We start from the raw sequence: 72,089 nt of genomic DNA, 5'->3' as shown, positions 1-72,089 counted from the left end.
ATTTAGATAGTTATTTTTATAAAAAAAAAATATCTTTATGTCAAGATCATATTATAAATTATTAAATAATCTAATATATTATTTGATTGATCTATCTAATAGCTTATGATATTATTTTTGTATAGAGATGTCTCTAGAAGTAGCTACCTTATATTTATTCCATAGAGTAGTTACCTCATGTCTATTGTCAATGATGCCCTTGATCACCGATACAACATTTGTTTTGGTAGAAAAATGCGTCATTCCAAAAATACCCTTTAGTTGTTGGAGGATAAGTATGACTGCTGTCCCACCCATGAATCCAGTGATGGTAGAATGGGAAAAGAAATCAACCAATATCCCAAGTCTGAAATATCAATTAAGGTGTGACTTACCTTTCTCAGCTATATATCTTACCCAAAACACAAAAGTATAATGAAAATATTTCTTCAATAACCCCTATACACACACACAATACTATCCTGGTGTTATATGCATGCAAATCCAAACGGAACCACCATTGAGCATATGAGTGGGTGGTTTTAGGAAAATGACCTGTTAATTGTTATCTGTCTTTTTCTAATTGTTTAATTTTCTTTTTGAAATTTTAAACATAATTCACTTTAATTTAGTTCTTAAGATCAATCATTTACTCTTGAAATTGAATTATAAAATGTAATTCCAAACTTTAAATTGAACTTTATTAAAAAAGAAAGTTAGAAAATAAATTAGATCTAGATATCTGATTTTACGATAAATTTAATTTTAATTTATTATTACTGTAAATCAATTTTACTATACAATTACATAATTGACATATTAGTAAAATTAATTTTTTTTTTACATTTATCACGTAAACAATCGTCTAAAATAACTAATATAATTTAAACAACTGTTTAAAATATTTTATACTATTAATGTATTAAAATTAAATTTTTTATAATATAATATCAAAATTTTTATAACAAAAAATTTTAAAATTCGATCTTTTGCTAAAAATAAGATTAGCGTAAGACAAATAGGGAAAAGAAAAAAACATATACAAAAATTTATACTCCATTATAGCTTTTGAAGACGTCTTAGATATAATTATTTATATAGTTTTTTTTATTTAAAAAAATCATGATAATCATTTTTAAATAGGAAATTGAAACTTATTTGACTCTGACGACACTATGGGTATGATATATTAATAATTGTGACCTGAAAATACCAAGAGAAGCTTGGAATAAACCAGTGACAAAGGTGGTTGTGAAGACCAAGTGAAGGAACAAGGTTGGTTCCTGAACAGGATCAGCGACGGTTTGAATAGTTTGACCAATAAGCAAAGATGCTGCCGCTATAGTCCCCACTGCCATGTGCCTTGAGCTTCCAAATATAGCATACACTAGAGGTGGGACAAAGCTTGAATCTGCATATATATAATTATTACATTACAATCACCAAACATCTTATCAATATCTTTATTCTTAAATTGAAAGCTATCTATATAATAACCTTAAACAAAACTTAAAAAAAGAATCAAGTAGTACAAGTTTTGATACTATATAATAATAATATTACTTCTCCAAAATATTTAAATTGATAAAAAGATGTATATGAATAATTATATCTATATCTAATACTATTTATAGTTTAGTAACTTAGTATTATCTCAAATTTTACCGAGGACAACTGATGAAGAATATAATATTCTTTGATTGGTCAATAATAGTATATAGATTTCTTGAAATTTACTAATCACATTTTTTCAAATTATTATATGATCCTAATCGGCTCTGCGATGCAAAATGAAATGGATGCTCATCATAATTAGAATTAACAAGTTGTCCGAATTTTGTGATTGGCCGTTGACTTAGTCACATTCTATGATTTCCATGTCAGTTTTTGCATGATGATGAAAAATATGATAACACTAATAATAACAAGAAAGAGGAAGAAGAAGAAATTGAACTTACAAAGGCCAATAACGGGAGGAAGGTTGGCGAGTTTGGCATAACTAATCCCCTGAGGGATGGCCAGGCTTGTTATGGTGAGTCCGGCAATCAAATCCGACCAAAAAAGCCGCATTGAGTAATTCGGAAGCCACTCGAATATCGGAACAAAGTATTCAACCCCTTTCACCACCCTTCGCCACCGCCTCTCCTCGTTCTTGAACTGCCGGAAGGGATCATCAGGGAAGAACGTTTCTCTCAACCCGGATTTGAGTTTTGTTCCAAACTCTCTCCGGGTTGAGAAGTTCACCCCATGATCCTGGGGAACATCAAGAACAACAACACCCTCAGCCTTGTGATCCTTCGAATCCATGTATATTGTTATTAATAGAAAAGACACAACAAACTAAACCGCACTATGGAAATGAGGGACCAGGATATAGTGTTATGATTATTTCACCCTTTCATGCACTTAATTGTGTTGGGGTGTGTGTGTTAGGGGGATATATATAAGGAATGCCTTCAACAGTGGCTAGTGTTAATTTAGAAAATTAGTTAATTAAAAACTAATTATTATACGTGGAAGAAAGAGAAATTTTTGGAATCAATCATTTTTAATATTTTTTTGTTATTATTTGATCAATATATTAAATTATTTTTAATAAATAATTAAATTAGATGTATAAACTTTAAAACATATAAATATAAATTGTAGTAATTTATAAATATATATAAATTATTTTAATTTAAATATTAATAAAAAATAATAATATTTATTGATCATATATATCATTGTTACGATGAAATTATGAATGAGTAAGATAACATAATATATAGCAGTGGATACGTATGTCATTAGTTTTATATAGTTGTTTAATTAGACACTATATTCTGTGTCCTAATTAAGCTTGAAGTGGGAAACGTATCTTCGAAGATGTGGAATTTGAGATGAGTTTTGGATCTGACTTTTATTACTTCTAGTTTTAGTTGGTTCTTGCATGGGAAGAGTATATTGGATTTTTATTTTGGAGATAAAGAGGTTTTTGTGTGGAAAAAATAGAAAATATAATTAATTTTAAAGAGTTAATAAAAAAATACTTTTTAGATAAATATTTAATTATTTATAAAAAATATTTTTTATTTTTTTTCACCATACCACATATTTTCTGATTTCCTTTTAGGAGTTCAGGTCAATAATATATATTAGATTTTCTTCTGACATTATAAATTATTCATCATAATTGAAACAGTTCTCTTTTTTATATAAATCTTTAGAAAATAAAAGAAGGTAAATATTTTTATGACTCATTTATTAATTTTCAAACTTTTTCTAATGTTCAATTGAACAATAAATTATTTGTCTTTATCAGAGATATCATCATTTATTATATTTCTTTTTATTAATTTAAATTTTTAGAAAAAATAATTTTATAATGATCTTTTGTGTTTTTAAAGTTAATTAGTAAGTATAATAATTTGACTTTATTTTATCTTATTTAAATATTTGAAGATAATTGAAAGATTATATCATGAACTATTACTTATTATAAATGCACGCAAAAATTAAGGATCCTGATATAAAAATCTAAAACTCTAATACCATGTCATAAAATTACTTATCTCAAAAGTCTAATCTGATAGAAAAATATAACACTAATAATTATATTTTTAATACTTTTTAAACCTCCATTATACACATTGTACAAAATTTTTATTGACTCTTTATACTTTCTCTTTTTATAAATACAAATAGTAATGTATTCCTTTGTTTTTTATTTTTCTCTATTTTTTGTCTTCTTTAATTATTTTAAAAGTACGATAGAAGATATTGTCTAAATTTAGTGATAAGGTTAATTAATAGTAGTTGAAAATAAATAGAAAATTTTATTTTACACGATCAATATATGAAGAATATTTTTAAGAAAAAAATAAAATTATATAACAATATCTGTAATACTAGAGAGACAATAATTTATAATTATTTTATTTAATTTAACATCTATATATATATATATATATATATATATATAACTATATTATATATGAATTCTAGTAGCAATTGATAAATATAAAATAAAATTATTTTAAATTAATTTGGACTGATTTTTATTGTTTCTTAATATTTTTTAAAGAAAACATCCCTTTATATGTATAGCATAGTATAGTAAGATGCATGCGGATAGAATAGTTAATTAAAAGAAAGAGAATATTAACATGATGAAGTATTAAAAGTAGAGAGAGACACGAAAAAAATAATATTATTAAAATTTAATTTGATAAAATTTTTATTTTTAGGAGTAATTTATTAAAATTATTTTTTAAAAGATTTTATTAATTATAACATTTAAAAAATAATTTAGTAAACTAAATTAAAAATAATTTTTAATAAGTACAAACAATAATAATTATATTCAGGTAAAATAATTTTAAAAATTAAAAAATTATTATAGGTATGAATATAAGAATAAATTTAAAAATTTATTACTAAATGAATTTATATTAAATTTTTTAATTTTAATAAATATAAATTAACTTTAAAAAATTTTACCTTAAACGTTTTAGAAAATACGTATAACTTTAAGAATTATATGCATAAAGCATATAATCTACTTTATTTACTAAACATAAAACAAAAAATTTGACACCTTTTAAAATTTTTTTTTATCAAATTAAGACTAAAATGATGAATTTTTTTTAGTATTTACAATATTTTTTAATTTAATAAATTAATAATTAATTTGTGTGTCATATATCTATATTTTATTTAAAAATTTATTATTAACTAATAAATTATTATATATACAAAATAAAATTCAAATCTCTAATATTTATTTAAGCAGATAATAAGTGACTTCACCGTTAGACGACTAAGTCATGTTGGTTTAACTAAAAAAATGTCTAGTATAATACACATATATAGTAGATGAGAAAATGAATGAAACATCTTTATTTATTAACATAAATTAACTTGACTAAGCAACATTACCTTTATTAACTCTTTTACTCTTATCTTATATTTAGTGTGTCCATCTTTATCCACTTATTTGTTTTTATTTATTTAATTTAATTAATTAGGTTATTATCTTCTAAAAAATATAAGTTTATAATAAAAGATATATAAATAATTATATTTTTAATATTTTTTTAAATAAAATTCTTTTATATTTATGTGAATTTTTTATATAATTTTTTTTATTTGTCTTATGCTATTTTTTAAAAAAAATAATAAGAATAAAATTATAGACCTTTTAATTATAAAAGTTTTAATACCATCTATGTCATGAAATTATTTTTTCAAAAATTTAAATTTACAAAAGGAGGTAGATAAATAGTTATATCTCTAACCGTTATTATCGCAAAAAGACTACAATAAATACATAATTTTTAGTTTGTGATTAGCCATTTATTTGTGATCAAATAAATTATATTTTTAATAGTTGAAACTTTTTTAAAATGAAAAATATAATACTAGCTAGTTGTTGTTCATAAAGAGATTTTATGAAATTGTCCAAAATTATAAATCAATAAAACAAAGAATATTTTAGTATAGAGCAAAATGTGCTGTGAAAAAATTTGTGATCCTCAAAAATGTACTGTGGAGGTTTATATATATGCACAAGAAATTTGGATCTAGGGTTCTTACTTATATAATTATATGAGTGTTTTTTATGAAAAACTTATTATTATTATTATTATTATTATTATTATTATTATTATTATTATTATTCAACTTTATATCCAAATCTTCTTTAGAACTGTAGTATATCATTTTAAGTTTTATACACTTAAATAAATAGCTTAAGAGTTCAAATTTTATATAACAATTACTAATACAATTATTTTTTTCTGTTATATAATTAAGTCTCTCTATTTTCATAATCTTATATTATGAATATATACATTTTTAATATATTAAAATTAAATTTATAATGTAGAGTTTAAAATCTTTTTTATATATAAAATCTCTATATATGTATATATTTATTATTTAAATTTATAATTAAAAATTATTAATATTTGAATATATATATATATATATATATTTATATTTATTTTATTTTATACATATTAAAAACTTCATTAAAATACAATGATAATTTATTAAAAGAAAATATTGAAATTTCAGTTAAAAAATTGATAACTATACATTTTGAAGGATTATTTATGAGGCTTGCTAAATGATCAACAGATTTAGATTCTTTTTTTTTTTTCCTCTCAATCTTTTTTTTTTTTTTTGCAACATGTAGCTAATTAACACTCATATGCTTACTAAAATAAAATGTATTAGTGAAAAAAATTATAGCTAAAATAAGTTTGTTGCCTTGTTGGCTATACGTTAACTAAATGATATTAATAACCTAAAGTTGCTCTTTGTAGTTTGTGTGTATACAAAATATATTATTTCATATATACATTAACTTAAATATCTGCATGTAAAAAAACTTGACAAACGTAAATTCAGTAGTTAAAAAAACCATTTTAGGTAAAGAAAAATAACTAACCCCTAAAATTAATGTTATTTTTATATTATTACTGTTAATTTGAGTCTCTTTAATGGTTGTTTATTTAGTCTAAGTGATAGATAGTGTGACGGATGTAATATATGACATTGAAATTATATTACAGATTTTTATATTATACTATGACTCGATTTGAATCTTTTTCAAAGTTTGAGAAAGCATACGTGTAGTAAAGGAAATATAGGGCAGGAATAATTGACTCATGGGCATGGCTACTTGTAATACCTCTGTCTCCTTTGCCTGCAGACTTCGGCTAATTTTTATTAATAATTAAATATTTTATTAATATCTAAAAAAACATATGATAGACTTTCATCATATGTGTATATATATAGTGTAATTTAATTATATTTTATATTATGACCCTCTGAATAAAATTTTTATTTTTTTTATTGTTTATTTTTCACGGTCTTTCTCGTCTTTAATAATAACAAAGGTCCAATAGAAGAAGATATTGTCTAAATTTAATAATCAATAGATCAGTCAATTGTAAAAAAAAAAAAGTCCAAATAAAATAATTAGCATTAGTTACTATATACGTATATAATGCCTTCCCTAGGCACACACACATGACACATACATTAGCTATAGTTATTAGTTGGGTGAGAAAATAATAATAATGATATAGCTAGGCATTTAGGTGGGACTCTACGACGGAAGGCCCAAATTGACCTTAGTATATATATGGCACAACATTACATGCATCATTGCATACCTTATTGAATATCTAACTTAGATAAGGAATGCGGGTTCTTATGATTGATAATAAAATAAGAAACACATACACATTATGTAATAGTAAGTGAACTGAAAGGGAAACCCAATATGAGCAAAACCAATTTGAATTGTTGCCTGGTATATATTTATTATTTATTAGTAGACTCTATAATTGGGTAAATGTAGATTCCACAAAGCTTCCAAAATAGTGGTAATACATGCAGCTTTAGGGTGCAAGAGTAAGAACCTCCCTCAGTTGGAGAAAATACATTGAATGGAGATAGATGGAGTGTTCAATAACTCGTATATATATCTATATTCTATACGCGGAGGGTGGGTCTGTGTGTAACACACATCCACACATCAAAAGTGAAATCAAAGTGTCTTGCATTATTTATGTTTGGAACATATAGTTGAATCTTTATTAGTGGGTGATCAACATCAGTAAGACTATATATATATCATATAGTTTTTTTTTTCACCCCCAAATCGGTTCCAACTTCAATTATTGCATCGAGATTCATCTAAAACCAAGGGAGAAAACACGTTTGTCGGAATTAATTCATAATCTTAAAACATTAAAAAAAAATTGAACTTGATCCATACGCTATAATTCGACTGAATAATAATGAACTCAGATTCTAAACGGATAAAAGTCTAATGTTATAACTCGGTTATGATAACAATGATTTTTTTTTCATCATTATAACTAACACCGAAACGATAACCGAGTTATTACGGCATGATAACCTTACAAAAACAACTATGAAAAAAGAGAGAGCTAGGTTCTAAGTTTTTAAAAAGAGTATTTACATAGAAATTCATATATATTGATTTAAGTGTGGAGTTATGAAAAAAGAGAGAGCTAGGTTCTAAGTTTTTAAAAAGAGTATTTACATAGAAATTCATATATATTGATCTAAGTGTGGAGTGTTTTTATAGATATTTACATTTTTGATTTTTAGAGTTTTGATGTATATCTCGAATTTGTTAGCTATTAGGGGTGGCAGAGTGGTAAGTAAAGGCGAAATTTTGCCCTATCCAGAGTCGTCTTTTTTTTACTTTACTATTATCCGCCTCACTCCAACTCGTGAATAGTAAACTGTTTTATCCTAATCCGCTCTCGTGAGAACCTGTCCCGGGCTCCTTATAAAAATTAAATAATATTTTAATTTTTATATATTTATATATAAATTAAGATAAAAATTCAAAATTTATATCTAAATTAAAATACAAACATAAGATTGATATAATATTAAATAACTTGAAATTAAAAAAAAACTTAATGTTCGATACTACAAATTTATTAACACTATAATAAAAAAAATTATATCATTAAATATAAAAAAATCTTGAATTCTTATATTTGATCACTTTCTAACATCTTCATCATCGTTAAAAATTTGAAAGTCAAGGTTTAAATTTGAAAATTAAAAAAGATAATAATTAATAAATTAATTAATATTATGTAAAAAATTAACATAAATAAATATTAAGTAATATATTATTTTTACTCTCTAAAACTGCCTGCACATTAAAAAGAGATAATCAGTTTATGTATTTTTTATAGTCAATACAAACTCAAAAAAGAAATGGAATAATAGATTATGCAAAAAAGTTGCCATTAAAAAAATAAAAAATGCATTCACTAAATGAGATAATGAATTATAGTCGATACAAATTCTAAATTCATTCTAAGATTAGATTAAAATTAAAAAGTTATATAATCAGGATATGAAGAATAAAAACACACGAGTCTTATGCTCGGCAACAAAATTACATATAAACTGTTTAAGAAAAAAGATATACATAATTTTAACTTGTGATATATCTTTTCATATTTTTTAAAAATGATGAAATTATTTTCTCCCCTAATTAAGAATGCAAGCTCCAATCCATGTTCGGTCACATAATGCCTAATCCAATAATAACTAATCTTATTTAATATCTAATATAACTAAGAGAACATTCTAACTTACAAAAATCACCCTCAACTTTAATATAAGATACAAAGCTATAAAAATTAACATAAACATTATTATCACCAAATGTAACATATAAGTCCTCACGTTGAAGAAAATATGCCTAGCAATAAAGATGTATCAATGTTCTCGTATAAGAACAGAGAAAAAAATATACATATAATAGCACATATATAAATAAAAATATAAATTCAAACATTCAGATTCATAAATTCATAAATTTACCGATTCTGATTCAAACATTTAAATTCACATATTCACTATAAATCGTAAATTTTTTCACATATTCATAATGTGAAAGAGAGATAGGAAATGAAGAATAACTTACCAATTGCCACAACGACGAGCTTAGCAACGGGAAAATTTGGCGACGGCTCGCCGGCAACACAATGACGACGACTCGACGAGGGGCTCAGTAGTGCAATGACGACGACAGACTCAGTGACGCAGCGACAATAATAAACTATGATGGCGAATGGCGCAACTAAACTTGGCTGTGGTCTTTGAAAAAGAAGTAACTTTGATTCTTTAGGGTTGGTAATTAAAGATGAATATGAGGCGTGAGAGTCTAAGGGATTAAGGAACTCTAATTCTTAAAATTATATATATATGCATTTTGGGATGGGTAGAGACAAATTCACATTGAACTCGACTCCGTTATGATCCGCTCAACCATTCGTCTCGACCAAAATCCGTCCTATTCAGAGTCGAGTTTAAATCTGTCCCGATCGAATAGAGGTGAATCGGATACTCACAGATTCGAATATTCTTACTATTCCTATTAATTACGAAGAATCGGACACTATATGCTATTGGAGATGAGCTATACATCAAAAAATCAGACATTCAAAAATATTTAACGTCTATTGGTAGATCCTAACCAACAATATATCATAAGGTTAAGAGCCTTGTGGTTGTGGGTTTAGGTTTTAAATGGCTAGCTATTAATAAAAACTATTATGTAGAGTTAGTAATCAAGATTGAAGATAGTGACTCAGTTATAATTTGATCGAAGAATTTTATCAAAAAAATCTATATACTCATAATTATTAGAAATAGATATATAATTATATTAAAAAAATATTTTGACTTTTAAGTGATACGAAATAAAAATAGATAAAAAGATATGAATTGAAATTTAATAAAAAAAATATATTAAAATTTAAATAGAAACAAAAAAAGTAAGTTAAAATTGAGTGTAAAGAGAATTATTCAACTTTTTATTAAATTTCTTAATACAATAAAAAGGACTCCTTAACTTAATTTATCTACACTATATTTTGAGAGTTGAATCAAAGAAATTTACTCAATTTTTTATCAAATTTTTCGATACAACAAGAGAGAAATTTATTTAACAATTCAACTTCATTTGTTAACACTATAATTTTATCACAAAATTAAAAAGTGCTTTGACACTTTTGTAATCTCTTTATATGATGACTATAATAGTTTAAGAAATATTTATAATTTTTTATTAAACTAAAATCAAAAATTTTAAATTTACAAATATAAAGTTCGACCTAATTGAATAACTAAATAAATAAAATTAAAATATATTAAATTAAATTAAATATTTTAAAATATAAATTAATAATTTTTAAATAATATTTAAATTTTTTATATTATGAATATTTAAAATATATATGATCAAGTTAATAAATGTTACGCGTGTATATAATATATATTTCTGTAAGACTTAGTAAGAGAATTGTCTCTACGGAGAAACATATGGTTATAGGTGCATAAAATAGTTTATGATTCATTCACTTTAATATAAACAAGAATGTTAGTAGAAGGGGCTGTGTGTACTAACTTCGGCTCTAAATATGATTTAATAGAAAATGGCAATGAGATAGCTAGGAGTGAGTTTTGACTTTACACAATTCTGTCCGTCTTAATCTATTCCACTCAAAATTTGTCTCACTTTTATACATACATATATATATATATATAAATATTGATAACTAACAATATTTTTGAATAATGTATGAATAATGTGAATTAATAGGATTAAAAAAGTAAATTAATTTTAAATTTAATTAGTAGCATTAAATTAAGATGTAATATATTTTTATTTGATAAATAATTATTCATATTGTTTAAAATAGTTATTGTTTACCTAACACTCTTCATGTATAAATATTAATAATTTGTACTCTAATTCTATTTGTTGGATACTCGTTCTACTCCTACTAACTTTTTCCAAATGTACTTTGGTCACTATTTATTTCAGATTAATAAAATTTAGTATGCAACGTCAAAATATTTAAATGAGTAAATCACAAAATGTGTGAATTTTGATATATTTCTATATTTATTTATATTATATATGTATTAAGACGAGTAGTAACCTTAACCTTATTTTATCTTGTAATAAAATTTGTCACGAAGATAATTCACTCAGCACCTGTCAGCTAATTATCCACTTCGATTATGTTGGAATGGATGTCTACTTTTTTTTTTTTTGCTTGAGACGGATGAGGTATATATCGGTTTTAAGAAAAATGGCAGCAGTAGACATCTATAAAAGCACTCTGACATTTAAGTTAGTAAGAATATAAGATGAGTATAATGTTACTTAGAATAACATACTTTTCACATAATTAAGTTTGGTATTTATAGAATGAAATCCTTTTTAAAGAAGTTGAGATATTGGTCTAATCTTTCGACCATTATTTAGATTTGTTATTGAAAGGATTGTTATCAGTAAAATTTTCGCTAACAGAAAATTAGTCACATTTATTATTGAATTTGAATTTCGATTGATATGCATAATTGGACTGAATTATAACCACAGATCAGTTGATATTCCTATAATTTTTTAAGAGAAAAGATTTGTTAGTTATCAATAGCTAGTTGTGTGATAGCTACTTTTTTAATGATTATATTTTGCATTTGCTATCAATTCATTGTTCTATAATTCCAGTTTCATTTATTTTCAACATCACGGAGCTCAATTCAATTCAATTTAATTTACTAAGAAGACAAGTGCAAGTGTGTGCTGGGGAGGCAGAGAAAGACAAATTGTATCTAGAGGCAATGCTGGCCCGCTCTACTAGTTGCCACTAAATAACAAAATCAAGAACAGAAGATCTCAATTTGTATTGACTTGAATGATGCTGCATTATACATCTGATATGACTACGCATCACATGACTTTTAGGTCAAGACTCAATTTCTGCATGTATACATGACATACACTCGACCCAAAATAGAGAGAAGGCACAAAAATAAGAGTTTCAAGAATTAATTTCCTTCAACATGACCATTCTTACCAAGAACTACAACAATACAACCTGAACCAATCTCAAAAAGCCATAAATAAAACTTAACAATCAAACACATGATGTGATTGGGGAAAAATTCCTTTTATTCTACAAATTAAACTTGGACATAGAAGAATAATCTCTCAGGTGATATATGCACAATGATTACCAATGCAAAATATAATGCCTTCCATGGTAACTCATCATTAATTAGTTTTTTATTTATTTTTTCACAATATTTTTCAATCTGATTTAATAGATTAAAGATTAATTCGTTATAAATTTGAACTCTATTTAAAAATTTATTATTAACTAATGAGTTATTGTATACACAAAACAAGATTTAAATTCTCGTAATCTGCTTAAACGAACAAGTAATAAGTTGATTACTCAAATTAATTTCATAATTAACTAGTTTAGTTGGGCCATAGATGATATAATATATTGATACATGTGGATGTAGGTGGGACTCTATATAAGCTATCTATCTTGGTCTTTGATTTAATGCACATTACATCTTATTGAACATATGGTACATAAAGACAAAGTTAAGTGATTAACTAAGGTACGGAATTGATTTGATTTGATGATCATATTTTATATAGAAGAAAATCATATTGATGCAAGAATAATGTTAAAGGATACCCAAATTAATGAATTAAAAATATCAATGGGAATTGTGTTGCCAAAGAGAAGTGTGCAATCTAATTTCTTCCACAAAGTTTTCATAAAAGCGACAAATATGTTTTTAAATTTTAAACTACGCATAATAAGCCTCCCTCAGATAGAGAAACAATATGCAATAGTAACGATGGGGGTGTCAACTCACCTAACTTCTAATCACTTGACGATTGAAGAGGGTGTAAAAAGATAGGAGGAATTTTAAATTCCTAATAATTTCGAATTTTAAATTTTAAAACATAAAAATTTGGTTAAGGAAAAGTTACGTATTTTTTCATGCATGCGAAGAACGTATTGCAGTAGTTTCTTCCTCTTCGGTAATTTCTTCCACTCACTCTGAACTGACGCCATGAAAATCACCACCGTCTGCCGCCCAGAACGCAATCCGACGCCATGTAAATGTCCGAAAACGTCCGATGAAGACACCTCTTCGCGCATGTTGCGTCCATCGCACAGCCCAAGACCACCATGACCGCCGCCTTCAACAACGTCACGGCCTAGATCCTCCTCGCCCTCCCGTAGCACTCGTCGGAAAGGCCGATGGTAGCAGCGGCTACAAGAGTCCCCTGGTGTCCGTGTGGATTCTCCTCTCTACGTTTTGCTTGCGCGCTGTAGCAACGGGAGATCGCGTTGTAGCAGTCCTTGCAGGGAAAACTCCACCACGCCATCATGAATATCGTCGGCAGAGGCGGTGTTGCAGGTATGGCATATGACGCCGCCGCGGGGTAATGTCGTGCGCGGAGGACGTCGAGTCGGCCTACTTTGACCCAGAGCGAGTGGCGGCGGTAGGTCCAAGGTGCTGCGGGTGCGAGAGGCGCGTAGCAACAGTGGTGGTGCTGCTGTGTCGACACCTTTGCATTTGCAGCAAATGCGAAAAGCATTTCCCTGCTTGCCTGTTTGTCTCACCGTTAAAAATTCAACCTTTCAGATTTTTCTTTCTTAATCCCAATTTCATAGGGTTTCGTTGCACAAAAAAATTAGTAAAAAGAAAAAGAGATATGTAAATTCACAACATCGCCTTGTTGAAGTTGTCGTTGTGTGGCTGCTTTGTCATCGGATTTCCTCCCTATCTCTATACGTCGTCGTCGGCTCTTTCCACCCTACAAATGTGCTGGTTGTTCAAATTATTAGGTATATAGATGATTATCTTAATTCTTAAGTGGATGGTTATTTTGTTCGATTCAATTTAAATATATACAATTAACAAATACTAGATGGTCATTTCACTAGGTAGCCGGATGATTATTTTAATAACTACGTAGATGGTTGTTTGATGACGATCCCGTAACGGTGATGGGGGAGGGAGCTACAGGTGTGGACTTCTGTCGGAGAGGTGGGATGATTGATGAGGATGAGGTAGCAGACAGTTGAGAGGGGGGAGTGGGTATTTGGATAAATTCTATTGGTAAATTAGGGTTGGTATGGTTAATTTTTTGAAATAACTGTTTGTATTTTTTTTCCTTGTATTGGACCAAATTTAAAACTCATTGTACATATTGTTAAGATTCTTCATTATCTTTTTAGTAGAATTCTTTTAAATATATCTAAAATATCGATGCTCTAGTAGTTTTAATCGTTTGATCTTAATTATAAAAAATATATATAATATATATTAATTAATCGATTAAAATTATGAGAACACTGTTAAAATACTAAATACTAGTATTTCAGATATATTTAAAAAAATTTCAATATGATATATCTAAGTATATATTTTACCCAACAAAAGTGAAAATTACTACTACCAAGCAAATTTGAAAGGCAATTAGTCTTTGGTGGTTGATATATATATATATTACCACAACTTCAATCATTGGCTTTACTTTCCAATTAAACAAAGTGACCAAGAAGAATTAGCATAAATATTAGAGACCACAAATTATATATTTTATATATTGATAAGTACAATAGAAATTAATTTACACTTTCCGTGCTATCCAGCTAGCTAGCTCAATGATCACAAAAACTTGGAGACGGTATATAATGCTTGCAATTTCCGAGATCATTCCAAGTTTATGGAGTACGTCCCAACTAGGAGGGTTAGCAACCCAAAATTGAATAATTATTCATAGAATTATTAGATAATAAGTCGGTAAGCTAAGTAAGAATGACATTTAAAAAATAGGAAAGGTTGCATCCGATCTTTTAACAACTTAACATTTTTTTTGTTTTGGTTTATGTCATGGTTACTTGCTATATATCAAATACAATAATTATTGTTGCTTTTACTTATAAACACTTTGATGGATAAAATACCTAGTGAAAATGAAGGAAAACTTAGTCATTGAGTTTGGCACAGGATACCATAAGACAGGAAATACTTTTCATGCATATAAATATATATATATATATATATATATATATATATATAAAAGTAACTTATAAATATACATACATACATATCAACTTTTATCTCTTTTACAAATATAATAATAAAAGTGAAGGAAAATTATAACTATATATACAATAATATAAAATACAATCAGACGCTTGAAAGAAACTTCTTAACTCTTCGTGCATCCTAAAAAGAGAAATTTGTAGAGGATAAGAACATCGTCTTCGGTAATTCTCAATAGAGAATTTTTAAGAATTTTGTTAAAAGATGATATTTAAAAGAAAACTGTTTTTGGATTGTAGCGCTCATCGCTCATCTTATGAATTTTTTTGACAACTAACTGTTAATCATCCAAAAATCCAATCATTTTTAAAAAATCATTAATTAATTACCCAAAATATGAATTCATATTTTGAATTTATAAAACTCCAATTAAACACAATATCTCGTAACCTTCAACTACGTGTACCAAAGAAGTAATTTCATCAAACTTACCACTGGTTCATCCAATCATGGTTTCCGGCCCAAACATAACCAACCACGACCTCTGACCCAACACAATATTAAATCACACTTTAACTACCATAATCCGAACCAACTACCACAAACACAAGTAATGCAGTTCAAACACAATTAAGAGCAATTACATCAAGTTTAGCAATTAGCAGTTAAACAGAATTATTCACATAGGCAAACCAAGTTCTATATACTCACCCAAACAATGTCACATAAATGCATATGATGAATGCCTGTTCTACTGGCTGTGATATCACTTGTCGGTTCAACTGCCAACCCAATTACACATCCTTTCGAATGTAGCCTTTCTGCCACGCCCAGGGATATAGTGCCCTGTTCACTCGTGCATCTAGGGATATAGTGCCCTGCATACTATCATTCCAAGGATATAGTGTCTGGCACACTTCTTTCAGGTTATAGTGCCCGAGTTCACTCTTGCGGTAGAGAAGGTTATGTGAGCGGGAGATTGCCACAACCCTCACATCTGAACGTAGGTGGGAGGTTGCTACGACCCCTATGCCGGTGCCGCTACCTCGACAAGCGAGATTCACCACCGTCCTTACCTGAGGTGTATAGCGACTTACCAAAACAATATATCATCATAATTCATCCCAGGAATATAGTTTTCTGCACACTATTGTTCTCGGGATATAGTGCCCGATGGTGCGAATTTCAAAACCACAAACTAACTGACAAGTCCACCAGATCATACCAAGTAATACCTCAGGTGAGCGAAGGTCGATTCCACGAGAATTGATAGTCCAAGCAACAAAAATTGAATGATTCACTTAGTCAAACAAGCAGAAATTGGTGTTTTGGGATTCAGAAACATTAAACAGTAATTCAATGATTAAGAAAGCAAACAGTGAACTTGGTATGAGAAAATGTGTGAGAGAATAGTTAAGGTTTCAGAGATGTTTATTTTTTGGATTAAGATTTCTTACCAATTGTTTTAATAATGCAAGATTCAATTCATTGGCAAACTGTAATTGACTAGACCATAATTCTTTAGTGATTTAGTCTTCTCTAACCTAATCAACCGTCAATTCCTTGGTCACTTAATATAGATTAGAGGGTTAGGTTCAATTATAGTTTATTAGTCAAAAAAACTCTAATTACCCAAATATAAAAAGATTATATGTCACATATCCCGTTAAGTCCAGACAATTAGCAGTTTAGGAGGAAATTACTTTCAAGCTAGTATTCAATTGAGGTATCTTTTCTAAGAATCGACAAGAATTCATGTAGAACAAGAGTTATTTTCCAATACACTCAAATTCATAAGATGAAGGAATAAAAGTAACCCATGACTTTAAATCAATACATTAATCAAAATAGATTGACAATAGTTTCAATCCATAGAATAAAAAGAGCTCCAAACCTTAACCAGGGAGGTTTAGTTGCTCATGACTCAGAGAAAAACTGGGGTTCAAAAATGTGTGAAAATCTAGAATGATGTCGAAGAGAAGAGAGACCGAAGGACTAAATATTTTTCTTTTTATTTCTAACCTAATTTGATTTGAAAATAAAATAGAATAATCACTACTAAAGTCCAAAAGATTGTGTTTGGGAATAAAAATAACTAAAACGAAAAAATAAATAAATATGACCCAAATCTAACTAATGAAGCCCTTTCCTTAAAGTTGGATCCGCGCTACTGGCGCTAAACGCCAGAATAAGTGTTTAGCGCCCCTGGAAGCAGTAATCTTCTAGTTGTTGCTGTCTTCCTAGCGCTAAATGCCAGAGTAAGCATTTTGTGCCCCACGAGGCAGTGGCTTGGGCGCTAGTTATGCGGCACCTGGCGCCAAATGCTGAGTCATAGCGCGTCGTGATGCCAGAAAAAAAGTATAGAATATTATATATCGTTGGAAAGCTATAGAAGTTGATTTTCTAATGCCACTGAAACTGTATCAATTGGATCTTTGTAGCTCAAGTTATATTGATTGGTGTGCGAGGAGGTCAAGGCTGACAACGTCCACTTTCTTCTTTTTCTTCTGCACGAACTCTGTCAAATTTTCCCGAATCTTTCCTGAAATTAATAAAACCACAATGCGCCTCAAAGTAGCATCCAAATAGGCTTCGGACACTAAAATTTAAATAAAACTCAATAAATTCATATCTAAAATAATAAGAAAATATAAAAAAGATGCTCACACATCACAACAGCAAATTTGAATTGTTGCTTGTCCTCAAGCAACTAGAATAAATATAAAACTGAGAAGTCGATTAGCCTAAGAATTGAGGTTTTCAATTAAACTCCTGTCTTTTCTCTGAGTGGGGTTAATGACACTGTAATCCTGAATAGTTTCGGCGTCTCACTATCCTTTGAAACTCGAAAATATTAATGTCCTTCGGAACTAGAACCCGGATAATATTATGAATTCTCTTTTTGACCTCTGACTAATCCTTGAACACAGCATTTTATTTTTCTTTTCTTGGTGTTTTGCATCTTGAGCCTAGCCATGACTCTAAATGTTTTGTCTCAAGGTTTAGTTGACACAAAAACACCACAAGAACTTAACTGGGGAACTCTTTGAGCTCTGATTTTTTTCTTTTAAAATTTTTTCGAGTCAGTGGTGCTCAGAGCGTTTGGCATACTCTTTACTTGCACTTGACTTTGATTCTAAGTGCTCAGTCTCAATCTTTACTTGACACATTCACACCACAAGCATATGGCTAGGAAAACAATTCTTTTGAGCTTTTCATCACACTTAACCTTCCTAACTATTGATGCTCAGAGCTTTGGGCCTTGTTTATTTTATTTTCTTATTTTTTTGCTGTTTCTTTTTCTTCAAAGATCAATTTCTTGTTTAATTTAGACAATTCATAATACTTCTCTAAATTCCTGTACCTCAAGAATTAAGAACCTTAACTCCAAGATCAATTATGCACTATTCTTTTCATGCATTCAGAATCACAGATAAATACCACCACATCAATTTAAATAAGACAAATCTATATATAACTCAACCACTCATGTATTACACCACTTTCCTCTTCTTTTTTTTTAATTCAAGTTTAGTGAGCGGTACAAGAGACACTTTTTTTATAAAAATAGAAATAAATACAACTAAACAAACTGACTAAAGTTAAAAGACTAAAAATATTGAAAATCATGCAAAGGACAAAAAATAAGCAACAGAAAATAGAAAATAATAAAATACGAACAAGAAAGAGGGGGTAAGAACGAAAAAAAACTCAACCATCTCAGTTATTCTGGTGGCCATCTCACTCCTCTGTGAGGATGATTCACCTCCATTTGGTGCCATTGATGATAATATAAACAGATGAAAAGATAAAAAAGGGAGTAATATAAGAGCAAGAAGAATTAATTTTTTTTGTGCGTACAAACACAAGTATGTGCGTACGCATACTGGGTAATAAAGCCCTTGGTGCTAAACACCATGTAGCTGCGTTTAGCACCACCATCACAGTGGCAAATTCTTGAAATGCATGCACCTTGGCGCTAAACGCCAGGCTCGGTGTTTAGCGCCCCTCCACAGTGGGCTATCCTCGAAATACGTGCTTTTTGGCGCCAAACGCCAACTCGCGGCGTTTAGCGCCGAGGCATCCGAACTGAATTCCCTCTAGAGTGTTCTGAATATTCTTCTGATTGCACATGTTCCTGTTATAAACACTTTGCATGACCAAAACACATGTAAAACAAAGGAAAACTATAAAGAACCATAATAACCTAAATACAACCAAAATGAATATAAAATCAAAGGATACTAAAGATTGGGTTGTCTTCCAACAAGTACTTCTTTAACGTCACTAGCTTGATGGTTGATTTCTTGTTAAGGCAGCAGTTGATCATAATGCTTCAACTCCTCACCTCTCACTGTGAATCGTCTCCCTGTGTACTCATGGATTAGCTCAATATTCTCAAGAGAGAGGATCATGTTTACTGTATAGGGCAATACTAGATTACGAGTCAACACCATCTTCAACCATGGGGAGAAACCTTCAATGGGGAACTTTTTGTTTCTCCATCCCCTTGGCACTTTCTTCTTGGGAACTTTCTTCTTGGTGGATGACGCATACCCAACACCAAAATTAGGTTTGATATCAGAGAAAATTATATTGATTCCTACTAAAGGAGACTTAAGCTGCAAACTCTGTTTTGCTTCATCAGGGGATTCTTAGATATTTGGATCAGTGAACTTAGTCTTCATGCAATTGCCATTTTCATCTGAGTGATGTATGGGATTAAAAACATTGAAGATCAAATGCTCATCATGCACCCTTAGCATCAATTTACCTTTTTCCACACCAATCAGAGCTCTCCCAGTGGGTAGAAATGGTCTTCCTAGGATGATAGAAGTGTTTTCATCATCCTCCCATGTCAAGAATTACAAAGTCTACTGGGAGGAAGAACTTACCCATTTTGACCAAGATATTTTCTACCGTTCCATGTGCATGCTTCAAATATTTATCTGTCATTTGTAATGTTATTCTTGTTGGTTATTTCTCTTTGATTTGTAACTTTTTTATCACAGACAAGGGCAATAAATTGATACTTGCTCCTATATCACACAAAGCTTTCTTAAAGGTTGTGCTCCCAATAGTACATGGAATTTGAAAGCTTCCTGGATCAGGCATCTTCCTTGGTAAATTACTCTGAATTATGGCACTATATTTTTTTATCAGGACCACCATCTCATCTCCCTTTAAAGGCTTTTTCTTGGATAGCAACTCTTTCATGAACTTGACATAGAGAGACATTTGCTCCAAAACCTCGGCAAAAGGAATATTGATTTGTAACTTTCTGAAGACTTCCACAAACTGTGAGAACTACTTGTCCTTGGTCTTCTTTTGAAGCCTCTGAGGATATGGCATCTTTGAATTGTATTAAGGTGCTTTAGGAATGCCGGATATTGCTCAAGATCAACCGAAAAGGGGTTATCCGGGTGCCTTAGAGGGGCGTGTACTACAGCATCTTCAGTCTTCTCCGGAGCTTCTTTTTCAACCGGTCCCTCCGTAACTTGTGCTTCCTCACCTGCCACTGGTCCACTTACCAAGGTGATAATCGTACACTCCTCTCATAAATTTGAAATTGTGTCACTAGGAAGGGTATTGGTGGACCTCTGATCAATTTCAGCAACTCTTATAGCTAGCTGACCCATCTGAACCTCCAAGTTCCTAAGTGAAGCTCTGATTTTCTGCATAAAACTAAGAGTACCATTGGAGAGCTCTGCAGCTATAGATTCCAAGTCAGGGGACTTCTGATAACTGGATGGTGGATTATTGTTGTTAAAATTACTTTGATTGAAATTATTCTGATGGTCCTGATTGTTATTGTTGCCAAAATTCTGTTGCCTCTGTGGTTGATTTTTCCAACCAAAATTAGAATGATTCCTCCACCCCGGATTATAAATATTTGAGAATGGATCATTGTTTGGGGGGGTCTAGAGGAGTTGTCCATGTAATTAACCTGTTCAGAGAAAAATTGACCAAAATCATAACTCTAACCTTGAGGGATGCCACCACTTATGTCATAAGATGTATCTTGAGTATTGACAGCTGAGACTTGCATTCCACTCAAGTGTTGAGTAATAGCATTAATCTGTTGAGACATGGCCTTGTTCTGAGCAAAAATTACATCCAAAGTATCTAATTTCATGACTCCTTTTCTCACAGAGGTCCTCTCAAAAAAATATAGATATTGGTTGTTAGCAACTATCTCAATCAAATAAAGAGCTTCCTCAGGAGTGTTTCTCATGTGAAGAGATCTGCCTGCAGAATTATCCAGAGACATTTTAGCGGCCTCAGTAACTCCATCATAGAAAATTTGTAACTGAATCCAGTTTGAAAACATCTCAGGAGGATACTTACTGAATATCATCTTGTACATCTCCCAAACTTCATAAAAAGACTCACATTCTCTCTTCTTAAAAGTCTAAACATATATCCTTAACTTAGTCAGCTTATGAGGTGGAAAGAACTTGGTTAAGAATCTATTAACCAATTTATCCCAAGTATCCAAGCACTCCTTGGGATGTGTATCAAGTCACTGCTTGGCTCTGTCTCGTACAGTAACCGGAAAGAGAAGTAAGCTATAGACATCTGGATGAACTCCATTTGTCTTCACAGTATCACAAATCTACATAAAATTAGAGATAAACAAGTTTGGGTCTTTCTGTGGGAGTTCATGAAACTGGCAATTCTTTTGCATCAAAGTAATGAGCTAAGACTTCAGCTCAAACTTGTTAGAAGCCACAGGAGGTACAACAATACTATTCCCATAGAAATTGGGACTAGGAGCAGTGTATAACCCAAGCGTCCTTCTAGGTTGCTCAAGAATATTAGGACCATTGAGAACATGAGGATTAACAACATTGTTGTTGTTGGGTTCCATAGTGAACTCTTCAACTTCCTTTTCAAAATTGTTCTTGAGATTCTCACTGGCTTTATAAGCTCTAGCCTACTGTAAACGCCTTCTCAAAGTTCTTTCAATCTCAAGATCAAAGTCTAGAAGAGGTTCTTGGTTCCTGTTCCTGCTCATAAACAAACAGAAAACAAAAAGAAGTAGGAATCTCTACGTCATAGTGAAGAGAATTCTCGATGAGGTAATCTGAGTAAAATAAATAAAATAAGATAAAAGAAATAATTGGTACTAGAAATTTGAAAATCACTAAAGAAATCAAGCCAACAAATTCAAAAATAGTAAAGAGAAATAAGCAAGAAAAAACTTGAAAATAATGGAGGAAAATAGTTAGGAAAAATAAAATAGAAACGACTAAGGGGACACCAAACTTAATTTGAAAAATTAAGGAAATTTTTTTTAAATAAGTGAAAGCTTAAATTTCGAAAATCAAGAACAAAATTAAATAAGATTTTAAAGCAAAAATGTATAATCTAAGCAATCAAACAACGGGTAGTTGTTAATCACAGTCAATCCTCAGCAATAGCGCCAAAAATTTGGTGTAGATTTCAAAACCACAAACTAACCAGCAAGTGCACTGGGTCATACCAAGTAATACCTCAGGTGAGTGAGGATCAATCCAGGAGGATTGATAGCCTAAGCAACAATAATTGAATGATTCACTTAGTCAGACAAGAAGAAATTGGTGTTTTGTAGTTCAGAAATATTAAACTGTAATTCAGTGATTAAGAAAGCAAATAGTAAAATTGGTGTAAAAAAATGTGTGAGAGAACAGCTAAGGTTTCAGAGATGTTTATTTTTCGGATTAAGATTTCTTACCAATTATTTTAATCATGCAAGATTCAATTCATGGAAAACTGTAATTGGCTAGACTCTAATTCCTTAGTGATTTAGTCTCCTCTAACCTAATCAACCACTAATTCCTAGGGCACTTAATATAGATCAGAGGGTTAGGTTCAATTTTAGTTTATTAGCCACAAAAACCCTAATTATCCAAATATAAGAGGATTATATATCGCGTATCCTGTTAAGTCCAGGCAATTAGCAGTTTAGGAGGAAATTACTTTCAAGCTAGTATTCAAGTGAGGTATCTTTTCCAAGAATCAACAAGAATTCATGTAGAACAAGTGTTATTTTCCAATACACTCAAATTTATAAGATGAAGAACAAAAGTAATCCTTGAATTTAAATCAATACATTAATAAAAATAGATTGATAAAAGTTTTAATCCATAGAATAAACAGAACTCTTAACCTTAACCAGGGAGGTTTAATTGCTCATAATTCAAAGAAAAGCTAGGGTTCAAAAGTGTGTGAAAAACTAAATGAGGTCAAAGAGAAGAGAGCGCGAAGAGCTAAATCTTTTTCCTTTTATATCTAACCTAACTTGATTTGAAAATAAAATAGAATAATCACTACTAAAGCCAAAAAGATTGTGTTTGGGAATAAAAATAACTAAAACGAAATAAAATAAGATAAATACGACACAAATCTAATTAATGAAGCCCTTTCCTTAAAATTGGATCCGCACTATTGGTGCTAGCACCCCTGGAGGTAGTAAGCTTCTAGTTGTTGCTGTCTTCCTGGCGCTAAACGCCAGGCTCGGTGTTTAGCGCCCCACGAGACAGTGGCATGGGCACTGGTTACGAGGCACATGGCGCTAAACGCCAAATCATTGTATTTAGTATCGTGATGCCAGAAGAAAAGTATAGACTATTGTATATCGTTGAAAAACTATGAAAGTTGGCTTTCTAATGCCACTGGAACTGCATCAATTGGATCTCTTTAGCTCAAGTTATGCTCATTGGAGTGCATGGAAGTAAGGTTGACAGTGTCTACTTTCTTCTTTTTTCTTCTGCATAAACTCTGTCAAACTCACCCAAATCTTTTCTGAAATTAATAAAACCACAATGTGCCTCAAAATAGCATCCAAATAGATTTCAAACACTAAAATATAAATAAAACACAATAAAGTTATCTAAAATAATAAGAAAATATAGAAATAATGCTCATGCATCACCCGACACACTACCAACTCATCATAGTCATCTTCATATGTCAAGTTCTTTCAAGCTCATAAACCATTTTCTATTTTAAATCTCTTTCAAAAGACTTGAGAAAATATTTTATTTTAAATTCACTAAATACTTTTTAAAACAGAACGTTTTCATATTGAAAGGGACTCAAAACATAATTTATGTTTTAGATAATTCAAACTCGAAACATAAACCTTTCTTTGGTAAATCAAATTCAAAATAATGTAATTCTTTTCTTAACTAAATTAAACTCAAAACATACTTCATTTCTTTTCTTAATAAATAGAAATCAAATAATATAATTGTTAAATCCAAACTTTTCTAAATAACACTCCAAACCAAATTTCCAATTTTTATAGAAATTTTGACAGCATCTCTTTTAAAATTTGGACTATTATCACCCTTCAAGGGTCCCAACCAAACCATTTGTCAACCTTTTTCCAATGGTTCAAAACCCAACCATTTCCAAGTCTTAAATCATTTTTTCAAAATCAAACCAATTCTAATACCAAATAATTTCCAAAATCAAACTAATTCTAACATCAATTCATTTTCAAATCTCAATTCATTTCTGAAACCAAATTATTTTCCAAACCTCAAATCATTCTTTAATAAAACATACGAATCAGATTTTCAAATCAATCTTTCATTCACAACCACAACGCCAACTTAATAATCAGAAACAGTCACAATCTAATCATCATCATAACAACCTTAAATCAATCTCAAAATCCAACTAAACATCTTCCATATATCGATAAACCAATCAAGCAAGAAATCACATTATTCAAGGCAACTCTATTCAATCCATAAGACTCACATAATCACAAAAAATATGTTATTCGCATCAATATCGATTTATAACAATTCTTGGGAATAAAATGAGTTTAATGAAAGTGCCCCTACCTCGTTCGCGACTTAACTACGTGACAAAACACTTAAAACTCTGATTTTGCAGCAGCGACATCAAATCCGACCATCTCCACAGTCAACGACAGTCATCAAACGCGTCATGCAAGATTCAAAACTCAACCCTATGACATCAATGTTACAAAATCCTCAATAACTTATAACAGAACGACAGTAAGAATTTTCGGAGCAGAGACATTTATTATACCAAAAAAGAACTAAGAATGGAGCTGCGGCAACTCCGGTGACAACTCCCAAAGAGCATAACGGTGACAGAGCTCCAGCAAACTCCATCAGCGGTGGCATGTGACCACCACGACCCCGAGCAGCGATGACAACAGCCTCTGGCAATGACGGTTCCTCCTCCTCCACGACCTTCTCCCCTCGTGCCACTACCTCCTCTGCGACGGCGAGTTCAGCGGCGACCAAGAACACGACAACAACCACTGCAGCAGCTCCTTCCTTCCTCTCCTCGGCGATGGCAAGGCGATGGCGGCGTGGGCAATGACGGTACGATGGGCAGGCGACGTGAGCTTGCAGCAGCAGCTCCCCCGACGGCTAGCCTGCGACGGCGCTCTTCCTCTTCATTCTCGCGCAACACTCTTCCTCAAAGCCCGTTCGATCCCTCTCTTCCTCAGCTAAGTTCGGCGGCTTCGTGGTGAAAGTGGTGGCAGGATGCGACTGCGACGGTGGCACCAAACCAGCGATTCTCTTCCTCCCTTCCGTCGGTGCTATCTCTTCCTCAAATTTCTTCTCCGTGTGTGTGTGAGTGTGTTTGTTTAGCGTGTGTTTTCATTGAGAGAGTGACGAAAGGGGGGTTGGAAGTGACCACTAGGGTTTGGGTAAAGAAAAAAAGTGTGTTTTGAGTGTAGTGAAAATTAAGATTTTGGTAAAAATTAGGTATAACCATATAGGGGTAGTTTTAAGAAAAGTAGAAATAATATATAATTGAAAATCAATTTTAATCCAATAATAATTATATATTAAATTACTATCTGTTCATCAATTTATAAATTATTTTTAAATAAATACTCTAATCCAAGAATTAGGGATAATATAATTTATTTATTCATAAAAATGAAAGTATTAAAATTCAAATCTCAATTTTTTAAATCAACACATATAAAATTTTTATTATTTTACAATTACTAAATTTTATAATTTAAATATGAAAATTATCCAATAATTATAAAGTTAAATAAAAATTTTAATTTAATAATCAAAATTTGATTTAATTAATTTTAATAAAATAATTTTTGAAATTAAAATTTTTAATAAATAAATAAATTAAAATTGATTCATAATAAAATTTTTCAAAAATTCTAGATTTTACACCATGGTTAAAATGCAATTAGTTAACAAAAAAAATCAATTCCAATTAGTTAACAAATGCTCAAGTGCATTTATAATACAGTGGTTTAAATGCAATTAGTTAACAAAAAAATCAAATACAATTAGTTAATAAAAACTCAAATGCAATTAGTTATAAAAAAGACAAATGCAACTAGCGAACAATAAGACAAATGTAATAGGTGAACAATAAGACAAATACAATTTGAAGTGTATGCGTTACTTTTTGCTAATCAGACTTTATGTGCCAACCAAATAACATAGATACTTGTAGATCATTAGTTAAGTAATTCAGAAACCACCTCCAATTATTTATGTTTTCGGTCCTAGCCACATCGTAAGCAATTACAAATACATGATTGTTTGCGTCTTGTGCAACCACATACAAGAGCTGATCTCCATAATAACCTTTTAAAAAATACCCATTTAATTCTATGAGTGACATGCATCCTACTTTTGAAGTCCCTCTTACATGCATCTAAATTGATGTATACAATCTCAAATGACGATAGATCTTGTGGCAATGGGTTGATTCCCGGGTGCTCCCCGGGCTGCTTTTATGAAGTTCCACTAGATACTCTTTTATTTTTTCAAATTGTTCACCTTCATTCCCAAGCACAATTTTCCTAACAATTTTTATAGCTCTTGTTATCATCTTACCATTTAGTTGCACGTTATACTCTTGCTTCATATACTTCATTGCTTCCTTAGGTGTCAGCTTCGGTTTTGTCTTCAACATCTTCACTAACTTCTCACAAACCCATTTTCTATAAACTAGATTACTCCTATAGTCTCTACCGCATGTGTGTTCATTATTTAATGTCTTGATTTCAAATATTTTGCTCATAATAATTTATATTTCTGCACATTTGGCTGACTCTCTCAGATTCATTTTTGATATAAATGTAGTCCCTCCCATCCGAAACAAACATATTCTTCACATCTCCATATGTAGTATCTTTATTAAAATTTGGACCCTGTGGACCCTTCTCATCTGAGTCAACAGCGGTGTCAAATTCCTTAGATTTATAGTTATACACCTCATCACGGTCAAGAGTCTACACCTACAACAATTAGGCCTCTCATAGCCTTCTTTTGAGGCCTATGTTCAGCTACATTTCATTGGGCTTGGTCTAACCCAGAACCTTTACTTTTATTAAGTTTGATTCCACTATCAGCCCCACTACCATGTTTAGTGCCAACTCCACTGCCATCTCCACTTTCATTATCTCCATTCAAAATATGCATCTTCCTCCTGGCCCCAGTGTATCTCCTTGATAACCTCATTTTTTTAGTGTTGAATGGTGATTTAGGTTTTTTTTTCTCCATTCTGCTTTCAGGTATTAGAGATTTCTCACTGTTATCACTCTCATACCTAGGAAGTGGAGGCTTATAAGCATTATCCTCGGCACTCTCATAAGAATTATATGAAGATGATGATTGAGTCTCCTCCAAAGGAACATTATGAAAAGAAGCTACCTCCTGTAAAGAATCATCTTCAAAAAGGTCTTCCACCACCACATTATTTCCAGGAATACAAGGCTAATCCACCAGATGATCAAAGTATAAAAAGAATTCTTTTAGGTTGTGTCTAAGCGTAAAGTCACACATTTTATTTATTTTCTTGTCACCAGTGAGCACATGCAACCCATTTTCAAACACCAGCACAGTTGGATCATGCTAGAACATGGCTTTATACTCCAAATATCCTAACCCCTATGAACAGCTCTTCCAAATCCTTCTTATTGACGAAATTCACATTCATTGGAGAAAATTTCTCTACTTTTCCATCTTTATAGCATAACTCACCATTCATAGTTCTTTCGAACCTTCCACCATGATTGAACATAAGAACAACAAAAATGGACATCTGCATAAATAACACAATATTTCATTTAAATTATTTAACAAACTCTCAATAGAAGATACCAATAGACATAAAAAACCACTTAGTAAAATAAATAGAATATACTAATCAAGATTACATATTGCATTCTAGCTTGTACAGATAATAATACATGAAACCTAGCTCACCACAGAATTTTATGAAGACATTACAATTGTATAGTTAACTTAGTTTCGAACAAAAACCACTCATCAAAACAATCCAAAGCATTCTCTAGTTCATCAAACGAGTTCATCATAACAGAACAAAAAGCAAAATAGGAAGAGTATGAATGTGGGAAACTAACAACTAACCTTGTTGGTCCTTTTCAACTTCTGTCAACGTATCGTCTCCAGAAATACCACATGCAATAATGTCACCACAATTTGGAAGAAAACGAAGGAGGAAAACAAAGTTTTAGGACTTTTTTTGTGAATATATGAGTAAACGAAGGATATTAATAAAGAACTAAAGAGTTCAATGTCTCTTATACTTTTCTCACCCTGTGACGACATTTGGTATTTGTGTAGGGACGGATTAGTTTCTATATCAATTTTCCTTTATGATGTGGCACTAGCATCTGCCATATCACGCACAAACTGACACATCATATGGGCAACTTTCTGCTAACCGTTTATAGGGGATGGCTTGTCCAGTTCCTCTTCAAGATGAGGCTCGTTTAGGGGTTCAGGGATGATTAGGGGGCGACATGTCCTATAGGTAAATGGTTAGGGGTCAAAAAGGATATTTATTCAAACTAAAATGTTAAATCAGGATAAAACTCACGATTTATAGAACTCAGACGCATGAACTAATCGTCCGTTTGTTCTCCCACAGTTTTATGGGTTTCAAAAATTTTACCTAATACACGGCCAAATACAACCATTCAGGGGAAGAAGATGCAGCCTAAAACAATTCTAAAACCTAAGATTTTTGAAGAGATGGTAAAGGGACAAAAGTAGTTGCATAAAAACTGAAAAAAGATGATAGCTTTGCACAGAGTGTGGAGTGGACATATCATGAGATGAGATTGTGAGAGAAGTGGGGAAGGCTCGTAACAGCGCCAGTGCTCATGCTAAAAGCCTGTTCTCATCCACATAAATCATATCTTCATATTGTTTTTTAAAAAATTCACTTCAATTTAAAAGCTTTTTATCTTGGTTGATTTTATTCTATACCTTCATAATTAATTGTATAATAAGTCTAATTAAATACCTATTAAATACATGAAATAAATTTTTATAAATTAAATATAAAGCATCATATTTGAATAAAAATTTAAATAATTAATTTATCATATTATTTATATTCTGATGGAATTTTAAATATTATTAGAGTATATTTAAGCCTTTTTCGACCCCTAATTATTTATCCGATAGACATTGCAATCCCTAACAATTATAAAAATACAAATCGGTTCCCACACACCTTCGTATTTGTTTAATCCAGCCTCTGCAACTGGTTGGCAGCTGGTCACATGCTGACGTGTCAAGTAACATGTCCACGTGACTTTGTCTTCTTCCTAATATGGACAATCGCCCCCTGTTCTCTTCAACTGTCCAGCGTGATCCCTCTTCTGCTTCTCCTGCTCCCTCTTCATCGTCACCTCCTCCCTCTTCCTCTGAAACTCTTTCTCCCTCCTCCTCTCCTTGCTCATCGTCACCGCCTCCCTCAACTCCAAAATCCTAACCCTAACGCCCCTAATCTGCCTCACTTCCTCTCCAGAATCATCATAAAAAATCATCACCACCTCACTCACACTTTTCATCATCCTCATCACAATCATCATCTTTATCAATAATATTATCATCAGAACTCGAAAGGGAAGGTGGTGGGATCGTGGTGGTGGTGGAGGGAGTTGATGTGGTCGGCGATGAATTTGAACTTCTTTTTGCGAGTCTTGAGTTTAGTGATGGTGCTAGAGTAGAGTATTTTAGAGTACTTTGATATGAGAGTTTCTTCCTTCTGATCCAACCAATTTTTGTGCTTCATTTTGGATTGGAGACAAAGGTTTTTATGATGGCGAGGATTTAGGTGGAGGGAGAGAGAGTTTTAGAGGGAGAGAAAGGAGGTGGCGGCAGAGAGGAAGTGGAAGAAGCGGTGGAGGTATCACGTTGGACGATTGAGAAATTAAGGGACTCAAGGACAATTTGTCTGTATTACGAATGAGACAAAGACATGTAGACACGTTACTTGACATATCAGCATGTGATCTGCTGTCAACTGGTTATAAGGACTAAATTGAACAAATACAAAAATAGATAAAAATAAAAAAAAAATAAACGAAATGTAGAATTTTATTTTTTTATATAATTAACAACATATAAGATATTTGACTCTAAACTCAATTGTATAAAATGAAAATTTAATAATGATATTCTAACATCATGATAAATAAACGAAATATATATATATATATATATATTATAAAATAAATATTTTTAGTTAATTCGATTGAATCACAATTCAATTACAGTTAAACCACCATTAAATTTTTAAATCATCAGTTATTTAATTAGTTTATTAACCAATATGGTTTTCACAACTTTAATTATTCTAACATCATGATAAATAAGAAAAAAAAGGATATATTTTATAATAATTGTATAATATTTTTTTTATATTATTTAGTTAAATTCAACTACAGTTAAACTATTAAATTTTTAATTCAACTATTTAGCTGGTTTATTAACTGGTGCGGTTTTCACATCCTTGACTATTGATGAAATCTCCTAACTGACATCTTTAAGAATCTTATTGATTGATAAACTGATAACAAGATAAAACTAACACGACTAGTTTACTTAGGATAGAAATTAAAAGTCCAAAACATGAACCACTACTCAAAAAGACAGTATCATAATCTGCATTCACAAGGAATAAAAATGGAAAATAATGGATTTTCAATCCCCATTTAGGCAAGAACTTCAAAGAGGCGTCTTCAAGTTTATTTTGTTCTAGTTATTTGGCTGGGAATGACACGTCAATTAGGAGTGATTTTTCAACGAAGTTATTCAAATCACACGTATTTTAATCAGTGGGAGATGTGTTATGTAGGGAAAAAATAATGCAAGAAACAATCTTGCCACTTAAAATTATTACATACTTCTTGACTTATTATTTTTTTTGTAGGGTATTTGAAGATATCATGTTGTAACGCGTGAAAGTTGGAACCTTTTAGGCAAGTAACTTAGTCCCAATTATGCTGCTTTTGATTTGTTAATTTCTTCAGACGCCAAAACAGTAAGGCCACTTGAGAAGCATCTCTAAATAAATTTGGACCTTTTGTCGTCAAGACACTAAAATTGGATTATTTATTACATGCTCCTTATTACATTTTCTCTTTTATTTGTCTCTCTTTTTCATTCAAATAATATATACACCGACATGACGACTTGTGAAAAAGCTCAGTCATGAATGCTAGAGCTGGATGAGAATGTGTGAAGATCAGAATAAATTTATGTATATTGTCGTGGGAGTGAGTGACTCTATTATAATTTAAAATCTTTTTAGGAGTATACGATAATAATATTTATTTATTTTTATTAAATTATTAAATTTAATTTTATAATAATTTTTTATTTAATTTTTAGTAATTAATAATTAATTTAAAAATTTTATATTAAATATTTATTAAAATAATTAATTCTCAATTTAAATAAAATTGATGTTCTTTTTCAGAAATCAATTTGAACGAAAAAGTATTATTATCTTCTTTTAAAATTAGTTTTAATTTTTTAATTTGTAAATTAAATATTTTAAAGATTAATTATATTTTACAATAACAAATATCATTATAGCAATAATCATATTATATATACATAGAAAATAATTGTCTGTATAGAATATATATTAAAATGCAAAATGCATATTAAAAATGCGTTGAATAATATATGTATTTATACATAAATATATAATGGTTAATAAATAATTTAATAGTCAATTTTTATATATGTATAATATTTTTATTATAAAAATTATTATTACTATGTTATACATATTTTATTTTCAATGTCAAAATTTTCTGAATTTATTACCAGCGAAGATAATGTGATTAGAAAAGGAAAAAAATAGATGATGAAAGAAGAAGGACATGAGCTGCACAGTTTTGGTACAGTGATAAATCTCACCACAATCAATATAACGAAAAAGTTTGTATATAAATAAAAGAATGAGTTAAAAAAATGATGACTAATTTAGTTGGTTAACTCTAGTAAATATATATATACCGAAGGCTAATTAATATGTACACTAATTACACTATCACAAACAAATGAACAACACAATTTGAGTTGGTGAGAGCACTAATAACAAGCACCAACAAAAAGAGTCTAAGAGAGTTAGTTAGAGTTAGATAGTTATGCTTGTGTATATACATAGTGAGAAGAAGTAGCTCAGCTTGTATATAAGAGGATCCTGTGTCTCTAATGCACATCAATAATACAACTTTACTTCACTTCATCAATTCTCTCTCATTCATCATCCTCTTTCTCTGTTTCAGTTCTGCAATCTTAGCGTGTTCTTCAACAAACCTGTTTTGCTGTTGTGATCTTAACAATACAACTCCATTTCCTGCACTACATATTAACTTATAGGTGAGTTGATTCCATAACTTTTACCCAAAAATCCACATAACATGTTCGTGAGTGTCCTGCATCTGCTGCTGAGATCATAGCTTTGTACACTTAATTTCAGAAATGTCATTGATATTTTAAAATTTGCATTGTATCTCTTAACTCGATAAAATAAGGACTAATTCAATTAAAGTTAAATTGAAATTTTTACCACTTATTTATATAAATGAGTGAGCTAATTAACTATATCACGAATCCAAGATTTGATTAGATGCCGTTGATGATACTAACGTTTTTTTTCACCATATATATGTATTATGTTGAGTAGAGTAAGGTAATTTAAATCCAATTAGTTATCTTTTAAGAAAAAGTTTATGGATCAATAGTTTTATTAAAATTTAACAAGTATTTAACCAGAAAAAAAAAACAATTTTATATCATTAGATGTAATATCATACTATTAAAAATACTAATAATAACTAATTGATGGTTATAAATTATAAAATTTGTTGGCCTACAGTATTCCTCGTCTTTTAAAGTCACGCACTTGATGATGTGTTTCAAAAGCTAAAATATCAAAACCTAGCTAGATATGCATGCTACAAAGTTAAATCGCCACATACAATTCTCACTTCCATTCATGTAATATAAATTATACACGTACTCCATCTATCACAAGATCCATCTCACAAAATATATCTTACTTATTACTCATACATATAGCTACATGAATTATTATTGGGTACATTAAAATCATCATTGAAAAGAAAATATAGATTAATTAAGCAAGCACTTATATGAAGTAAAATCAACAACACATACATGAAATTAATTAAAATGCTAACAATAATAATAATAATAATAATAATTATTACTATCATATGACAAAATCTATGAAAATTGGAAGTTCCTATTAGCTAAATAGTTATGATAATCATGGTTTATTATTTGCTTCAACTTGTTTCTTGGTGGCTCCAATAAAACCTCCAACACCACCAATGGCACCGGCACCCCCACCAATCCCTCCAATGCCACCACCAATTCCTTTGTAAATCCCTCCGTATGCACCAACTCCACCAACTATCCCTTTTCCTATTCCGCCTCCACCTCCGCCTCCATAATCACCCCCTAAACCACCACCGCCACCACTACCTCCTCCAAAACCACCCCCTAGACCACTACCACCGTCTTCTCCACCAAGGCCTCCTACTCCTCCTCCTCCTGCACCGCCAATTGAGCCTACTCCACCACTAGAAGGTACACTATCAAAGAACCATTGAGGCTTCTTCACATCCTCATTATTTGATTTCTTCATCATGCTCCTTCCATCCACATTTTGTAACATCATTCCCATCACGGCCAAACAAAGAACAAGCACCGAAATCAACTTCATCATCTCCATCATAATAATATGACTATATAATAAGTGGCTATACATACATGCATTTATATAGTTGTAGAATGCATGGGAAATTAAGACGTAGGAATAATATATTATTAGAAAGATATAAAAAAAAATATGAATAGTATTTAATGTGTAGTAGGAGGGTTAGGAGAGTGGGGTTTAATTACAACCTCACAAGTTACCATCTTCATTCTCTTGAGAGAGTAATTGTAATATTCGTCCAGCTAGCAATAAGGTTAAGTTATTACATAGGCATTCATGATTATTGGCCACTATTTTCTTAGCTCCTTCCTTATTCAACCACATACCATGCATACTACTAAAGAATAATCATTACTAGCTCTGCCAAATGCTGAAGCGTTAGTGGTCCATGCTGATGACCATGCATCATGAAATCTTTATTATTATACGCATGCAAGTGGAATACATGCGGTAACAATTACTACTAAGGTATATTAACTTCTCTTCACACATGCCCCAACCAACCTAACATTCTCTCTTCACAAGCCTTGCATATATAAGAGGTCGTCATGAAAATGCAAGCATGCAAGATGATAATTAAAATATAAATACTTATTATATAAAAAATTATTACGTAGATACTAAAATCACTCACTGAATAAAATATATATTATTTAATTTATTTTTAATATATATTTTATACTAGAAACTGATTTAGTAGTTAATTTTTTGTGTACACTTAATATGATTGATAAATAATTATATTTTTATTATAAAACTTTTTTTTAATTTAAGTTAATAAGAAGAAACACATGAATAATTATATTTTTAACATATTTTCAAGTAAAAATCTCTTCTTAAATTTGCTTGAATTTTTGTATAAATTTTTTTATATATTTTATGTTAATTTTTCTTTTAGAATTTATCGAGTATCAAACTCTAACTTTTTCAATTATAAAAGTTTTGATACTATATGATGATTTTTTTAGGAAATATAGAGAGTTAATAGAATATTTGTACAATGTGTATAATGGAGGTTTAGGGATGTTCGATTCAGTAGGATATAAAATTTATTATTCCTACTAGTACCTAGATGGTTATTCTGGATAGTATGGGTATATTGTGTTTGAGAAATTATAGTATTTTATTCTAGATGTTTATTTTTTAATTCATATTGAGTTAAATAAATAACCCATTATATACATTATACAAATACTCCATTAGCTCCCTAGCAAAATTTTTTTTAATTTAAATTAATAAGAGGACGCCCATAATTATATCTCCAACCGATTCATTCATACACCACTTATCTAATGTTGAGCAGGATGTAAATCCTAATAATTGAGAAATAATAAATCAGCATATAATACATTTATTACTATGTTTAAGTATTATTTCTCATTAGCTTGTATCCATAGCAGAAACATATATTTTTACTGTGATAATTTTGCCGTGTGGTGGAACCATTTACAGGTGGCAGACAGTGATGGGGCAATAAATGACTATTGTGGATCAGTTTAAACTTTTGGCAAGTCAAACAAAGTATGATATGGGCATGCACTACTTCAATGACATTCTTAATTTTGAGTGCACATATATATATATATATATATATATATATTCTAAGAAATGATTAGTTGGAGTTGCAAAACTGAAGGAGGTGACCCTCGCATGATGTGATTGAAAAGCTAAGCAATACCCATTAGTATTAGTATCGAAAATTGTTCTATAATTTATATATGAAATGATTGATTTGGAATTATTAGTTATTGAGAGGAATCGTGAATTATATTGTTATAGCATTATCATAGTGCTTAGCTATATATGGCGATGATTTATAGCTGAGGTATATATGTGTAGTTGAGTTTGCATCCAATTTAAAGCAATCCGTAATAAATGTGAGAAGTGATCAATTCCATGAAGACATTTATGCATTGGGGCGCTGTCGCGTGATTTAATTAATTTGTTACACAATCAAGCTTGCCAGGCCACTTGCCTTGTGCATACATGGCACTCGAATTAAACATTATTTTATAGTGATTGCTCTTGTATGTACCCTAATATTTGAGAAAGTATGCGTACTCATATTACATGGATCACTAATAATACACCAAGTACCAAATTAATATTAATTTATATGTTCACTATTCTTCTTGCTTCTTTCATTAACAAAGAACCTCAGCTCATCACCCATTCCTTGCCCATCGCTGCAAAACTCCCAAATTTTTAACTGTTAATGGCGTCTATTTCTACAAAAGTCTAATCTCGCTCCTTTATGAGTTCCTTTACCAAGTGATAACATTGTCATATTCTGCCACCATTGGAGATGAAATTAAAGTTTTGAAATCGGGGATAATTTTTTTTTAATTTCTGGTATATGTCTGGACACAAAAAAAAAAAAAGACAAAGAAAAACGAGACTTTTTCCGTTGGACAAATGATAACATTAGGTTTGGTTTTAATTTTAACTTCTTTAGGCTTATTTTTAAATTTAGCTTTTAATGGGGATACAATTGTATGTAAAAAATGTCTAGACAACTAGGCATATAAATTATTGAAAATTTGCCATTTGGTGTATTTCTAATGATCCATGTAATATGAGTATGCATACTTTTTCAAATATTAGAGTACACACACACATATTCAAAAACTCAAAATCAATCAATTTTTAATTGTAAAAGTTATTTTTTTAGTCTTATTTTTTGGAAAGCATAAGATTTTGGGTTAAGATTGAGAGCATGTTTAGAAAGTTTTAAAAAAAAAATTTTGAGTTTTTAATTTATGAAAAATAGTAGTATTAAAATTTAGTGTAATTTTTAAAATTAAATTACAGTTTTTTAAAAAACTATTTAAGTGCTTATAAAAAAGTTTAAAAAATGACATTTTTCATAATAAAAACTTTTTATCATATTTTTTAAAAATAAATATTTTTAAAACTAAAAAATCAAATATAAAATATGTTATTTTATAAATTATTTTTAATATAAGTATTTATTATTTAACCTATTTTTTCAAACAGAATTTAATTAAATTGTTTATCTAAATTGAGTCTAAAATTTTAAAATTTAGGATGACTGACAGTAGTAGTTGGCCGATGGCAATGGTTGGCCACAATGACAAAGTGCCAAAAGCGAGAAATAATGTTGTAGTGTTCGAAAAAAAAGGATTAACCACAAAAAATGCTCTTGAATTATTCAAATATTGATAAAAATACACCTGAATCTTATTATCGATAAAAATATTTTTAAATAATTTTAAAATAAGATAAAAATGTCCAATAGTAAATATATATTTTTAAAAAATATATTAAAAATTGAATTTTGATACAATTTTTTGCAAGTAAAATTATAAAAATGAGATATTATTATTCTTAAAATTTGGTGACTTTTCGTTAAATATATATATTTTTTGCAATCTTTTTGTTAACAACTAATAATATTTTTAAAAAATCACAAAAAATATATACTTAATAAAAAATCACCAAATTTTAAGAATAATAATATCTAATTTTTTTAATCATGCTCACAAAAAATTGTATCAAAATTCAATCTTTACTGTATTTTTTGAGAAATACAAAATTAATGTTAGATTTTTGCATGATTATCTAATATTAAATATGTATTTCTTAAAAAACACATTAAAGAGTGAATTTTGATACAATTTTTTACGAGTATGATTAGAAAAATGAGATATTATTATCCTTAAAATTTGGTGATTTTTTGTTAAGTATATATTATTTTTATAATTTTTTGTTAACAACCAATAATATTTTAAAAAAATAAAAAATATATATATTTAGCAAAAAATTTACTAAATTTTAAAAATAATAATATCTTATTTTTTTAATTACGCTTTTAAAAAATCGTATTAAAATTCAATTCTTAAGCCATTTTTTAAAAATACATTTATTATTGAATATTTTTATCGTGTTTTTAAATTATTTAAAAGTATTTTTATTGATAATAAAATTCAGATGTATTTTTATCGCGGTTTGAATAATTCAAGAGCGTCTTCATGGTTAAAAAAAGAAAAGAGGAAGATGATGAATGTCACTAGAAAAAATTAGTCACCATATTTAATAGTGTATACTTTATATTACTTGAGGGAGCTTTTTTTTCCCTCCTAATAGAATGGATAAAATAGTTCTCGATCTTAAAGTAGAGTATATATTGATTTTGTTCCTTAAAAAATTTCAAATCAAACATTTTAGTCCCCAACTAAAATTAATTATTTAATTGGTTCCTAATAATTAATTTCGTCAGTCATTTAGATCTTTGATTCTATCAACTCTAATGGAAGACAAAATGGTCCCTGAAAACTCTAACATGGAACAAAATGATCCCTAACAACTCTAACAAGAGACAAAATGATCCCTGACCTCTTTATTCGAAAACGACACTGTTCTTCTTCGATTTTTATCATATCTCGCATAACCCTAACATTTATACTCTCATTCTTCACATTCACAGTCTTCTTTTCCATCTTTTCCTTCCTCCTCTTTAACTCCAAGATTAAGCCATGTTGTAATTATCACACGTGTCGCACCTACCTCAATATGTCATGGATCACACACTTCCTAAATCTTTGTGACTAGTACATCTACCTCATCTGCACTTCACTCACCAAAAACATCTACTTCCACGTCTTTGATAATATCACCTCCAACCCCAACAACGTCCACGACATCTTCAAGACCAAGTTCCACAACTACTCTAAAGGCACGCCTTTCTCCACTCTCCGGCAAGCAATATAGATTGTTGGACATTAGGACATCATGAAAAGATTCTCCTTCGACATCATATGCAAATTCTCATTTGAAATAGATACCGAGTGCTTCATTCCTTCTTTCTCGGAGTCCAAGTTGGCAGACAGTTTCGACCTCGCATCCAAACTATTACAACGAGCAATGTCGTCGTTGCCGCTCATATGGAAACTGAAGCGATTACTAAATATTGGTTCGAAGAAGAAGCTGAAGAAAGTGATCAAAGTGGTGGACAATGTGGTCATGGAGATGTTAGGGCAGAGGAGGAGGGAGATGGCAACGACGACGACGAGTCTTAACAAATCAGGCTTTCTATCTAGATTCATGGGATCCATCGAAGACGACAACTAATTGAGAGACATAGGCATTAGTTTCCTGAGTATGAATTGGTTGAGAACAAGTTAAGAATCTTTTTTCTTGTGAACATTAAATTTATAGAGTGTGTATTGTGTAGTTTGAAGTTATAGTGTTAGACTATTAGTGTTATATGAGATATGATGAAAATTAAGAGAGAACAGTATCGTTTCCAAACAGATTAGATCAGGGACCATTTTATTCCTTGTTAGAGTTGTTATGGACTATTTTGTTCTCCGTTAGAATTAACGGAATAAAGGACCTAAGTAATTGACGGAATTAATTGTTAGAGACTAATCGAATAATTAATTTTAGTTAAAGACTAAAATATCAAATCTGAAATTTTTTAAGGAATAAAATGGGTATATACTGCGTAAAGTATTATAACATCACAACACTCACTTATTATACTACGCGTATACACATTAAACATTCTTATCCGGGAAGGTTGAAGGAATTGGATACTAGAAGTAGAGGCAGGTGAAGCCATGGAAACAAGTTTTGTTTTTTTTGTGTTACAATGTGTATCCAAACCCATGTTTGTTTGGGCCGAATATGATGCAAAGAAAGCTTCAAGCTTCAATCTCTATTGTTGTCTTTGATCTGAGATCCATCAGTTATTTACCCAATTTCTCATAGCTCCATTTTCAGACAGGCTTTCCTTTAGCCCAAATCAGGCCCATTTCTTTACCACCAACCTGGAGAGGGAGATACAGAGAGAGTGAGAAGAAAACAGCCTGAAAAATAATCCCCAATTCCACTTTACACAGAAACCCTAACCATAACCAATTCATCCCAACCGTTCCAATCTCTCTCTTACTCCACTTTTCCTTCTACCTCTACTTTCTCAATTTCAATTCTCTAATAAATCCCCCCAAATTCCACACCTTTTCACATAATTCACCAAAAAATTCGATTGGGGTTCGTTTCGTTCCCATTTCATGGACGACATGGAAGACGACGCAAGGTACCCTCCAAAATCCTTCCCTTTGAACCGACAGAACCCTTCCCACCGCCACAAACACCCAATTAGACCACCCCCATTCCACCACCACAACCCTCGCTACGAGGACCAAGAGGATGACGATTACGACGACGAAGAAGAACACGCCGAATTCGAAAACTACGGAAACGATGTCGTTGATAACACCAACAACGAAGACGATGACGACGACTGTGGTAACGGGGTCCAAAACGGGTATTTCAAGAAGAGGAAGGTCGGGGTAGGAGGTTCCCCTGTTCCGACGGGATACGAGTTCGCGCCACGTGTCAAATACTCATACGGCGATGATTGGTCAGAGCATGCCACGTTCGTGCTGCTTGAGGTTTGGGGTGACAAGTTCCTGCAACTTGGGAGGACAAGTTTGAGGTCTGACGATTGGCTTGACGTTGCAGAGAAGGTGTCTGACGAATTGAAAGCTGAGAAGAGCGTTGCACAATGCAAGAGCATGTTGGATAAGCTCAAGAGAAGGTACAAGAAGGAGAAAGGAAAGGTTGAAGAGTTGGGTTTGGGTTCTTGCAAGTGGGCATTCTTCAAGAAGATGGACATGTTGATGGCTTCGTCGACACGGCAGGAGTATGGTCTCGCTTGTGGCGTCGATGGTGGGGAGTATGTGTTCATGAACACAAGGGTGTACCTTAGTAGGTCCAATGGGTTTGATGAGATGAGGGACAGTCCCGGTGAGAGTGAAAGTGATGAGGATGAGGATGGTTTAGATGGTCATGGTGTTGGGGTTGGGGTTGCTTCTGCGGCAAGGAGGAGGAGTGGTGTTGGTGGTGATGGTGAGGATGAGGAGGAGGAGGAGAGTTCGTTTCGTGTGCTGGCAGATTCGATTCAGAAGTTTGGGAAGATATACGAGAAGATTGAGAATAGTAAGAGGCAGCAGATGATGGAGTTGGAGAAGATGAGGCTGGATTTCAATAGAGAGCTAGAGTTGCAGAAGAAGCAGATATTGGAGAGGGCTCAGGCCGAGATCGCAAAGATACAGGATGTCGATGAGGATGAAACCGACACTTCTACCGAGAATCTCAGTGAATGAGGTTGGTTAACTATTTGACTATAATTGCTTGCATTGGAACATGGTATCTTGTATCATTATAGGGACTTAACTAGGATTGGAATAATTCCCTAAGATGTTTAAAGAATTTTTGTTTCTGTTATAAGCACTGTTTGTAGACATTTGTTAGGATTTATTATCATATAAAAACATTATCTTCTGAAGTGATTATTATATATGTACTTTCTATGTTAAAAGAATTATTAGATCACACTGCGAAATGAAATTGACACCACAGTTCCATTCCATATGAGGAAAGCGGCATGTGAACCAAGTAAAGGAATCAATTGCATGCTATCAAACACCTAAGGTGCTGTCATGCAAGTTAGATATGCGACTGTTGGTGTCCCTTTAAAGTTAAGATCAATTTCTTTTTGGAGCGGAGAAAGTAGGAAATAGTCTTTTAAATAGCAAGTATTTACAGGAATATGCAAGGGTAGATCCTGATACTTCGCATGAGAACTAAAATTAGGGTACAACTTAGATTCAATTGAAGAATTAATCATATGTTTGTTGAGTCCTTCAGACTAAAAGGATAATGGAAATGCACCTCATAAAAATGGTTTACCCGAATGGCTGAATGGCAGGTTAGCATGATGAGATAGTTCGATATTCAAAACTTGGGTTCCCAATCAACTTATTGTGTGGTCAATGGCATTGTCTATTTTGTCAGGTATAGACTAGGACTGTGCGACTTTCCTCTTAAGACAAGTTCATTGATTTGGATTTGTGAAATAATCTACTAAGATGAGACTAAGAATGATGTTATAGTGTGCTTATTTTTATTCATCCAGAGAGTTTGCATTTTACAGATTAACGGCACCTTATGCATTAGATGAGTCTTTGTATCTCTTGTTCCTGGAGTCCGGTTCATGAATTTTTGTTGGCGTGAATTCATATCTGATTCTTCAACAATAAATTGAAAATGTTTATCACAGGAATTGGAATCTTGGAAAAGGCAGTGATATCTTAATAGAGCACGGCGCAACAGCTTTGAGGAAAAGATTACCTACAAGCTGAAATGAGCTGCTACCAGTGAGGTGTTTAAACTGTTTGTATACTCTGGCAATGAGGAAATTGTTGCTGGAAATGTAACTCTTGCAAGAATAACCTGCAATAACTTGTGGAGCAATTTTAATAAATTGCTGCACATTTATTTAACCATTTCTGTCAACATAGGTGCTTTCATCCTAATTTAAGTGATGTAAGTTTAGTATTTATTTGGTTTGACAAAACGTTCTCTATTTTTATTTTCAATGTTTTCTAATTTTAGAATTTTATAAAGAAAAAGTGAAAACAGGGAAAGTAAAACTCTGTTTTCATTTTATATTTTTACTCCTTTTTTCGACCACAAAATCTTGAAACTAGAAAATATTGAAAATGAAACACAAATCAATCAAGCCTTAATATTGTCATGATTATTGTGTGCCAGTGCATATGTAGTCATCTACTGATTTTGAATATATAACATTATAACTGATTATTTATAGCATTTGTTTATGTCCTTAAGTCTGTTGGATTTCAGTCTTCCTAAACATGGTAAAGAATTTACTATCTTATTTTACCATGACTAAATAATTAGATGTTTTCACAAAAAGAAGATCTGCAATAAAAAAAAAAAGAAACATTTTCATTTCAGAATGTGATACAGTAAATTATATTGTGGTACTAATCAATAATCATTCTGTAAAATGAAATATTTTGAAAATTTTGTAAAACATAAGACTGCAGATCTTTACCAGCATTAATCAAACGACGAGATAATCCATTTTAATCACCTGAGAGCCTGAGACAGCATGGCCAAGCAGGGAAAGGTGTATTCACTTCATTTTAACTCAATAAGTTTTGTTCGTTAGACTGGATAATGTGAAGTTATATTTATATGTGGACGTTTTTTTATAGTATACAAGAATTTTTTTTTTTTTGGTTTAGGGTTATTAGTTATTACCACTACTTGGCATCAGTCAAGTTTCGAATTCGAGTTCGAGTGCACTTATTGTAAGGTATAGAAGATGACTACTAGACCAAGGTTGTGTGCATACAAGAAATGTTTTATCTTCTCTCATTTTTATCAATCAATTATGAATTATACTAAAAAAAATTGGTGCATATAACATCTGTCAAAATAAAATAAATCTATGATCAAGTGTAGTGGATTGAGATTCCTTGTGTAATGAAATTATAATATCATCAAAGTACTATGAAAATAAAAATGAGAATGCACTAAGTTCTACAAAAATGGCTGCACCAAACTTAAAGAAAGAATACATAATACATAACATGATGATGATAGAATAAATACTAATACATTACATGAGTATGAGATTGATGTTCTACATTGGGAATAAGTCATCCTTGATAGCAGGACATATCCACTGTATCTGAATGTATGTGATCTCCCACATATCATCATCTTCTTTGGGCACCAAAATCTCTTGTTCCTTCATCTGTGTTATTATCTTCTTCAACAAATGAGGTATTATGTCACTCAAACTTGATGGACCATAATGCCCCAAGTCAGCTTTCATACACGTGTCCATCCTCCTCAATATGCCTAACCAGAATGTCCTAAATCCAGGGCTCTCAGCTATTTGCCTCAATGACTGCAAGAACATATCAGTAAACAGCTCCATTGCAAGCTTAAGTGTCCCTTCCATGCTCCTCATTTCCTTTTCTGCGCCTTCCCTCCTCGAGTACTCCAGCATCTTCTCGTGAAGCTCGTCGACCATGGCGAAGATCACAAGGTTGAAGTAGTTGATGCAATTGGATGATATAAAAAGGAGTTCCTCAGCAAGCAAGAAACTCTTGTGAAGAGAATGAACTGCATGGTTTCTTATCTCTTCTTGTCTTGACAATGTTGTTCTTCTGAATGCTTCTCCAAGTTTCACAAACAGGTTCATGTTGTAGTTTGCAAGGCTTCTGCTAGTTTCCTCATTAGAGGAAGAGCTTGTGCTGCTTGATATACTGAAATTACTCCCAGGATCTGAGTATAAAGTCCTGTGCCAATGGATCAACAAGTTAACCGAATCGGCTAATATATCTAGCATCTTCTTCTTTTTATCTGCAGGACTGTTCTTAGCTAGAAAACAACCAAAAGCACAATCAATGCAAAACGCATAATTCGTTCGTGACACATGAGTTCCATCAGAAAACAAAGTAACCAACGCATCCACTCCCAAGTCGTAGGTTTCCGGATACCTCCAGGCGACTGAAAGCAAGTTTAAGAGCGATTTCCATCCGAAAGGAGTCTGCAAATTTGCAGCATAGTCGGTGACTATTCGGCTGGATGTTTGAGAAATGATATCATGGCATGTGTCAAGGATCTCTTTATCAAGCTTCCACATTAAAGTTATGGACTTGAATATGGCCTCCTCGCTTATCTTGTCATCAACTGGTTGGGAAAAGAGCTTTAGACAGATCTTGAGAAGGCCTAAAAGAGCTTTCTCAGCAAATGGGACTGGGGAGAACATTTGGAACTGAACAACTGCTAGAAGATATTCATGGAAATTTGGCCAAAACATGTGGAACCTGTGAGCATTAGCTATGGCTACTGCACTGAGTAGTTCCCAACAGAACTCAATGGTTTCTTCCTCATCGTGCTGTGTGCTATACTTTTGGCCTTTTCCGGCAGCCGCAGATATCAAAGATCTCCCAAGGCTGTGCAAGGATTCTATGGGAATGTTTGAACACGTACTGAAGATGCTACCAATTTGGCACAGTTTGATCATCTTGATATTCCTATCCGATTCGTTACTAAGGTTTATTCCATCATCCATGTTGTCCGGCGAAAGGAGAGTAAAGCGTTGCATTATGGTACCCATTTGATGGCTGCTAAATCTATGATCTTCAGTAGGAGATGCAGCTGATTCAGGTGTGGTTGGTGCATCTGCAGATTGCTCAAGATCAAGAACAGATTGGGGAATCAGCTTAAGCCTCTTGAGTTTTATCAAGCAGTCTACAATGTTCTTCCAACCCCCTCTAATCCCGTTGCGAAACATGTTTGCTATGGTGAAAACAGCAACTGTTGCCAATCTAGGCTTCAAATCATGGCCAAATGTGTAGAGAGTCTCCTCTGGAGAAGCATATGGATTCTGCAATGTGGTGAATTTGCAGAAAGATGTTATGAGCTCATCAAGGGTATCTTCTAGTCCATACTGAGCAATCCTCGCAACCGAGAACAAGCCTTCAATGCATTCATGGAGCAGCTCCTCTTCATCATTATGCTCAAAGAATGATGAAAGAGCCGCAACCGATGGACCAGCAATGCAAGCAAACATATCCCTGCATAATCTGCGATCATAGTCACATTGTATGTAATTCTGTGACACTTTGGATCGGTTTATGAGCTGAATCCACCTGCTTGGTGTCATGTCTAGTGACACAGTACTTGTGTCAAGGGCAATTGCATAACTTGAAATGGACTGAAAAAGCTCTGAAAGATAATCTCTAGGCAGATCCTGTCCTGCGTTGATTGCGCGATTGTTCCTAATGAATTCTTCTTCTGTCATCTTCTTCTTAACTTGAGGATTGTGCTGATCAGTATTGAGCATGATGAGGGAATAGCAGAGGATAAGAACAGTGTCCTTGCTTGCAAACAAGTCTGATGATTGCTGATCATAGAATCTATCCGAAAAGGCTTCGAGTATGCGCTGAATCTTTTGTGACTCCCCTGGCAACAAGAAACTCTCTAGATAGAAACGAAGAGCAGTGTCAAGAACCATCCCATTGAAATGGAATGTCTCTGTGAACTCCTTGAGAACTTTGAGGTAGAATTCATCAGGGTCTCCAAGGTATTCTCCTATGATCTTCTTGTCTAGGCCGGGCGTGTATCGAAAAAAGTATGCATACCCTTTTGGATCCGGAGGATCAGATATCAATTTAGCATGCTTCAAGTACTCTAGACCCTTCTTGTTATCTCTGTTGAAATGGTTTGCAGCAATCAGCAATTTCTTCTTCTGATATTTCCTCATCCTTACATGTTCCACCCAAGTGTCCAAATCATCTTCATCTCTCTCCATGTCTTCCCAAAAAGGTATATACTCATTCAATTGAACTGCATAAGCACCTAAAGGACCTGAATCATCTTTGTCAATGTTGTCTGCAATGTGGTGAATCAGAATCAATAGTCCTTCAAAGGCTTGGATTTGCATGCTTGTGGAGGAACCACTCCCTGCAAATGAATGCTTGCATAGAAGCCTGCCGAAATCCTCGAATACGTTCCGGCAACACGGATCGCAGTCAAAGTTCACATAAGCTTCTATGATGAATGTTGGTTGTCTGCAAAAGTTTATTATTCCCTCACCTGCTACTTCTTGAATCGAAATTGAGCTTCCGAAACTTGCAAGTCTTGTTAACACGTTTAAAAAGAAAGCTTCTAGCTGGAAACGTAAAAACCTACAACATTAAAATCATACATAAATAACATAAGTAGCAACACTATACAACAAAGCTTTTAATGTTGTATGTTCTGTTCATCTGAAGCATGATATAAGAATATCTAGTGTGAATGCATTGTACGAGACTTCATGCTAACTTATACTATGCTTATTTCTCAACTTTTTTTTTTATCATGACTTTGACATGTAATTTTGTTAATTTGATTCAAAGTAAGAAAGAATATATGGATAACATATTATTATATATTTAAATTATTTTTACTTATTATAAAAAAATAGACGTAAAATCTACATCAGATAAATTTCATAAACTGACTACACAAAATATTTCTCTTTAACCAAATACGTAAAAATCTATCTTTAAAATTCCGTTTATTTCTCTGACTAATGAAGAATAATGAAATCTAACCTTCTTAGAAAGTGGTAGGCATTCAAGACAGTGCTGCAAATCATGGACAAGACAAAGGAACTAGACCATGAACCATAGTAAATCAAATGGTGAAACAAATCATCTTGGATCATCCTCAAGAGCCTAGGGTGCCTCCCAATAACATCCCCACTAAGTTCAAGAGCAGAATTGATCATAAGCAACGCAAAGATCTGAACATTCTCATCAGCAGTGTGAGGTAAAGTCCCATCAGGATTCTCAATCACAGACACAACATTCAACAGTGAACACAAGAAATGGAATATGTCAATGGCACACTTAATCCCATAGCCAGTCACTTCCCCACCACCGCCATCATCATCCTCATCATCATCATCATCGTCGTCGGTTTCTGATCCAGAATATTCCCCACTGCGGAGACGGTGGCGGCCACCCTTCTTCTCAAGCTCTGGAAGCCTAGAAAACACAACCTGAACAAGGGACAGACCCAAATTAGATGTATATATATAGAAATACACTTTTTCTTTGTTTTTATCTTGGATTTGAACCAATACTAATTAACTCTCTAAATCATTAAATTAATTATTACATACATACTGATTCATATTTTTTTTAACTAAATAATCAATCATCAGACTAATTAAATTTATTATAATACAATAATCAAATCTACAATATTAGAATAATCAAACTTATTTATAGGTAATATAACAAAATTTTTTTGAGATACTAAATAAATAGTGCTATACACATAACATGATTATATATGATTTATTTGGTGTTACTAGTAAAATTTTCTGGGTTCGTATCAGCTTACCTGTATAAGCTCATGCATGGTGTACCTGGCATTCCTCTGAAGCAAATCACCGCGATTAACAGATTGCTGCACAACTTGAAAACAAGCATTGACAAGCGTGCACACAGCGGGATCACTGAGCAAGATGGAAGCCCTGTGGTGCATTGTCCCAGCAAGAACCTGAAGAATCTTCATCATAACGGCGTCCTCAGACACCGGATCAGTTTTCTCGAGTCGACAACCGGTGATGGCGGTAACAATAGCTTCCATGGCTTCTTTGGCACCGGGAGTCCTTTCATCGAACACCTCGAACTTGAGGATCTTGAGGATGGAAGAGAGGGCGACGGCTGTGGCGGCGGCAGGCATGTCGTCGTTGAGAATGACGTCAAGGAAGGGGGAGAGGTAGATAGAGGGGTCAATGCTGCGCCATTCTTGTGTAGGGTTGAAGATGAGAGAACGAAGGGACCTTAAGGAGGTGACAATGGAGGAGTCGTAGGTGTCTTCCGGGGAGGAATAGAGAGGGTTGAATTCGGGGCTTCGACGAATGACTGCAAGAACTGCACCTACCTCGGTGTTTAGCATGCATGAGAGTGCAAGTTGTTTCCGTTTTGATCTTGAAATCGACTTGCTTCTTCGGTTGTGCTGGTGGTTATAATCTTCTTCTCCGTTTAAGAAATCCATTGCTGATAACCGTTTTATTGATTTCGCCATTTTTTTCTTTAATTTATTATTTGTTTTACTCAACTATGCGGTGGTGACATCATTGCTTGTGCATGTGCATGATTTTTGTTGAGAGAAGAAAAGCTTAGTTAGTTAGATGAAAGGTTACGTTAGATTAGAGTGATGAGAGTGGAGAAGACCGAGTACAAAGGAGAGGGGATTGTGCATGGAGTTTCGCATGTTTGAGGACACAAATAATCATGGGGAAAATGATTGCCGGAACATTTGCCAAATCACTCGTACATTTAATTTCTTCTGTTTTATTGTCTTATTTTTATATTTTATTTATTTGAAGGGATTTCGCCTTGCAAAAATGTCGTTACACTTAAGTTATGCTTATGCAGTATGCACATCAAACATTCGATTATCTCGTTAGTCTTCCTTGCGAAAATTATTATTGTCAACCTCCATTATTTTTATTTATTTATTTTGTTGTTCAGAGACAAAGGAAAAGGAAAACAAGCTAAAAGAAAAGACTAGGCAAAACTGCCATCCTAATTTTTATCTAACATGGTCTTCTTGCAAGACCAGAGCAATCTCCTCATTAGGAATGACCCATGCTTTATTTAAGGTTTAGGTAATTATGATTATTAAGAACAGTATTATTTAAATATATCTAAATATAAATAATATTCATTGATAAATCCTAATGAGAAGTGCTAGGGGCCAGCAGAAATTGTGATATATAGCCATTAATTAGCCATCATAAGTGTGTTTAACGGTGGGAGATTACATCCAATGGTGCAAGATTACTCATTTTATTTTTTATGGTTAAATATTGGCCAAATTTTAAACTTTCTCAATCCCAATATACCCTTCGCCTAACAATCCACTAATGCTAATTCCCCTGTCATTTAGTGTAAGAATTTTGCATTATAATAAATCTCATAATTTTCGTTTGTAAATTTTTAAAATAAATAATTGAATCAAATACCTTTTATTGACAGAATAAAATATAGTTAGATATGTACATAACTTTATAATGGATATTACGGTAGAATTTTCACATTATCTCTAATTACATACTTAAAGTTGTAAGGACTTTAAAATAGTGAATAATTGAAATTTAAACATACATTGAGGGATGAGACGATAATTCAGTAGCCAACAGCCTTAGGCAAATATTGGCTTCAATGGCGGATTTGATTTGCTTCTTGGCAGGCTCCTCCCGCTGTGCTTGCCGGTGAATAGATCTCCGATTGAACCCTGTGCGTGGCGCCGAAAGCAGGGCTTAGTCTAATTTGTTTTGGGTTTCCCTTGGTTTGGGGTTTTTAAGCCCAGCAATAATAATAAAATAAAAAATCGGTAACATCTTTTAGTGTTAAACATACTTTAATGCCTAAGATTATTTTTATTTCGAGTGTCACAAGAAGACAAGGGACAGACATTATATATTGGCTAGTTCTCTAATTCTATATTTGCATCTTTTCCCTTTCTTCCATATAAAAGCAAAACAAAGAAGCTATTATGTTTCTGAAAGGAAAATAAAAGTATAAAACTACTCAATCAGTATAAATTTACATATTGCACTATGAAAGTCAGATCCTTGACCCCATCCTACCTGCCACTAAAACATCTGTTTTCCCGATCTAAAAGCAGCTTTTAGTTCATACCATAAACATATTAATGAATCTAAATCATCTTCATTAAAAGATTTAGAATCTTGTATCCGTGAGAAAGACACTAGGGTCTTCAACCAATCTTCATGAAGTGTTGAGAACTCTGATCTCTGTTCACTTGATCTGAAACTTCTTCCAATTGATTTTTTCATCTGTTGGCTAGCCTTTGAAGCAACCTTTACGGTATTCTCCGGAATCCCAGCCTTAAGGGCAACCTGCAACCCATAGCTCTCCGGAGATGCTCCGGAGGCAAGCCGGTATAAGAATACTAGTTCCTCACCACATTTGGAATAGCCATCAGATTTTGACTTGAAAGCACAAGCCATGTGCTGCATTTTAACATGCGGATGAGAGGCGAACTCTTTAGTGAGTGGATGGTAATGTGTGGCGAATAGCAACCGACAATTGACATTTTCAATCAGATGGCGGAATACCTGTGGAAATCCAGAGAATTATTAAATAGGATGACAATTTTCAGACATTATCGAAACATGGATACTTTAGGTCACACACTCAATTTCAAATGTTTACTATGCCTCAAGCACAAGGTATAGCTTAACAGAACCTTGAACGAAAAAAAAAAAAAAGAAGATAGCCACACTGTAATTCTCCAACTTAAAGAGTATTGAAATTCTAAGCAGTGGCACACTTTAAAATAAAACCAAAGCGGCCGCTTGGAAAACCTCACACACACACACAAGAATGGTAAAGAGCAGAGCCTCACTGCATATGCAATGGCATAGCCATCAAAAGTGCTGGTTCCTCGACCCAATTCATCAAGTATAACTAAAGAATCTTGGGTAGCATTCTGGAGAACTGATGCAGTTTCTGTGCACTCAATGTAGAAGGTACCTGAAAATAGAAGCAAAATTTGTTGGCCTGTACATTTCATCTTACTAGAAGCATTGATTTGTTTAAGCAGGAAAGATCATCTGGATGCCATATGGTACAAATTATAAAGCATACTTCCATTTGTGAGTACTTACTCTCGCCTGTCATGATTCTATCTGTTGCTCCAAGCCGTGTGAAGATGATATCCACAGCTGAGAGAACACAACTTTCACATGGCACATAGCAGCCTATCTGCAAAGGCATCAGAGGCATATTATAAAGAAAGGTATCAGAAAAAGATGACATGGCAAAGTGCATAACATATAAGATGCATCCCCCTAGAGGTTTCATAATTCAGACATAAGCCCCTTGTATTATTCCAAAATGTGTAATGTTTTCCCCTTACAATAAGGAAAATTTGTTACAAAGAAAGAAAGGAAGGAAGGAAACTGAACAATGGTGTGTACTTAAATCAGGCGGATAGAGTAGAGTGCAGAGGTCTAACAGGGGGAAAACACGAGAATATACACTAGAACAAAAGAGAGAACCTGAGCCATTATAACAGCCAGACAGGTAGCACGCAAAAGTGTTGATTTTCCACCCATGTTTGGTCCAGTCAGCAGCAATGTGCGATGATGCCCACCTTCATTCTCACCAAGAATTATGTCATTGGGGACAGGCACACATCCATTTTCTCCTAGGGCAAATGGATGCCATAACCCCTTCATTTTAAGCACAGGTCCTCCATTGTCTTTACCCGTAAAACTTTCTGGCACTATGACAGGCCTACACATACTTCCAGATGAGAAGCTAGAAGTAACAGCAAAGGATCTTAGCACGTCAATGCAATTGATGGCGTGAACAACTTCAAACCATTGTGTAGCTTTCTCCAAAAGTAGTTCAGCAAGTATTGTAAGTGTTTCAGCATCTGAATCTGTAACATTATGATTCTGCCACCAGATATAATATATGCTTAGTCATGTATACAAGTAAAAACTTTCCCTCTATTCCTCACATTAATGTTGACAAAGGAAAAACATATTCAAACATAACAACATAACAAGCAATTGCATGTTCTAACATATGACCATGTAATATTGTTGAAAATTTGAGAATCAACATTTGAGATACAATACACATCAAAATTTAAAACTGTTAATTCTATGTAGAAAAAGGCAAAGCAGTCAGCTAGCACGTGTTTAACAAAGATAATTAGAAATGGATTTGGTCACCACAATAAATGAATTGTTTAAAACTTTAATTACACAGATGTTTAGCATAATGCACCAAATTTGTTAAAAGGACACAAGGCTGTCAAAATAGAGTAAGCTTACACAGCCAGCCCAAATAGTGCAACGGAATTCATAGCTTATATAAAAACCAAAGTGAATTTCAGTTAGCCTGGTTAAACATTTAGCCTCCACCCTCATCTACATTTTGGCCAGGCCCATTCCCCACTTCCCGAAGAACCAAATCTAAAATTTCCTAACAAGTTAATCCCACCTACAATTACCCGAAGGCTTGTCCCCTGGATCTTGTATCTGTCAAGTCTCCCACTCCTTGCCTATCATTCACATAGTCCCCAATCTGGTCTCAGGTGCATGACCTACTCACAGTCTTTGGGATTTAGCCCTCATCACCTTGGACCCTAGATCAGGGTGTTGATTAGTGCTTCTTCCTCATCATACTTCACAGCCTTAGCTTTGGCTGATCAATGTTCATGGCCATTGAGCAGGTACCCTAATTTTAGTACTATATCCAATATTGTGAACTAACATACATCCCTTGATATTATTATCACTGAATATTCTTCTGTTTCAATATTTAAAATATTCGATAAATTACTGATGGTTATCAACAATTATAATTTCCAAGTAACACAGCAAACTGTCACCAACAGGACCCTCTGATGAGGGTACATGCCAGTTCCCATACAATATAAGTTTTAAACTAGCAAATTTTTTTATCTTTAGTGCTTGGGTTTAGCTCTCATGAACCTGAAGCCCTTAGATTGAGAAGATATGAAGGTTTTATTTCATATTTTTTAAATGAGAAGCATGAGTAAGGAAACAAACCTGATAATTTGGGAAGTCACTATCTACAGCTGCTTCAAACTGACTAAGAAATTGATCAAGCCCATCACTACCAGCCAGAATTGGTAGTTTAAAGACTTTTGTCAAGGATGATGTTAAAGGCTGCTCATTCTGTAGAAGAAGCAACAAACTCAAAGCAGTGCGAAGCCCTTTCACAAGTGACCCAAATACTTTCACCTGTAATAAATTAAACATTACATATGTGCACCAAGCAGAGACTATGATTGCCATAAAAAATGCAAAGTTGCTAGCAAGTCAATGTGCTTATTTTGACATTAAAATAAGATGGTATCTGACATATGAGTGAAACTTGGTTTCAAAGTCAGCGTGAAAAACAATTACCATGTCCTGAACAAATGAGGCTTAAAAAACAAAAATAGAAGTAACTCACCCTCTGCTTCAATATTTTTTTTGCCAACAAAGGCAGTAAAAGAGGGCCTGATAGTTGAAGGCTGGACTTGGTTCGGCCAAGCAATAGTTCCAAATCTGAAAGCTTGCGAAGATGTTGAGCAATCTGTGACACAATCTCCGGGCGAGTCATTAAATCATCAACTGCATCAAGCCTTTTTTTAATTCCTTCAGCATCTTTTAAAGGACGACAGATCCAGTTCCTAAGAAGCCGCTTTCCAGATGAAGTCACACAGTTATCAAGATATTTGTACAAAGTACCTGAAGTGAGAGGAGAACTGATTATACAACTGCATATTTAATTTTTAATAAAATTATGTTGTAAAGTTAAGACAGTTCTAAGATAGAACAAATCAAATAATCACTTACCTGTTTTCCCACCATCCGCATTATTACCAAAGATCTCCAGATTTATCAACGTCTGACCATCCATTTTAAGGCATCCCCTATAAACTTGGTAAGGATATATATCCCCATCTTGAAGGACATCATCTAGCTGTGCATAAAGTAGAGCATTTTAATACTGCTACTAACCATTGCAACATAACTGAATATTCTTAAAAATACTGCTACTAACCCCACTTAAAAGGAATCATAGTAAGCACTAAACATACCTTCAATCTAACTAGATTATCAATCAGTCCACCAAGAGCACACATTGCAGTTTCATGATGAGTAACTTTGCTCAGCACATAATCAAGTGAATGAAAAGACCTCTTAAAGTATTCTTTTGAGCGAACTAAATCATTGATTTCTGTGTTTACCAAGTCAGCAATAGACTGCACTGGAGTCAACTGTAATGTTGTTGAACCTGCAAAAGAGAATTGAGATTCAGAAATACTTTCTAACATTAAAATAAATTAGAGGACAATGAGAATTTTGTGCCTAGGATATAGGGAGTTTGCGTTGTAGTGCCAAAATATCCAAAAACAAAAGAACAAAGTAATGAAAAGAATTGCGACCTGAAAAATGTTCCTAATGTAATTGGTCTCAAGTTATCAGAATGTACACAAGCAATTGCGTTAAGAATAATGAACATATATAGCCTGAATTCCTATGAAAACATTTTGTTCCATATATATATATTCATATCATATGGATATAGTCCAGGTGGTGTCTACAGATTCAGAAGGTTAATCATATTGTGTACATATTAAAACCCGGTTCATTTTGAAATAAGAAAAACAAAATTACCAAATAAATCATAACATTTTCCAACCACAAGATGTTTATTACTATATAAAACCGTGCAAAATCAATTTCAAGAAGTGCTGTAATTGATGTGTAGCTCCCAAGCCAAAGAAACACCCATATAAAATCCCAGAGTGCTTTCTACATCACATTAATATATCCCCACACCAGCAACAGAAGATCACATCTCACCATGTAATGAGAATTTTCTAAGCGCTTTCTGAGCTCCTTTGGACAGCCCTGAAAAAACATTATATTTTAACATGAAATAATGGACCTTTAGATTTGATATGTATTTGAGAATAGATTGTTGTTCACCTCTACTTTCATATATAACTTCCTTAGGCGACACCTAAACACCAATGCCCAAAATTAAATTAGCTAAAAGTTTTACAAATGAGTTACAATTCATGAAACCTATACCCTAATTATAAAAGTGAAAAATAGGTAATTAAGATGTCCCAAAACATACTTGCATCAATAAAGCTCCCAGAGCAGAACATGATGCATCATCATCAATGGAGCCAACCCAAAATCGAAGACGAGCACAATCAACAAAAGCAAATCCATACACAACTGAACCATCATCCAAGCTGGTGCTACCCTGTAAATTTTTCAATTTATCACCATTTAACATTTCGAGGTACCAACAAAACTATCTATGCATTAGGTATACTTGTAATAGCTTGCAAAAATTAATAACTCAGCAACAGTGCAAACCTCTTTTATTGCAAGCAGATGGTTGGCATCAGGCCCAATATTACCCTCAACAGTGGTTGATGGAGTGATGACCTGAACTAATTTTCTTTGAATAACCTGAAAATATGATGACAGTCAGTAATACCATGCAAAAAAGGCAATCTGAATTTGCACGTTGCATAAGATAATTTGTTAGAACTCAAAAGCACTAAGGGTAATGAATAAATAAAATGATATATAAAGATTTATCTTAATTCAGTTCAATGTCATGTTATCTGCTGCAACATCAGGTAGGAAACAGTTTCCAACACATACAATAGACTGAGACACAGGAAATTCAAAATGTTTGAATGAACGTGAATTTATCCACATCTAGGTTAAATAGCTATGAAGCAAAACTTTCTATGTACAACCAAAGAACAACGTCACCTACAAGAATTTAGCAAAGCCAACACAACTGTAAGCATGGAAAAACTTACAGAGTTGGCTCCTCTAGCCTTTGCTTCTTCGGATGTCTCCAACTGCTCCACCCTTCCAACCTTGTATCTTCACAACGAAAGAAAAAACTCAAAACAGGGCATACTAAGTCCTCAATTCATTAGCTAGGAAATTGATATGCAACATGATTAGTAAGATCATATCATGCAATCTATCTGGAGTTAGCCATACTCATCTATGTGCTGCACGAAATCTCCACTTCAGATGTACATTACATTTAATCAAATCAACTTTCAAACAAAATCTCACTCTATCCTTAGTACTTACCCCCGAGCAACCAAGTTTTGAACAGCATCATCAATCCACTTTCAGATATACCAACCTGAAGTAGCAAGTAATAACAACTCTCTTTAATCTGTAAGAGGTAAACAAGTAGGAAAGTAATAATCAAACGACTATATACGACAAAAGAGTTGACCTGTCGACATTTTCCCACACCACTTAATGTTATTTTCCAATCAAGCTCCTTATGGCCAATTTCAGCATCCATTTCATAGAGCTCATAAAACTTCCCCTGTGAATGCCATTAATTATGGCAGACTACTATTAATTGAAGGTAATGAATACACAGTAAATCCTCAGAATTAAATGGTATTACGACATCAATAGTCAAAATACTTCATGAACTAACCACTTTAAAAAATAGCATAACATCCATGTATTTACACTTGACACTCCAATACTGTTTCTGTGAAGCTGACATCTTTTTCAAAGCATCCGGAGGTATATAAAGTGTTGTCCTGTCGTACAAAGGATCATTGGGCCTTCTTCCACTTGCATCCTTGATTCGAGAAGGATCAAGCCACTCAAACCTGCTAGCCACTTCTGCTTCCTTCTTAGTCAAGTTCAGTGATGGTGAATCCTCAAGAAATCTGACTCGTTTGCCAGAATCCATCAATGAACGAAATTTGGATTCATCATCTCGACTTCGCTTAGCATGAGAAGCAAGAGGCTGCATCCCTGGTGTTTCAGGCCCAACAACATCATCATTAATTTCGATAGGCTTTAACTGATTTGCCTTTGCCTTGAGACTTACAGCAGTATTTTTCACCATAGGTTGAAAAGCTCCTTCATACTCCTGATGCTGTCCTTTACCGTTAGCACATAATGGTGAAGAAGACTTACACAAACTGTCATCTGATGACTGGCTCCTGCAAAAACATTAGCACACATAAGATCATTGTAGTGGCAAAATAACAATAATAAAAATTATATTAAATTAAACAGCATTTCATTTAGAAATTTCAGTTCCAGCAGTATTGTATGTTCGGTATCGTTTAACTCGCTAGAGAATAAAAGTCCTTGGAGAAATCAAATTGCTTCAATTTACTATGTTGCAAAAGTTTACCGAATAATCCAAAATATGATGATTGATCATCATTCTCAAAGTGAAAATTCACATGCTATTTTTTTTCCATTCACCTTTCACATGCATTTAGTTCAGATAACAAGTTGACACTTCTGTTAACTTACTTTTTTCTATTTTCTAATAAACTTAATGGAAAAAGGAAACAATATAAGAAAATAGAACATCGAAACTTTACGAAATAAGCACATTTCATTTTTTTTTCTCTCGCATTTTGGTGAAACAAAACCCTAAAGGGGAATGACCGAATGAATGACTTGTACCTATGACTAAGCTTATCGCCGTCGCTGACAAACTTGTGCATGATGCTCTCAAAGAGGTTAGGAGCAAAGCCATTCCCGCTCGAAGCGAAGGTCGCCGGTAGAACCTGACGCGGCACCTTCTCCGGCGGCGTGTCGGTTCCTCTGACATCTTCTACCGCCGGCGCTGGAGGATTGACGGCGGCCGTGAAATTACGGTCGTGTTGACGGACAGACGAATCGGGAGGTCGGCGCTCACCGGAAGATTTGTTTTCCAGCGAGGCTTTCTGGAAGAATGAAAGTATCGATTTCTGGCGATTCATCGTTGAGGTGAGAATGCGAGAGTGACAGAAAAAATGTATGAAAGGGTTTAAGCTTTACGGTAGAATTGTGTATATTTGAGACTGTGCAGTAAAATTTTTTGGCGCCAAGGGGAAGTTTTAGCGCTCATTCTCAACCTGTTAAATTCAATAAATTGGGTGTTCCAAAAGACCAAAACTATAAATTGCTTTCTCGGTTTCTCCCTTTCTGTCTTCATTTCTTTTTCTTTTTTTTTTCTTTTTTTTTTAAAAAAAGAAAAATAAGTCCGTGCATCATCAACAGTTTTGCTTAACTTTTATCCAGTTAGATAGTTTTGATGGAGAGATGGGGACGAAAAAATGAAAATGAGACTCAGAGACTAAGAGACAAAAATTAAAATAAATTTTAGTATTTTTTTGGTATAAAGTGGGAGACAGAAATTGAAACAAGAATGAAATTATAATTTAATTTGTACAAAGGATAAAATTAGAATTAATTAATTGAAATAAAGGTATTTTAAATATAAAATATTATCAAAGTTTCACTCTCCATCTCTAAAAATTTTGGTCTTCGGTGTCTCCACTTTTTGGAGGTACTGAAATACTGAAATTTTAGGTACAGAGATAGAAATTTTTGTACTAGTCTTTTAACCAACAAACATGATATCGAATCTCAATCTCTCAGTCTCTGTCTCAGTACCTCAAAACAAACGCTAGGGGGAAGGAAAAGAAAAAATTACTCCAAAAAAAAAAAAGATTTAGGATATTTTATATCCTAAAGATATATTTGGCTAAAGAATTTTAATATGGAATAAAGATGTATGTTTTTGTTGGAAATGGAGATTTTGGTGTATATACAGGTGGGTGGATGTTACAGAGGTGTAGGCAAAACACGCAGGACTGACTTAGCTTGCACCTAACGTGTTGGACACTTGTACAAATCAAATGCAACACACACCATCTGTGTTTGACATGTGGCAGCTTGGCAAGCAACACGCATACTGCGTGTTGTACACGTGGCAAACGCTGGTTGCATGGCGTTGCAATACGTAATCTGCAAGGTGAGTCTTCTGCCTATAAAAACTGAAACTCGTAATCATTTTACTTCATTATGGGAGAGGTATTTTCCTCCAGGATTGGTGTGATGGAAGGCACTGCAAATGTAGTGGTTTACCACAACGATGAGGTCATACGAAATACATATGGGGGTGAATTTTGCGTGTGAGAATACCTTTTTATTTGCGGTTCCGTGCACTATATTTGCGGAACTACAGTACGGACTCTATCAAAGCATAGTGACTGATATTTTAAAGAAGGTGTGCAACATTCTCTACAGGCATAGTTATTAAACCCGACTCGACCTGGCCGGTTCGACCGAAAACCCAATCACCCAGTCATCTGGCCGAGTCAAGTCACTTATTGAACCGAATAAGCATGAGATCCGGTAAAAATCGGTTCGACCCGGCCGGTTTTATCAAAACCGGTGACCCGGTCGGTTAATACAACTCGGTCTGGGTTGTGTTTTTTATTTTTTTTTCTTTAACTTTACCTGCAAACGACGTCGTTTCAGATGCCTCTTCCCCCACCCCCTTTTGTTAAAACCTAATCTGAATGGAACCCCCCCACCCCCACCCTCATCTCTCTCCTCTGTCGACACTCCACGGGCTTGCCCTCACCGCGTCACTCTCTCATCTTTCCCCTCATCTCGTCAGTCATCACTCTCAGTCTCTCACAGCCTCACCTTGTCACTCTCTCGGTCTCACACTCATAAGCTCGTCGTCACGGTCTCGTGCTCCTGCATTCGCTTCGTCAGCGGAAGAAACAGACGGAACCAGTCAAGCAGCATCTGCTCCGTTGGATGATGGTGTTGGTCGTCGTCTTCTTGTTTCGTCGCGGTCTTGGAAGTTCGGAACCAGTTAACCAGGTGAGCTCTGTTTGAATTTTCAATCCTGTTCTTTCACTGGTTTCAGTGTCAAATTTGAATAAATTAGAATTGTTGTTGAACCTGAGCAAATTTTAATTAGAATTGTTGTTGAATCTGGTAGTTGTTGCTATTGTATTTGATTTTTCACAATTGTTACTGAACCTGAGCAAATTTTTGTTGCTAGATAACATAATTGGATTGAATTTTGTTGCTGGATATAAGAGTTGAATACTTGAATAAATTAGAATTGTTATTGAATCTAAGCAAATTTTAATTAGAATTGCTGTTGAATATGGTGATTATTGTTGTGTATTTGATTTTTTACAATTGCTGAACCTAAGCATATTTTTGTGTTGCTGGATAACATCATTGGATTGAATTTTTTTGTTGGATAACAAAATTAAATACTTGAATAAATTAAATTGTTGTTGAATATGAGCAAATTTTTATTATAATTTTTGTTGAATCTCGTGGTTGTTGCTGCTGTATTTAATTTTTTACAATTATTGCTGAACCTAAGCAATTTTTTTTTTGTTGTTGGATAACATCATTAGATTGAATTTTGTTGCTAGATAACAAATTTGAATACTTGAATAAATTAGAATTATTGTTGAACCTTAGCAAATTTTAATTATAATTTTTGTTGAATCTAGTGGTTGTTGCTACTGTATTTGATTTTTCACAATTGTTGCTGAACATGAGCAATTTTCTTTTGTTGCTGGATAACATCATTGGATTGAATTTTGTCGCCGGATAATAGAGGTGAATACTTGAATAGTTGAATTTGTTGTTGATTATCCTTAGTGAACTTCGGTGGTTGTTGCTGTGTTGATTAAAAAATTGCCTGGCTAAATCTTTCATTGCTGAAAATTTTTTGTTTCTTTTACTATAATTTTAAAAATGTCTTCATCTCAAACACTATCAGAAACACCACCATCTAAGGAACAAGCATCATCAGCAAAGACTTGTATTTTAAAAATGTGTAATATGTTGATCGTCCTTGTTCATTTAAATTATGAGAATATTTTGTACTAGAGATTAGTTTATTATAGATTAGTTTATTATGTCTAAAAATTGATATTAGATTATTAATATTTGTAAAGACTTGTATTTTAAGTTTTAAACCATTATTTTAATTTTATTTATATAGTTTTATATTTTTTTAATTATGACCATGTTAACCGGGTGAATCTGTGACCCATCAGTTGAACCAGTGACCTGGTGACCCAATCATATGACCGGATTAATTACTGGTTTGGTTCTGATAACTATATCTACAAGAGTCCAGTTGTCGTATTTGGCGGCCTGATACAGTTTGAAATTATGCCAATCGTCGATGAAACAAGTATTCAGCGGATGTTTCATATTCACCAACAAACTTAGGTACAACACCTGAGGATTGAGTTATATGGTGAGTTTGAGCATATAGCTGCAGATGAGGTTCAACATGACACAAATGTGCAAGATGACAAGACGAAGTGTACTTGGAAATAAATAATGATAGCGATGAGGAGTTCGAAGCTACGTACGAAGCTGGTGATGAGGACGAGGACGGGGATGGGCGAGGTGAGGCAATGGCAGAAACTTTAGTAGTTCCAACCGCAGTTAGTCAATCAATAGATGTTCCACTTTTTATGCGTAACTTAGATCTTGACGCCATACAGGCATTGGAATTTCCCGAATATGCAAACATAGATATGTAAGGAGTGGATAATATGTTTACTTGATTTGGTTTTAACGGATCGATGAGCGACAAATTTGTTTTCTTATAGGTGTTGCTGATCCTTAGGATGGGGAGTTTAGAATCGGAATGCAATACGGTTCAAGAAAATCAGTCATTGCGGCAATTCGGAGTTACACTATCTCCAAAGGAGTCGATTATGTTTATAAATCCGAACCACAAACGTTCTATGCAAAGTGCAAGACTGATGGACGTGGGTGCAACTGGCTTATCTGAGCCAACTTGATACAGAAGAAAGCCTGTTGAAAGATTCGGAGATACAATGGGAGGCACACGTGTTCCATGGGAATGATCTCACACGATCACTCTAATTTAGACTCAGACATGATTGCTGAGGTTATGAAGCCATTGGTTGAATCTGACCTTTTCATAAAGATCAAATCTATAATTGCCGAAATCCAGGCAATATTCAACTACACTATCAGTTACCGAAAAGCTTGGTTTGCAAAGCAGAAGTCGATAACCAAGGTTTTTAGTGGGTGGGAAGAATCTTACCAAACTTTGCCGTTGTGGTTCTTGGCAATAGTTCAAAAGATGCCTGGTTCACAAGTTCAAATAGAAACACGACACTTGTTTAATGGGAGTCAAGAGGTGGACGATGTTAGGATACTTCATCGGGTATTCTGAAGCTTCAATTCATGCATAAGAGCTTTCAAATATCGCTGGTTCAATACTTCTTCGCGTGGGCATATGCTGTCGACTTATCCGCGAAGAGGGTGGTACCCAGCAGACAGAAGATGCAACGCCTAACATAGCACTTAACAGGCTCGCATGTGTCTAAAGGCTATGTGTCTCTAATATGACGAACCCATGAAAGTTTTATGTAGCTTTTGGATGAACTGCTTACGACGGGTTCACTGCCGAATATCGCGAAACTCTGGGTGACCAAGAAGTCGTGACTGCTATCGATCTAACTAGTCACAACCTCTCCATTAATGGGTGGGCCGAATATGTGTAACACGTCCTCCAATGTCTCTGGCCATCACCTTTTCAGAAGAGCAGATAGTATCGCGAAATGCCCTCTGATCACTCCAACTTTCTAGAGCTGGTAGAATTCGGTAGTTTGTAAGGCTTGGTCAACCGCCGGATGCCACGTCTCTGGCTAGTCAAATTTACGGGACAGAAGAATCCTATTAACCTGGTAAATTTTAACCACAAAGGGAATTAATTTAATAAATAACAACAAGAATAAATTAATAAAAAAAATAAAATAAATAATAATTAGAAAAATTCAAATTTCTTATCATTCACATTCATATTTTTTTATTAATTTTATTAATAAAATCATTTAGATAAAAATTATTCAAATAAATAATGACAAACTATTAAACTAATGCTAACCAAATAAATACTAACAAATTAACCGGAAATAATAAACTTACATGGTTAAGATGTCCCAAATAGTTAATGATATGATCTTATGCAGACGTATAATTACGTACCATTTTAGATGTTCTAATCTTACTCTCAACTCTAAAACTAACTAATCACCCCTAACTAGGGGAGATAGAGGCTAAAAATATTTACATAATAAAATAAGACTAAAATAAAATTTTAAGAGAGTTAAATTAAAATTTATATATAATTTACATGTAAGAAATTAAAAATTAGGGGAGTCATTGCCCCCCTTTGCTACTATGTGGCTCTGCCCCTGCCCCTAACACAATAAATAAAATGAAATAAAAAAAACAGTTGCGGCTAATGACTATGGTTTCATGAGATGAGAGTGTATGATAATAGCGAATGGGGAACGAAATGAAATGAAATGAAGCCAAGCCCCACTCCTCCTCCGTTTTTATATACCGGAACCAAAACTAAACCATAATGACACTTGTTCCCAGAGCAAGGCTTGCCTCTTGCATGGAGACAGCAGTCAACACGTTACTTGCGTGCTGCTGCATGGCCGACACGTGGCAAAAGGAGGTTACCACGCACCCTGCGTGTTGTTTGGATGGAGACATGTGGCTTTCACGAATCTCTACAATGGGTAACATGGATGCTGCATGTTGCTCAGCAGCTGCTATATGACGAATCTCTGTTGAAAATCTTTGATAAAGTTGCTTTAAAAATTTGAACAGAATTTCTGCTACGTTAACACGAAACTTGCGTGTTGCCTGAAAACACGACATGTGGCGAATTTCTGTTGGGAATCTCTGATAAAGCTGTTTTCATTTTACGAAAAGCTAACACAGAATCTACATGTTGAGCAGTGTTTCTGACACTTTCACATCTCTGAAAAATACCCCAAACACCAATATTTAACTAAAACACCACTTTCTATTCCATATCTAAAATAATTTTTAAAATATAATAAAAAACTTAATTTTCAATATACTAAAATATAAATTTTATTTTTAATAATATTTAATAAAATACTTTTTATAATTTTCTTAAAATGTTAATAAGAGCCCAATTTTATCCATAACAATTTATTACAATTTTTTGTCCCACTATTGATATGGTAAATATTTAATATTGTTAATGTGCGTAAAGTATAAATATTATTAATTAAATAATATCTTTCTTAATATGTATATATATTTCAATGTTATAATTTTAAAGATAAAAAATATTAACTATATTTATATTAAAATGATATTAAGATTAATAAATTAACAAGAAGACCAATATATAGTGATGGTTTCAGTGGCTAAGAGAAGGGGGGTTGAATCTTAGCCCCTTTTTCGCTTGCTAACACTTGCTGGACTTTGGAAGAAACTTTTCTGTTTTTAGCTCGTCCCTAGCCACGAGACATTTTTTATTTTTCATCTGAACAGTAAAAACAGAATTGAAGTAGGAAGAGAGAGAGAAGATTACACCCAGATATATCCTGGTTCAGCTGCTAAGTGCAGTGCAACCTACATCCAGTCTCCATCACAACAATGATGGAATTTCACTATTATCATCCAGATTACAACTTGTAAAGTGCTAACCCAACTTACAAGGGGATTCCCATAGAATCATGAAACACAACACAGATGTACAAAGGAACTCTAAGACATCTATGGCTTTTTTCTTTTAATTTTGCTCTCTCTGCCTTTTTCCGCTCTATGGCTTTTTCATACAAACCTCACTGTTTGCCTTTTTCCATGAGACTCAAGACATGACAAAATTAAACAGAAAAATACAAAACATAAAACATTGAAGGAGAAGAAGAACTGCTAGCTTAGGTAGCTCTGAGAACTCTGTGCCTTGCACTCTCAAATCTTACTCCTTGAATCAAACCATGACTGTTCACCCCTTTTATAGAGAAGTGAAGCCTTCACAGTTGAAACACAAACCCGAGCTCAGCTTCTTTTCCTTCACAACAAAACCGGTTCGGCCACAAAGAGAGAAGAGGTAACTCATGCAAAAACCAACATGCAAATACCTCTAGTCCTTCCTTGGTCATCACTCTTCATCAATCCGAGCGCTCCATCCTTGGCTTCCTCTCCAAGATGGATTTCTGGCCCTTGATGCTTCATGATGATGATGACTACATCTGCTTCAATCTCTGCCTTCAACCATCACTTCGCCACTCTAGCTACTCCCTGTGGTGGTTGAGCAGAATCAAAGACAAGTCACGCCTCCAAGATCTTCCTTGTTGGCCGAATCTTCAATGTCCATTTTTGAGCATGAAAAGCTCAAGATAACCTCACCAAATCTAACCATATTTGGTGAATATCTCAGCCACAGCTCATTTTTATTTTAGTATGTTTTCTTGCCATCATTAGCTTGATGGTCTTGATGCATGCAACTTCTTCTTTTTCTTGGTTGAAGAACATTTCTTCCATTGTTTCCTGGACAAGGACCGAAGAAAGAAGAAGAAAGAGATGAGAGAGAATAAAGGAATCTGAAGAAAAGCAATGTAGAGTGGTTAAACACATTAATTTGAGAATAGCTTGCTTTTACTTCCCTTAGAGTGGCGTGCATAGTCATAATAGCCATCAAATCAATCTTCTCTCTCTTTCTTATGTTTCCAATGCATTAATTAAATTTGAATTCCATCCAAATTGAGAATTGGAATCCGTTGGAGCATGCAACCATGATCAAGAGAATGGGTTTTTAAATGAATAAAGTAATATTGTGTTCCATCTCTCCCCTTTTTGTTTCGGACCAAACAAGTTGGTTATACACCAATAATATATTTGGGCTTGCATATTCAAGTCTGGTCCAAACCAATTCAGCCTCAATGATTAAAACCATTTGTATGAATGCTGAAAAATCAAACTGGGCTTGCTGTAGATTTCCTTTATTTTCGGCCCAACATAAATCTGCACAACAAAATTATTAATTAAGCAAGTGTGAATTAAGATCAAATTAATAATTTTGTAATTATTTGTTTTTTAATAATGTTTGTTCATCACAAATATTAATTTGGAGTTTTCCAAACTCATCATATAGTCACGATATAAGAACCGAAAAAATAAATTAATAATAGAGAAAAGCTCTGCATACAAGTCATTAGGGCTTGTATGTTTTACAAGTTAATTAACGAATAAACCCCAAAAACGCGATGCAAGGTCTACGTTCTTCTTCTTCTTCCTCTTCCTCTTCTTCTTCTTTTCTTTCGTTTCTTACCTTCTCTTTCTCGTTCTTCTTCTTCTTGCTGCACGTTCTTCTTCTTCTTCTTCTTCTTCTTGCTGCACGTTCCTCTTCTTCTTCTTTTATTTCGTTTCTTGCTTTCTCTTTCTCGTTCTTCTTCTTCTTGCACGTTCTTCTTCCTCTTCATCTTCTTCTTCTTTTCTTTCGTTTCTTTCCTTCTCTTTCTCCTTCTTCTTCTTCTTCTTCTTCTTCTTCTTCTTCTTGCTGCACGTTCTTCTTCCTCTTTCTGTTCTTCTTCTTCATTTATGTGCTTTTCTCTGTTTTCTTTCTTCGTTATTCTCGATTTCCATTTTTTTTACATCAAGCTCTGAAATCGTTTTTGAAGAAGAAGAAGCAGCAGAAGATGAGGAGGAGAAAGAGAAAGAGTTCTGAAATATGCTTGTATGTGTAATAAGCCTCTTAATAATATTTATTTAACTAATTTCGTAATTATTATGTATGTGACTAAGAATATTAAATATTTTTTAAATTTAATAGAACGAAGAACATTATATTAAATTAAATTCATTCGAAATAAAAATAAAATATTTCAATGGACAGTACTCCAAGTAAGATTCGATCTAAAAACTAAAATAAACCTTTAGTCTACTTTTAATTGATTAAGTATTTTCACACTTTTTAAAAACCAAAATTGTAAGGAAATTTAATAAATTATTTGCTTAAAAATACTTCTTATATTTTCTATTCAAACACAAAATTATTTTTTAATAATAAATTTTAAGAATATAAATACTTTTTTAACCTTCGTCCGTCGTCCCATTGTTTGCTAACTTTGCTTTCCATGATAATGAAGTTCATAATCTATAATCAACCTCCAAATAAGGAAAAAAAAAAAAGAGAGTATATATTCGACTTGCTTGATGAACAAGAAAGAAAGAAAATATCCACGGCATTTGAAAACGCCACAAAGCAACGAATTGGATATAGGTCGAACCTTCTGGAGAAACCACACAAACGGCATTACGGCACCCACCCAAATCACACAAAGAACGTTCCAGAGACACTCATTTCACCAAGCCTCGTATATATATCACCATCTCTCTACCATTCTTTTCAGTTTTCAATTTTTCTTCTTCACTCACAACCGGTTTTCTTCATTCAATTCATCATTTCGTTTTTCTTCAAAACTTACCTCGTGTTTTGCAACGATGCCGACTCGATCGACGGGGACCATAACGCAGGACTGGGAGCCTGTGGTTCTGCACAAGTCCAGGCCCAAGGCCCAGGACCTTCGTAATCCCAAGGCCGTGAACCAGGCCCTGCGGTCGGGCGCCGAGGTGCAGACCATCAAGAAGTTTGACGCGGGGTCTAACAGGAAGCCCGGGCCTGGGATCAACGCGAGGAAGCTGGAGGAAGGGACGGAGCCCGCGGCACTGGAGCGGGTGGCGGTGGAGGTGAGGCAGGCCATACAGAAGGCCCGTTTGGATAAGAAGATGAGCCAGGCAGAGCTGGCGAAGCAGATCAATGAGAGGCCGCAGGTGGTGCAGGAGTACGAGAACGGCAAAGCCCAGCCCAACCAGGCCGTGCTCGCTAAGATGGAGAGAGTTCTTGGTGTCAAGCTCAGGGGCAAAATCGGAAAATGAAAGAAGATTTTCCTTTAATAACAGTGCTTTGTGTGGTGTTGTGTTGTGTTCTGTTCTGTTCTGGATCAGGGTCTGTTGTTTAATATCTGATATGATGGAAGGGAACTTTACAGTGTGTGATTTTAGGGAGAGAGTGTTAACAAAAGTTTGATAGTGTAATGAGATCTCGCTGTAGATTAATGTTATTATGACTTATTTGATTTTAAAATTTGGAGATTACATTAATTTGCATATGAAAATTTCATTAACTAAATTGTTTGTTTTCCTAAGAATAACATTGTAATGAACTAATATGATTCAGGTACTAACTAAGAAGACATGCATTTAGTGAGACACCACGAGACCAAAGAGGCAAAGATGGAACAAAAAGTTTCATAAAGTGGGAATTTTATGTGCGAGGAAAGGTATACATAGCTTCAAAAAGTTTCATCCGATCCATTTTATTTGATAAAGGAGACATTGAATTCAAAGCTAAGGAGAGTTGTAAATTGGAGTTACAACAGATTTCTGTTGCAGGTACATATTCTTTTCCAAATCCACTCTGTTTATACCCTCCATAAGGAATGTCACTCCCAAATATGAAATAGCAGTTGATCCAAACAATGCCTGCACGAATGGATCTGGACACTGTGTTTGCAATATCCAAATTCTTTGTCACAATTCCTGCTGCTAGCCCATATTTGGTGTTATTAGCCCTCATAATTGCCTCTTCAATAGTCCTGTTTCAATTTTCCATCTATTATTGTAACAGTAATATACAAAGAAAACATAAAGTAGTAACTTGTGTAACTTACTTGAATTTCATTAGTAACATCACAGGGCCAAATATTTCATCTTGTACTATAAGCATGTCCTCCAGAAAATGGTTGTTTAACAATAAAAGGGAAATATTTGACAACATGATGGTTAGTTGTCTTGTTTTCCCAAAAAAGGCTGATTCAAATATTCAATACTCCTTTTTGGAGATAACGTTCACCTTAACATCAGAGAAAATTGTTGGCTCAATGTAGTAGCCCTTGTCTCCTAATCTTTTACCCCCATATAAAAGGGTGGCTCCTTCTTTCTTTCCATGCTCTATGTAGGAAAGAATTTTCTCAAATTGCTTTTTATCAACCTACAAAGGGATAATAGTTACTAATAAAAGATAATTATAATTATTTGTTCTTAATTTTATTCGTATCGATATATAATCTATCTACTATTTAGACTTTATTCATTAACAAATGATGAATGTAAGGTATATTTATTTAAAATACGACGAAAATGATATAACATGATATGGTAATATTTTCCATATACCTGAGGGCCTTGCTGAGATTTAGGGTCAAAAGGATCACCAACAACCCAAGCTTTTGCTTTCTCTACCAACTTCTTCTCAAATTCATTATATATCCCTTCCTGAACAAACACACGTGAACTTGCAACACATATCTCACCCTGAAAGATTAGAAGAGGTGACTTTCCTCTTAATTCAAGTGAAACTTGTTTCAAGTTGCTGCTAGCTGCAGCATGCATTATTTCACCGCCTACCTCTGTCGAACCGGTGAAGCTAACCTGCACACACATACAACGCGATAGCCAAGTTACATTGCGGTCAGTTACATGAATCAAACTATCCAAGACATCCCACAATGTGACTTTAATATGATGCAGTGGTCAAGCCACAATGTTGAAGTTATTGGAGATATAACTATTAATGTGCATTTTTCTGAGCTTAAACTTTTAGGAGAAGTAGTTTCACGATATAATATAACTTTTATGATTTAAAGATTTAGAGTTCGATTCTTATTGACCTAAAAAGAAGAATTATTCTTATCAAGTGATTACCTTATCAACATGTGTGAGGATATTGTGGCACCAGCAGTGGGTCCAAATCCTGGTACTACATTGAGCACGCCATCTGGAATTCCAGCCTTAGAAAAAACAGAACAAACACAATATTCAACTTAGAAAAGCAAGAAATTAACAATGCAATGTGATATCCAAAAATTGGACAACAGAACCATTATTTTACTTTCAAAAATAGATACAATGTTATAATCACATTAACTAATTGAATTAATAAAATAAGTATGAAAGTTCAAGGTGAGATTTTATCATTTGCTACCTTAATTATCAGCTATCATACTCTACATTTTCGTTTTGACTGATCAACCAATTTCAGTAACTTTTTTTTCCAGTGATTGGAAATGACCGGCGTCCCATTTTATATATGGTTGCTAAAGTAACAGTTACAGTGTGAAACCATGCATGCATATTGTTGAGGAACTTCAAGTTTTGTGATTCTTTCATTTGAGCACTTCAAAATGCATTTTTGTAATTACAGAATGTTAGAATGAATTCATGATGCTGACAAAACAACGTAACGACCAAGATCTGATCTGGGCTTCTAGATGTTTCTAGAACCTAACTTGCTCCAATCTGGGCACACTATAGAACCGCGATACATTTATGATCCAAGGTTGAAGGATAATACACTTGCAAGCATTTGACAAGGCAAAGCGCTTTTTCCGATCATAAAAATGCTACCAGATTGGATCAAAAGCCGAAGAATTTCGCTAGACATGCAAGACGACGGCTGTGTTCACAAGAAGCTTGTTCCAAGAGCCAGATCACTTAGATTTGAGAGTATTTGTAATCTAGTTGTTCCAACCTCATAACTGTGACGAAGAAAACCAAGTATATTTTAATTGATGAAATGGTGAATTGACTCAATTTCTCAATAGCATACGCATACAATAATGTTTGGATGAAGACGGAACTTACTGGCATAGAAGCTCAGTAGCTCACAGTCCACTATACTGTCGGGGCCAGGCCAGCAAGATGGGGTACGGCATCAACAAGCTTTCTCTGTAATGATTATTGTAGTCTTCGAGAGGAGCAATGCAACCTATACTACCATCCAAGGTACCAAACAATAAGTCAAATCGATTGGTTTTATTGGAGCCAGAACCACTTCGATCACATGGGCACCGACATGAAATTCGGCTCTTGAAAGAAGCTCAGATCCTTTCCAACTCTCGGACATCTTTTCTCGCAAACATTACAAAGGTTATATGCATTAATGAAGAAAAATGAAACAAAGATGTCACACAACCTTCAGAGCAAGAAGCAGCATTGTTCTTATTTTTTGGAAAAAGGAATGTATTTATAGAAAGAAGAAAGAAAAATATGTATGGAGCATCAGAAAATGTGCTGTAAATTCATTAGACATAATTATACACAACAATCAAGCCTTTTTCCAATAGATGGAGTTGGCTTTATGGATGAAACATCAGAGAAATAAAAAATAAGTCTATGACATGAATGCAACTTGCCAGAACTTCATGCTTTTCCCAAGTTATAATATGAAAAAAAAAGCCGTAAATGCACATAAAAACAAATAAAACAAAACACAGTAGCATATAGCCTTGAGACCAACCTGGATGTTCTTTTGATCATCTGAAACTATGAGATTCAGAGTACTCCCATCAATCAGAAATTCGGTTGCAAAGCAATCAAGATTACCGAAATCTTTGGCCAATATGCTAAGTTGAGTACCCTGCTCTTTCCAACTAAGAAAGTATATACTTTTATGGATGTCACCAATGAGGATGAAGTTTTTTACCTGAGAAAATGTTAACAGATATTACCTAAGAGAAGTAGAAGAAATTAATTCAATAACATCCATTTTTATCTGATTCTCATTTTCTTTTGTTCAATATATTTAAGCTAAGCATTCAAAGCTTATTTCACTAAAAAAATTACAGGGACAGATGATTTCAAAATTCTTTTAATTTTCCATTTAGTAAAACTTGTGTAAATATTAAATACAGATACAAATAAATAAACTTTGCATCTCATTTTCCCATTGACTACTATATATAAACTTGGTTGCTATTGTTTGATAAAAGATTTAAGGAAATCTCACTTACTATATTTAAGCTCACAACATGTAATGGTGGTGCATAAAAAAACGGAATCCCATTCAACTCAGTGCCAATCCACTTGTGTAAAATAATTTTTGGACCAGATGCTATTTACAGATGGCCCTGAAGAGAGGCCAAGGCAGATATAGCTCCTTTTAATTCCTTTGTGTACACCTCTGATCCTGTTACGGTCTGGCCCA

At 33.2% G+C, this 72,089-nt stretch overlaps 5 protein-coding genes and 2 long non-coding RNA genes across 10 annotated transcripts in view; 2 read left to right on the top strand and 5 right to left on the bottom strand.

The window, feature by feature from the left end:
* LOC112802170 (probable sulfate transporter 3.5) overlaps positions 1-2,398 on the bottom strand; it is a 9,976-nt gene extending 7,578 nt beyond the window's left edge. For all 4 annotated transcript variants that reach the window (XR_011882289.1, XM_025845263.3, XM_072237574.1 and 1 more), the window contains exons 1-3: positions 1,938-2,398; positions 1,183-1,390; positions 175-346 (exon numbers count right to left, since the gene is read on the bottom strand). Coding sequence is in view for 3 of the 4 variants with exons in the window: in XM_025845263.3 (XP_025701048.1) it covers positions 175-346; positions 1,183-1,390; positions 1,938-2,286 (729 nt within the window). In the remaining variant the exon portion in view is untranslated. The remainder of the gene's footprint in view (positions 1-174; positions 347-1,182; positions 1,391-1,937) is intronic.
* Positions 2,399-18,920: 16,522 nt separating this feature from the next.
* Positions 18,921-26,139, bottom strand: LOC112802169 (uncharacterized). The gene is made up of 3 exons (XR_003202213.3): positions 25,468-26,139; positions 25,257-25,384; positions 18,921-24,204 (listed from the first exon to the last, which is right to left on the bottom strand). It is a non-coding gene; the product is annotated as an uncharacterized lncRNA (long non-coding RNA).
* Positions 26,140-26,816: 677 nt separating this feature from the next.
* Positions 26,817-29,566, bottom strand: LOC140184607 (uncharacterized). Its single transcript, XR_011881704.1, has 2 exons — positions 28,809-29,566; positions 26,817-28,479 (listed from the first exon to the last, which is right to left on the bottom strand). It is a non-coding gene; the product is annotated as an uncharacterized lncRNA (long non-coding RNA).
* Positions 29,567-40,051: 10,485 nt separating this feature from the next.
* Positions 40,052-43,095, top strand: LOC112802166 (trihelix transcription factor ENAP2). Its single transcript, XM_025845260.3, has 2 exons — positions 40,052-41,589; positions 42,545-43,095. Exon 1 carries the CDS (start codon positions 40,491-40,493, stop codon positions 41,586-41,588), a length of 1,098 nt encoding a protein of 365 aa, XP_025701045.1. The 5' UTR covers positions 40,052-40,490; the 3' UTR covers position 41,589; positions 42,545-43,095.
* Positions 43,096-43,845: 750 nt separating this feature from the next.
* LOC112802168 (ARF guanine-nucleotide exchange factor GNL2-like) lies at positions 43,846-49,214 on the bottom strand. Its single transcript, XM_025845262.2, has 3 exons — positions 48,208-49,214; positions 47,412-47,860; positions 43,846-47,000 (listed from the first exon to the last, which is right to left on the bottom strand). Exons 1-3 carry the CDS (start codon positions 48,895-48,897, stop codon positions 43,940-43,942), a joined length of 4,200 nt encoding a protein of 1,399 aa, XP_025701047.1. The 5' UTR covers positions 48,898-49,214; the 3' UTR covers positions 43,846-43,939.
* Positions 49,215-50,201: 987 nt separating this feature from the next.
* Positions 50,202-58,441, bottom strand: LOC112802160 (DNA mismatch repair protein MSH7-like). Its single transcript, XM_072237580.1, is given in 18 exon segments — positions 50,202-50,959; positions 51,250-51,377; positions 51,512-51,608; positions 51,905-52,306; positions 53,432-53,626; positions 53,841-54,118; positions 54,227-54,353; positions 54,472-54,668; positions 55,241-55,288; positions 55,367-55,400; positions 55,521-55,652; positions 55,769-55,864; positions 56,227-56,293; positions 56,513-56,546; positions 56,549-56,567; positions 56,664-56,759; positions 56,877-57,396; positions 57,875-58,441. Coding segments are annotated over 18 exon segments (3,255 nt in total). The 5' UTR covers positions 58,174-58,441; the 3' UTR covers positions 50,202-50,473.
* Positions 58,442-67,237: 8,796 nt separating this feature from the next.
* On the top strand, positions 67,238-68,200 carry LOC112802162 (multiprotein-bridging factor 1c). The gene has a single exon (XM_025845254.3). The coding sequence runs from the start codon at positions 67,259-67,261 to the stop codon at positions 67,979-67,981; it is 723 nt and encodes a 240-aa protein (XP_025701039.2). The 5' UTR covers positions 67,238-67,258; the 3' UTR covers positions 67,982-68,200.
* Positions 68,201-72,089: the final 3,889 nt, after the last annotated feature.

This window comes from Arachis hypogaea, chromosome 5 (assembly GCF_003086295.3).
Source record: "Arachis hypogaea cultivar Tifrunner chromosome 5, arahy.Tifrunner.gnm2.J5K5, whole genome shotgun sequence".
In the NCBI taxonomy this organism is placed as follows: Eukaryota; Viridiplantae; Streptophyta; class Magnoliopsida; order Fabales; family Fabaceae; genus Arachis; species Arachis hypogaea.
Note: the sequence above shows the minus strand (reverse complement) of the source record. Positions and strands in the feature narration are given on the sequence as shown.

What these genes read in the sequence shown, in the direction of transcription:
- LOC112802166 (XM_025845260.3), top strand. Translation starts at nt 40,491, where the DNA reads ATGGACGACATGGAAGACGACGCAAGGTACCCTCCAAAATCCTTCCCT.
- LOC112802168 (XM_025845262.2), bottom strand. Translation starts at nt 48,897, where the DNA reads ATGGCGAAATCAATAAAACGGTTATCAGCAATGGATTTCTTAAACGGA. An exon ending in CCATGCATGAGCTTATACAG is followed by an intron (nt 47,861 to 48,207) that starts GTAAGCTGATAC and finishes TCCCTTGTTCAG; the next exon opens with GTTGTGTTTTCTAGGCTTCC. An exon ending in GCCTACCACTTTCTAAGAAG is followed by an intron (nt 47,001 to 47,411) that starts GTTAGATTTCAT and finishes TTAATGTTGTAG; the next exon opens with GTTTTTACGTTTCCAGCTAG.
- LOC112802162 (XM_025845254.3), top strand. Translation starts at nt 67,259, where the DNA reads ATGAACAAGAAAGAAAGAAAATATCCACGGCATTTGAAAACGCCACAA.